Consider the following 52729-nt stretch of genomic DNA (forward strand, 5'->3'; position numbering starts at 1 on the left):
GGATATATGCTTCTATGAAGACTCCTTTTTGGGATGAAGGTCCGAGTCTTCTTTTCTGGATATATGCTTCTATGAAGACTCCTTTTTTGGGATGAAGTTTCGAGTCTTCTTTTTTCATTTTAATGATGCTACCGAACTATGATGAACATATATGGTATGGTCTATCTTTCATGTTTTTGTCATGGGAATATTGATGCCTTAGATCCTATGGTTGAATGGACATTAATTTGGTGTAGAATACATAGTTCTTGTGGTTAATGGATGTATAGTTTGGCACATGATTATAATGGTTTATGAAGATGTATTGGCTATTATGGTGTAACTTATAGTTCATTTGTTTGGTTGAGTATTGAATTCCAAAATGAATAGGATGATATTGTCTTATAAGAAGAGTGTTAGTGACAATTTATTTTGTCACTTTTACTTTTTATACACATATTTAAGGTGACAATTTTTTTTATCACCAAAAATGTTTCTCTATCAACTTTTCAATGACTATATCTTTCGTCACTAATTGGCTTAAATTGAAAATTTTAGGTGACAAAATATTTGTCACAATTATTATTTTTAATTAATTTGTTCGGTGACAAAACTTTTTTTGTCACCTATGTATTTACATTGTTCAATCACCTGCCAAAATTAGTGACGAAATTGAAAATGGGTGACAAATAACTATTAGAATGGTGACGAAATATTTCGTCATCAAAAAGAATAATGGGTGACAAAAAAGTATTGTCAACAAGTGATTTTTTGTGACGAAATTTTTCGTAGTCGAAAGACACCATAGGTGACGAAAAACAAATTTCGTCACGAGGTAAGAATCCTCGACAACCTTTAGTCGACAAATTTTTTTTCGTCACGAATACTATTTGTGACAAAAAATATGCAATTTGTGACAATTTTCATTTGTCACCTAATGCAAATTTTCTTGTGGTGTGTCTTTAAAATCATCGTGCGGGATATACGGTGCACCGAGCATTATTCTGAGTATTGTTGATAGCCTGATAGCAAGAAGGAGACACCGCACGGCATATCATAAAGCTGTGCACAACATTATGGTAAGTCGTGAGAGGAATGTTGTGATCTCGATAGTTTGCTGATTAGTTCTTTCATCTTTCACGACATCATTCTCTCATCATTTCTATACAGCAAGCACCACGTGCACGCCAATGTGATATATCTTCCCATGTCCCTTTCTCCTTTACTTGTTTATTAAAGAGTTTGATTTCCCGAAGGATATTTAAAGTTTTCCCCTTTTGAAAATGTTTAGTAGAGACCGGTTTTTACCTGGCGAATGAGGTACTTTTTGACAAAACCTTCCCCATTCGTAACATGGCCCCCTAACCCAAAGTCTCAACATTTTTGCTATGACCAAAAGCCTTTTTCAAACAAGTTCTCAGTTTCTCGGATCATCCATCTCAAAAATCAAGGTGGCAACTCTCAAGGGCGCGCCGGTCAAGGAGCCCACAGTTGCGACTCTGCTGGGGACTTCACGATTATTCAAAACTTTGAAACTTGCTTTTATTTTTTAAAGAATTGAATAATCTAAGAGGGCCAAACTTGAAAGGCATTTTCAAAAGGGGAATTTTCAATATCTTTTGGAGGATCAAACTCTCGTTATTCTGTACACTTTGCACTGCACAACGTCGCTAGTATATTTTGGCAATCTTGCCTGGCTTGCCGGTGATAAGCTCTCCCAAGATACCTAGCACCCCCCGACCGTGATGAGTCATCGTACCGCTCGACCGTTGTCTCGCAATACACTTGACAATGGGAGGTACATCTTGGCTCTAGTCCGGGGAACCCTGCTAAATCAAAACTGGCCTTTGCACTTGTACATAACTACAGAACCTTCCCAACTAGGACAGGAACCCGTGGTTAGGGCTTGTGTGATATATCTTGTTTATGTGCATTTCTTTTCTATACATGCATATCATTCATTCATCATTGCATCCCGCAGGCTAGAGGACAGGATTCCCTTAGGATTTTGTGTCTTCCCCCGGTCAGTCTAGGAGACTATAAATCCATGGAGTTTGTGATACCTCCGGTGTTTGTCGTGCTCGAATGGCTCCCTTGGTTCTGAACTAGCCTTAAAGGTGTGTGTATCTAGATTTCGATAATCATATTGCTTTGTCTCAGATGGTCTAGGTAACGAGATTGGCTCTGGTTCCCCAAAAATAGGCAGAATTTAACTTGCTTGACAGTACCTACCCGGATTATCAAAAATCTTCTATACAAACGCCTTTAAGTGAGAACTAGATCACGGTAGCTCCTAGGCTTAGCTTCTAGGATGCATGAAGATGGTAGAGTAATTTACCATGATTAGTTTTGAGTCACCCCTTTTTGCTTCATTGCCAGTTCTGAAACATTGCTCGATCGCAAGAAGAGACTGTTCCCAATTGGTTTTGTCCACTCCAAAGAATAGTTCGCATAGACACCGTGGAAGAAACACAATTATTTGAGGTTGAAGTACAATAGGAAGGGCAACCGTCGACAGAAATAGTGCAAGAATCACCAGCAACAATACCACTCAAGGAACCTATATTGATGGCTAACCAACCAAATGGGGTGAAAGAACTTAGACAAAACATGGCAAATTTGGATGCCCAACTCAAGCAGTCTATCGCCAACGTCGATGCTAAACGCAAGGCTTTTGTCAATGCAATGCAGAAAAACATGCTCATGAAGACGAAAACTATGCAAGAAATCAGTGATAAGTTGCAGGAAAGGCCTCCTCCACAGCCTGAACAGCCCAAGGAAGAAACACCGATCACGGATCTTACCCTGGCTACCCTCATTACCAAGATTGGAAAGTTGGAAGAGTCTGTTCGAAAAACTAAGAAGCTTGGAAAATGGGAGATTGACATGAGCAAACTGTGCCTGTTCCCAAATGCCAAGTTGCCAGAAAAATTTGAAGGCATTGACTTTGCAAAGTTTGATGGAACTAATGATCCAAGGGCTCATCTCCAGGGGTATGTTGGTTCCCTCACAATGCGAGGGCTTGAAACAGAAGCTATGGCACAACTATTTCACGAGTCTTTAACTGGCCCTGCACTGCAATGGTTTCTTACCCTTGAACCATCTAAGAAAAGGACTTGGGAAGATATTGGGACAGTTTTTGTAGCCCGGTATGATTTCAATGTGGACTTAAAGATGACCACAAGGGAGCTAGAAAGCACTAAGATGAGTGACAAAGAAAGCTTTGCTGATTATGTGAAATGTTGGAGAGCCAAGGCCGCGCAAATGCAAAACAAGCCAGATCTGAAGGAACAAATTCGAATCATTACAAAGAACTTGCCAAGCTCCTTTGCTCCATACATGGTCCTTTCTCAAGCCGCCTGTTTGACCGATTCCTAGACCTAAAATAATGGGTTGCCCCAAGCGTAGGGCGGAAACCAACGTAGCACAATATCCGGTAAGTCCGGAGTCGAATCCACAGAGACGGTGATGTGTGCTGACTAAAAATTCGGGTTGTTACTAATTTAAACGGGCTCTTAGGTAGCCACCCTTTGTTGACTTGATTGAGATTAATTAATACTAACAGATAACTTGCTCAAATGATTAAAAAGAGAGGCACGGTCGTAGGGAATCCGACGCTCGCTACCCAATCAGAATCTGCTCGCTTTTCAAAGTTCTAAAAAAACGGTTAAATTTAGGAAGAATTGGAAACTCCGAAGGATGCGAATCCCAAGGTTGCCGGTCCCGTACACAGCGGCGAACAGGTTTTGGTCCCCTGTTCCCGCTCACATGAGCCCTGACAATGCCTCGGATTCGTCCAACGGACGTAGTTTTCACCAACTAAATTATTTAATTAAATTAATGTACATAAAAATTGTGAGACGAATCCTAATTGGGTCGCGGCGCGTCTTTACCCAACGACCAATACCTCATAAAAACTACTCACTCATATTTAAGCAATAAACAAGAAAAATCCTAATTTGAAACATGCTTCTAAATACGAAATAAACAAATACCAAAAAAACAACTTTATTAAAGAACAGAAACTAAAACGAGTTACCAGTGTGCGAGAAATTGAACAAAACTTCGAAAACTTTAAGGGAAAAATAAACTGCAAGAAGAAACAACAGTGAGTTAAAAGCTCTAATTAATTTTCGAAGAAACCATCTCGATGGTGGCCCCCGCTTCGCATCTGCTGCGTCCTGTTCTTCGTTTATTGTTATCGTCCTTCCCGAAGTAATTCCCAAAAACTGCTGCTATCTTCCTTTATACAATGTAAAACCCTATTCCTTCGTTGCCCATCAAAGCCGTGTTCCTCATGGGCCCACTTTGGGCCCACCAAATACTTGGAATATTTTCTGCAACTCATCTCACTTCACACAGACAAACACCACTGTGCAGTGGAGGAAAAATTATATGGCGCAATTCACACTTCCATCAGCAACTAACGTATTAAGCTTCCAAACACCTCGAAAAGGAGGGGCTAAGTAGAGTAAATAACGTTTAGAGGGAGACCCCCCAACTTGGATTGGACAACCTGCAAAATGTTAGCCTCCAAAATAACCAGAAAAATAACTGAAAGAAATAAACAAGATAAGAAATAAAATGAAAGATAAAAAATCATCCACTTTCTTCACGCGAAAGACACGAGTACTACTTTTCTCTCCATTTCTCAAGCAAGAAACGGGTGGCTATACCAGACCAAAAAAAAATTTATGTACAAGCAGCCAAACGTGGGTACCGAACATTTATCATGCCAATGAAAGCTAAGACAATGAACATAGCGCTCCATTCTACACCTTTTATCAAGAATTGAACCCGACCATGCCACAAGATAAGATACTTCGAGTAGCACATTTGCCGAATTCGTTTTAGACATTTAAATTCCAACAAGTGTATAGCCAAAACTAGATCAATTTTCAAATTGTTGACAAAATCCACAAGATATGAATGACAAACTAAATTAAATTCATCAACACCAAGAAAATCATTATGCTTCACATTTAAAAACTCTTGTGAAAGTGGAGACTCAATAGAAGGGGTGGCACAATCTAGAGCTGAAAGTACTTGACTATTCAGTGCAACTATTGGCAATGACTCCTTAAAAGGCATATAACCTGGTGCAACTATAGGCAATGATTCCTCAAAAGGCATATAGCCTTCACTAATAACAAGCAGCTCTATTTCCTCTTTTTCTCTCGCATCAATATCCTTAGGAAGTGGCTCTATTTTTTCTTTTTCTCTAGCATCAAAATTGGTATCCTCGGGAAGCAGCTCTATTTCCTCTTTTTTCCTATCATCAAAATTGGTACCCTCAGAACTTTTAGTCAATTCACAAAATTGGAGCTTTTGGGTTAATTCATCTAAGAAATCCCAAGCGTCTTGAGGGGTTTTATCCAGGAATTCGTCAGTGGATCTAAAATCCACCTCGCATGGCTTAAGGTTTAAACCACGACAAAAGATAACCAGAAGACTGCCAAGCTCACAATTATAACTCAACCAAGAGAATACAACAAATTTAAATCGCTCCCAACACTGTGACAAATACTCATCATCATGTTGAGAGAAATCTGATAGTTCTTGTAAAAGCATATGAGTCTCATATGAGGGATTGAAATGATTGAAAAATTGTATTACAATCTCATCCCATGTCAATCTTGGACTCAATAAATTAAACCAATCTAGAGCACTATCACGCAAAGATGCTGGGAATACATGTAAAAGAGCCACTTCATCGCTAGCAAAAACCTCCTCAAGTTTATGAACATGCAAAAAATGATTTTCTGATGCCAAACCATAAAATATAGGCAGTGACACTGAATAATCAAATTGGTTTGCATAACCTCCATAGTGCCTTGCAAAATGAGCCTTTTTTTTTTTTTTTGCTTTTCAACAATTTAAAAAAATAAAAATAAAAATAAAAATAAAGAACTAAAAAGAAAACAAATAAAAAAAATAACTACCCGAATTCTTAACACACGTTACCGTCCCCGGCAACGGCGCCAAAAATGCTTGACGATTTCCTAGACCTAAAATAATGGGTTGCCCCAAGCGTAGGGCGGAGACCGACGTAGCACAATATCCGGTAAGACCGGAGTCGAATCCACAAAGACGGTGATGTGTGCTGACTAAAAACTCGAGTTGTTATAATTTAAATGGGCTCTTAGGTAGCCACCCCTTGTAGTTTGATGCTGAGATTAACTAAAATCTAGAAATTGATTGTATTTTTCAAATAATTAAAAAAGGTATGGCCATAGGGTTCATAGCACTTGTAACTAGTTCGGATTAACCTGCTCTGTTTGGAGTTCTTAAAAACGTTTAATTTTAGATTGAAATAGATACCCCGCAAGATGCGAGACCCTATGGTCGCCGTATACCCATGTGCAGCGAAGAATGAGTTTTAGACCCCCATTCTCCCGTTCACATGGGCTCCGACGATGCCCAAGTTCGTCCGCGGGAAGTATTTTCCAATCTAAAATCGTTTTTTTTATTGTTTGATAAAAGAAGTAGTGCCCGAACTAGCCACGGTGTGCTAATCACCCCGCGACCCTACATGTACGACTACTCACTCATTATTAAACAAGAAGCAAGAAGCAAAAGAAACCCTAAATTGAAACATACTTCTATTGCTCGGAATACAAAATAAACACAGGATCTAAGTTAAATAAGAACTAACGAAAAACTTTGATAAAAAACGAAAATTAATACGAGTTACCGGAGTGCGAACAATTGAACAAAATTTTAAATAACTTGAAAGGGAAAAACAAAGCTCTGAAGAAATTAATCTAAAACTGTAAAATAAAATGCGGAATGTCTGTCGTACCGCTGCCGCACTATGCGCAGCTTTTCTTTTTCACGCCTCTGTTTCTTTTCTTTCTTTTCCACGGCAGGCCCCTTTCACCAGTAGGTTAGATGGTTTATATAGGTATTGAAGACTTATATCATACAAAGGTCCTTTGACTTTGTCTAATATTAAATTAACCATCAAAAATTTCAATGCACTTTTCACTTCGATCCCAAACTTCTTTAAAATCTTCTTTTTATCCAAAGTCTTGGACAACAGGCTCGAGCAACCTATAAAATCAAAAACACATAATAAAAATCAGTTAACAAAAATAAAGGACTAATAAATGTAGATTGGAGGGCCAAAATATGCATATTTTGGCATCTATCACCGCCCCAAACTTCAAAACCTTTTATGACTCCGGGCTAGGTGTGGAAGAAGCCCTGAGGGATGGTACCTTGGAAAAGAAAGAATCAGGATCGAAGTCCAAAAGGGCATACTCGGGGAACAACAATGTCCTCTTTGGAAATGCCAACCAAGCTGGAACCTCTTCAACCAAACCTGCAGAAGTAAACCAAATCTTTGAAAAACTAAAATCCCAGAACAGAACCTTTACCCAATTCAGCACCCCTGGATCCGCCTTGCTCAAAAAGCTTGTTGAGTGTGGGGTTCTGAAAGTGCTCCCACCACCACAAACTATCCCACCAAACCTTAACCAAAATGTTTATTGTGAGTTTCACCAGATGCCTGGTCACACCACTGACAACTGCGTTCGCCTTCGTCATGAGATTCAAAACCTCATTGACAACAAGGTCATTGAAGCTCCTCCCCCAGATAAGCCAAATACCATTTCAAACCCCATACCACAGCATAACACCCCTTTCTGTATTAACCAAATCACCTTAACCGATGACTTTACTACCCAGGACTTTGACCCAACCTTCTTCATCATCCCTGACACTGAACCAAGGCCAGTTGTGGAAATCCCTAAAAAAATTGCCCTTTGTTTTCTCTGGGAATGGGAAGACACGTGGGGAAACTTGATTGCCAATTGGGAGGAATTTGAAGCCGCTAACTTTCAAAGAATTGTTGAACCTCCATTCGAGCCTGGATGGGAGGTTGATTGGCAAAATGTTCATACTAATCGACTCTCTCGATGGACTTTTCTTATACATGATGTTTGAAGGACAGAATGAGAACTATCAGATCCCTCAAGAAGCTTTCGAATGAGAATGAGGCCCAACCCTAGATGCGAATTAGCTTTTGGCCAGAGATAACCCACTGGATATGTTCTCCCTACCCGCAATGTTTGCTGAGGAATACCAACCCGAGATGGCAGCCTACAAGTGGGCGGAACTTGCTCTGCATCGCCTAGACTTGTCCCATTTCAATGACTTTGTCGTTGATAATTTGTAGAGCAACGTGGGTCTTAACCCGTGGTATTTGAATCCGGGGCCCCTAGAGCATGAGGAAGAGATAGCTAGTAACGAGTTTAACCCAATGGACTACATTGTGGACGAAGCCAAATCAGAGCCATCGGTCACTTTTCCTGAGGATGCTAATGTCGCCATGACGAACTTATGGGAAGACGAGCCAGGGACCAGACCAATCCATGGGCAAACTCTGAAATAGTTAACATAAAAGTGGGAAATGAGGAATGGACTGTAACAAGGCGGTGATGGAAGCTGAGCAGTGGAAGCCTGAGGACCTTTAGGAAGATTTGGTTATCGCTGATTTGGCCGCCCATCTCCGGGATACTACCATTGGGAGCAAACGCAAGGCTCTTATTGATTTATGGAGTGAAGAATCAAAGTACCGCCAGATTGACCATCTAACTAGGAGTGGCCATGTCTACCAACCCCTTAACCTCCAAACTGGAGAATCCTCCAACTCTACAGCTCCCCAAGCCAAAGAGCCATCTGACCCTTTCACTACCCCAATCAAAAACACTTTCCAACCCTTTGCTCCACCAGCCAAAAAGCCTTCCCGTCCTAATAAAAACCCCGAAGGAATGATCAAGCAACAACTTGAGCAGACTCAAGCTAAAATCTTTATTTCGGATGTACTTGTTCATTCCACCCGCCATCGTGAAAGACTCATCCAAGCCCTCTCCCATCTGAAAGTTCCTTCCCATATAACCCCTGATGAGCTTGTGGCACTCATCAAAACCATACCCATCAAGCATGCCATAACTTTCATCGATCGAGACTTGCCCACTGAAGGAACGGACCATAATAGGCTACTACATGTCACCCTGAAATGCCATGGTAAATGGGTTCCGATAATCCTGATTGACAATGGTTCAACAATCAACGTCTGCCCACTCCGTGTTGCCTATTGCTTGGGGTACAAAAATAAGGGCTTCTCTCCATCAGAAGTCAAGGTCCGAGCATATGACAACACTCGTCGAGATGTAGTCAGGACCCTTATGCTTACTATGACCTTCGGATCCTACCAAACTAAGGTGGAATTTCATGTGGTAAGCATCCCTGCTTCCTTCAATTTGTTGCTAGGAAGGCCCTGGCTGTACCTTCCACTCTCCACCAGAAAATCCGTTTGGGGCTTGAGATAGGAATGCTCACCATCCATGGGGACTTTGGAATTCGCACCCCCACTAAGGATAATGGCCCGCTCTTAGAAATTCAACATGGGGAGGAAGATATCGCTTTGGGAGGTTTTTCACTAGATACCACAAACTCTGTCTTCTCAGTCCAGATTGGCAGTGACTTTGTCATTAGCAATGTCGCCATAAAGATAATGAAAAAGATGTCCTACATGCCAGGACTAGGACTAGGAAAGAATTTGCAAGGACCTCTAAAGTTTGAAATCATGGGAACTTTAAATACGTACAACCGACCTTGGCTACAAGCCCTCTGAGGGCAAAAGGGTGAAAAAGGGAAACCGGTTGGAGGACTACTTTGTGAAGGAGGAAGCTAAGCAAATCTATCAAGGCTAGCCAGAGCCATTTTGGGACAAGGAAACCAACACTCTGCTGCCAGGGTTTGAGATATTCACCAATGACGTTTGGCCGGAAGATGAAAAAGAGGAAATCAAGGCTGTAGTCATAAAGAAGGAACCAACCGATTGGATTGAGGTTTTCAACATGGGAAGTCTGGCGATCCTGTTTGAGGGAGGCGACCCAATGGGTACAGTCATTGAAGCTGAAGTGCAGATGTTACGGCAGGAGGCCCTCGAAGACCCGACTTTGCTCATTATGGATGCCGCTGGAGAATATAAGAATTGGACTTTCATACCAAGCACGACATGCCATGGGTCTGATTCTGAGTCTGAGTCCGAGTCCTCTGAGTCTTCCCAATCCTTTAAGTCTAAGTCAGTGCCTCTTGGCCCAACTCCTCATGGTCTATACTTTGAATTTGAGTCTACTAGTGTGTATGGCGCCCCCGAGGTCTTTGCTGATGATGAAATAAATGAAGCCGATTCTACCTATTTCTTTGATTTTGAAATAAATTGTGTTGACCCTAATGATGATGAGACGGATTTCGATAGGGATATCCCTAAAGAAATTCGATCCCTAGTCGAAAGGGAAGATGAGAGACATGCTTAGCCTGTAAAAGAAGAAGTAATTTTAATAAACTTGAGAGTATGAGGAGAATCCCCGGATGGTCCAGATCCGTTTCGAGCTATCTCTAGAGGAGCGTCAAGCTCACATAGATTTGCTTAAAGAATTTGATGATGTGTTTGCATGGTCTGATATGCCCAGAATCGATCCTGAAATCTTGGAACACTGGATTCCTCTTTATCTCGATGCAAAACTTGTGAAGAAAAAGCTAAGGCGAATGAGACCCGATTTGGTGCTTAAAATAAAAGAAAAAGTCATTAATCATATTAACGTTGGATTCCTAATAGTAACTGAGTATCCGCAATGGGTCGCAAACATCGTGCCCATTCCTAAAAAGAATGGCAAAATTGGGGTCTACGTTGACTTTAGAGACTTAAATAAAGCAAGTCCAAAAGACAATTTTCCGTTACCACACATTGATGTACTAGTCGACAATACCGCTGGGCATGCTTTGCTCTTTTTTATGGATGGCTTTTCGGGATACAATCAGATCCTCATGGCTTCGGAGGATCGGGAGAAAACCACATTTATCACAGAATGGGGAACGTATTACTACCGGGTCATGCCCTTTGGATTGAAGAACGCAGGTCTACCTATCAGCGAGCAGCCACAACTTTGTTACACGACATGATTCACAAGGAAGTGGAAGTTTACGTTGATGACATGATCGTCAAGGCAAAGGAGCTAGAGGGGCACTTACCAGCTCTCAGAAAGTTCTTCGAAAGAATCCGAAGGTACAGAATGAGGCTTAACCCGTCCAAGTGCACATTTGGGGTCACTACAGGGAAGATGTTAGGATTCATGATTACCACTCGAGGAATCGAGGTGGATCCCTCGAAGATCAAAGCCATTCTAGAAATGGACCCACCTCGATCCGAGAAGGATGTAAGAAGCTTCCTCGGCAAAGTGCAATTCATTAGTCGATTCATTGCAAAGTTGACTTCAACCTGTGAGCCAATATTTTGCTTGCTTAGGAAAGGAGAACCATTCAAATGGAATGACAAGTGTCAGAAAGCTTTTGAGGCGATCCAAAATTATCTACAAAACCCCCCGGTACTAAGACGATGGGAAAACATTTGATCCTATATCTGTCTATCATTTCATCCGCAATGGGGTGTATGCTGGCACAGGAATAAGACGATGGGGTTGAAAGGGTTGTGTATTATCTAAAGCAAAAAGATGGTTGGATGCAAAGTACGCTATACTTCGTTGGAAAAGACTTGATGGGCACTTGTTTGGGCTTCCAAGAAGCTAAGACATTACATGTTGGCGTACCCAATAAGGTTAATCTCTCGAATGGATCCTTTGAAGTACCTGTTTGAGAAACTAGCTCTCACTGGGAAATTGGCGTGCTGGTTGCTTATGTTGGCAGAATTTGAACTCCAATATGTCACAAGGAAGTCAGTGAAAGGAAGGGCCATTGCGGAATTTTTAGCTGACTACCCAGTTAAAGGAGGAGAAGATGTCGAGTTTAAGTTTTCGGATGAGGATTTGATGATCATAGTAGAGGATGTTTGGAAGTTGTACTGTGACGGGGCTGCTAATCAGAAAGGGTTTGGAATTGGTGTGCTGTTAATAGCACCCGACGGATCCCACATACTGTTTGCATTCAAGCTAAATTTTGAAGTCACCAACAATCAAGCAGAGTATGAGGCTTGTATTGTTGGCATGGAAGTAGCCATTGAAATCGGTATAGAAAAATCAGAAGTGGTGGGAGATTCTAACTTAGTGGTGTCACAAGCCAACGGCGACTGGAAAGTCAAGGAGGAGAAACTAAAGTCATATCATCAAGACCTTAAAGACCTCATTCCTCATTTCAACAGAGTAACTTTTACTTATGTGCCAAGGCTCAAGAATCAATTTGCGGACACTTTGGCAACGCTGGCATACATGGTCGAAATCCCCGTTAGTATGAAACTAAGGCCCATTGTGATTGAGCAAAGAGATTCCTCGGTGTACCAGCATGTTATGGTTATTGATGAACCTGACGATGGCCACCCCTGGTATTACGACATTTGGAGATTTGTGGAAAGGGGAGAATATCCTGCTGACTCAAGCAAGAAAGACCGAATTGCTCTCCAAAGGCTCACAGCCCAATACATCATCTGCGGGGGGAAATTTGTATCAGAGGTCACACTGTGGAATGCACAAGCTATGTATCCATGGAGCAGAAGCGGAAAGAGTGAGGAAGGAGATTCATGAAGGCGTCTGCGGACCTCATATGAACGGCATGATGCTCGCCAAGAAAATTCTCAGACAGGGATACTTCTGGTCCACCATGGAAACGAAGTGTATAGCATATGCATGGAGATGTCATAAGTGTCAAATCCATGCCAATCTCATGCATGTTTCGCCATCAGAACTGCACCAAATGACTTCTCCTTGGCCTTTCTCAGTATGGGGAATCGACGTTATTGGAAGAATCACACAAGCAGAGTCCAACGGTCACAAGTTCATCTTGGTTGCAATTGATTATTTCACAAAGTGGGTAGAAGCTATTTCTTACGCAACCCTGACTGCGGTACAAGTCGCACATTTTATCAAACAGAATGTCATCTATCGGTATGGGGTTCCTCAAGTGTTCATGTCAGACAATGGGGTTCACTTCAAGGGTCGAGCAAAGGAAATTTTGGAGGAATTTCAGACCCAAGTGCACAAGTCGACCACATATTGGCCCCAAACCAACGGAGCCGTGGAAGCCGCAAATAAGACTGTTAAAACCATTTTGGAAAAGTCCATTGAATCCATAAGGAATTGGCATGAGCAGTTACCACTCGCCCTATGGGTATATCGGACGTCCGTACGTACGCCAACAGGAGCAACGCCTTATTCTTTGGTTTATGGCATGGAGGCCGTGCTCTCTATTGAGTTAGAGATCTCATCCCTTGAACCATGATTGAATGTGAGGTTCAAGAGGCGGAGTGGTTAAGCAATAGGTTCAAGAAACTCATGTTATTTGATGAACGGAAATTGAGAGCCCTTTACCACATCCAAGGGTACCAACGAAGGTTGCCCGAGCATTCAACAAGAAGGTGAAACCTAGGGACTTTGCAGGAGGTGACATGGTTTCGAAGGAAATTCAGGCATCGATTTATGATCAACAAGGAAAGTTTTGGACAAAGTATGTGTGTGTGTGGGGGGGGGGGGGGGGGGGCAGGGCTTGATTTCACCGTGATCTTCTTGAACCTTTTTCTCCCTTTGATGAGCTGCGGAAGTTCTGAGCTGATCTTTGTGTACCTGCAGAACCGGAGGGGGGTGTTCCTCGGGGAAGAAGCTCCGACGAACAAGTCAGTAATTGGAGAAGAAAGAAAGTTTGGTAAGAAATTTGCTAAGAGAGATAAGTGAGTAGTTGAGAGTAAGAAATCACCCTTTCCCCTAGAAGGGGCACTCATCTATTTATAGGCAAAGATGTAGAGGGCTGTACAGGCTGGTTCTGCAGCCCACGTGCTTTGTCATGTTCGGATGACGTCACTTGTCAGGTGCATTTAATGAACGCCGCTTCTTGGAGATTACAGAGCCACATTTGTCAATGTTAGACAAATCACATCAATCAGAGATGTCATCTCGGTTATCAGAGATGACAACCCACATATCATCAGAACCTTCTAGAAGGTTCCACAGAGACGGTCGCTGAATGTTTATATCGAGCAAACACATTACCAGATACGTGAAATCCTATCGAGCGCAAACAACATCTAACGAACAATGGAAAGTTTACCAAGCGAAAGGACCTCACCAAGCGATAGGAATACTTCCCGAGCAAAGTTAGTATTAAACATTCGGTTATACTTAGCAAGCTCGGCAAGATGCGTCTTGACTTAAAGATGAATTGAGACAACTGAACGATGAATCCACAATGATGTCACCCCTATGCCCTTTTTGAACCTTCGGATATTTTGGCCCACTACAATAGCCCCTCAACTTCTGCTTCTCACGCTTGGTTGGGAAGGAGAAGTTGAAAATAATGGCCGAACAAAGGATGAAGAAAACAGTTGGTTTTGAACAACTCCTTGAATCCGAGCTGCTAACCCTTTGAGATCAAGATTAGCATTTAATGCTTCTGAAACCACCATTTTCAAATTGTGCCATGCGTCAATTTGTTATTGGGTAATGGTACAGCGCATCCCATCAGTCACCACGTGTCATCCATCGAACGACACATCAATCTCCCGCTCGAATCCAACGGCTGGGGGCTTTGAACCACTTCGAATTCCGCCCTAGGTATAAAAGAGGATGGAGAGAGAAAATCACTTTTTCTCCCCATCCATTGATCTTTTCATCTGCAGAGCGGAGTTCAACACCAAAAAAATGTTAGAAATATGAGGATTTGAAGCATTTCACAAAATTTTCGTGGTTTTCAGGTATTTCTCAATTCCTAGCACTTTTCACTGCATTTTGGTTGTTTTCAAGCACGTTTAGCCCACGAAATCGGGTTTTTCCTTTCCATTTCAACTTTTCCAGTCACCTGAACACTATAGAACACGTTGAAGGTGTTCATGTGTTCTTCCGAGCTTATATGCATCTTCAACCCGTGTTCTTCCGAACTCCGATAAAAACTCATCCATGTTCTTCCGAAGGAAGACAGGAAAAAATAAGTCGTACGTTGACTCCTATTTGACCTTGCTGAAGCACAATAGAATCGCACACTCGGAATTCCAATATGACAAATCGTCATTCGGAAAAGTTGGGATATGCTCGGAAACAGTAGAATACCAAACGATAGGCACGTTAGGAATTTTCACCATGCAACTCGCTAACGGTCTTATCCCTTGCACTTATGCTTTAGGTATGGAGTCATCAGAGTCCACCTCATCTGGAAAGTCATCCCAATCGGTAGATTCCGGCGCATCGGGCTTCGGTAAGGTCGATCCTCAACTTACTGAAATAATCAGAGATGAAGCTCGGAGTTACCGAGCCAGATCGAGCGGTGGGGTATCTGAGGGGATTGATTATCCTACCAGGGTAATTCCTCTCTGAGCAATGGGTCCTAATCCCAATATCATAAACATTGACAAGGAATCGTCGGAGAAAGGAGTAGAAGTTTCGCATGAAGAAGAGGAAGAAGGAGCCGAAGGTGGAGCAAATGAAGGTGCATCTGAGAGGGAAACACCTGTTGCTTCATCTAGCCAAATAGACGAGGAGACTGGTGCCGTCGGCGAGTCATCTTCTCAAGTGCCGAGGGTACGAAGAAAAATTACACCTTTGGACCTCGACGTAATCCCAAACCGAACGGGAAAAGATCCCTGCCCGTATTGGGATTGTTTCGGGGATCAAACGGGGATCGATCTTTTTTGAAGGACCTATGAATTACCAGACAATGTTGTCATAACGCCCATCCCAGGATCCTGAATAAGATTCAGTGACGAGCACATCACAGTCCCTCTAATGGCGATCACCAAAGGCGGGCTTCGGTTTCCTATGCACAGGGTCCTGAGAGAGATCCTTCATATTTTTGATCTTACACCGTGTCAATTGAGCATCAACTCATATCGTATTATCCACTCGGTAATCAAATTAGCCGAGGTAAAAATGTTCCCTCTAGAGGCTTACCACATTTTTGAGAATTATATGATGTCTCGGAACGTCAGGTATTCTCGATACTACTTGTGCTCCCGAAAGAATATGGTAAAGATTATTCCTGAGGGTATGTACGACTCGAAGAAGTGGGCCTCGGATTACGTAGAGGTTCGGGGTAACTATCAGTTCCCTCAATTAGAGTACCGGCGATTCGAAGTTGCTACCCATAGGGGAAATCCATTTAAGCATAAATTTTTTTTGTTTTGTTTATTATTGCATAATAGACATGTCTGTTGTCTCATGATTGTTTTAACTTTATTTGCTCGGCAGATACTCCGAAGCTAAACAAAGATCTATCGAGGGCAGCAAAGGGTTGTGGGCTTGCTGCTGCTCTTCTCACCTTTCCGAGGAAGAAAGAGACGCTCCCACAATTCTCGGCTACGAAGCAACTTACAGAGGTCGAATTCGAGAGAAAGCTTCTGACGAGGCTGAGAAGCAGGTCCCAGAAGAAGGTTATACCGAGCTTCCCGAAGAACTTTTACCCAGCAAGGACAAACCATTACGGGGGGTCTTAAGACTTCCAATTGAAGAAACCTTGCCAGAATAAGAGGAAGAAATGCCTCCCAGAAGTATGAGGGCCGTGCTGTAGAAGAAGCTGGAGGAAAAGGAAAAAGAAAAGGCCGAACTGAGGAAATTCGGAGCGCCTGGGGCCTCAGGATCGACCCCAAGCCAAAAGGCTCCAGCTCTCCAACATTCATAAGCGACCTCCGGTTGCCCCTACCTCCCCGAAGGATGCTCCTACTGGGAAGAGGTCCAAAGTTACTCCGAGGGCAAAAGGTTCAGAGGTTGAATATCCGAGGGGAGAGGAGATGGAAAAAGAAGAAGAGGGAGAGAAGGGAAAGGAGTTAGCCTTGGATTTCAATACTCCGTGGATGCCAAACTTCATCACTCCTGACAAGAAGCAGATCCTAAAGTCTGATAGCTTGAGGGAGGATCCTTCACTGGCTTTCACTCTGCAATCTGGGCTTGCCCTGCCGAGGGACATCCAAAGCCCCTCTTCTCTGAAAGCTGCTTTGAGTGATTATTACTTTCACGTTGGAAGGGTAACTTCAATTTTACGGTCTTGCAATAAGTTTCTTGCCTGTTTGTTATATTTTCCTCGGATGATTTTAACTTGTTTTGAGTACAGGCCACCTAATCTATCATGAGCGCCGAGTGCCATCTTACCAAGCATGATAAGAAAACAAAATTGCTGAAGCAATCGGTGGTGCACAACCAAAATGTAGCCGAGGATTACAAGAAGAGCTTAGAGCAGTCCGAGCTTGTGCGCCAAAGCCAAGAGCTTCAGATTACAAATCTGAATGACTAGATCAACGGACTACAAGACTCGGCCGAACGTACCAACGCCTAGGGAAAGGATGAGGGACTCACGGAGGGGAGAGCTCTGGAGAGAGAGGAGATGAAAAAAGAGATGGAGAAAGAGCTACAGGAGTGGTATGACCAAGGGTACTACCAAGCCGAGGAGGATGTGGCGGATGAGCTCCTGGCAGCCCAGGCCGAGATGAAAGAGGCTCAACACAAGGAGAGCTTTATGCTCGGCTACAACAGAGGCCTGGATGATGCAGGGGTTGAGCCAGATGATGACAGGAGAATTCTAGTGGAAGTGCCCTCCCTTACTCCTGCCGAGGCCGAAGATATTAAGCCTGCAGCCAACCCTCTCGAGGCCACAAATGTTCAAGTTCCCTCGAACCCTGTTCAGTCTCCAACTGGAGCTCTTCCCGGAGTTTAATCCTTAGAGTTTTTGTTTGCTTTTGTTTCTTGAATTTGAACATTCTAGTTGACATGGTCGGCGCCAAACAATAGGCCTTAGCCGCACCAGAGTATGTAATTAATACAGGTTTTGAGGGTGGCACCAAACGATCTACTATTGCCACGGCTCAGTAAATTTAGGAATGTTTTTAGGAGATTGCAACGAACGATGCACCATCCGCAATGCCCTAAGTAATGATGGAAGTTTTAAGAGAAATTTACAAGTCTTTTTACTCGTTCTAATTCCTCTTTGTGAATGTTTGTATTTTGCTAGCACTCGGATTCCCCACTGCGTTGTCTTACAAGTTTGAATGCTCGTGTAACCAAAAATGTAAAAAATGCCAGAAATTTCAAGTCTTTTCGTTCGGTTTACCCATGCCCGAAGGCTTACATTCTAAACAAAAATAGAAATTACAGACGAGCAAAAGAGAAAAGGAGGACGCCAAGGTTACCCGTGAAACTTCCTGAGTTTTTGGGCATTCCACGGGTTAGCGATCGACGTACCATCCATCTCGGCGAGTTTGTAAATGCCGTGGCCAATATTTTCCACCACTCGATAGGGACCTTCATATGGATTCTTGAGCTTGGTCAACTTTACTGCCTCGGTGACCATCCGAAGGACCAAATTGCCAACAATGAACGGTCGAGCTTGAACATTCTTGTTGTAGCCCCCAGCGACTTCTTGCTGATATGCCGCGTGCCGAAGGTTGGTGTTATCCCGAAGTTTTTTGGCGAAGTCCAACTCGGCACCCACAAGAGCATTGTTATCAGTGGGGTTGAAGTTCTCCGTTCGAGCCGTGGGGATCAATGTGGACAAGGGGAGTACTACTTCCATTCCATAGGCCATCAAGAATGGAGTTCGGCCTGTGGATCACCAAGGAGTAGTACGATAGGCCCATAAAACATGAGGAAGCTCTTCGACCCACAAGCCAAGCTTTCGATCCAAATGACGCTTTAGCCCCCGAGTGATGGTCTTGTTGGAGGCCTCGGCTTGACCATTGCCTTGGGGGTAAGCCACAGATGAGTTATGGATTGTGATATTTCATTTTTTGTAGAAGGTTTTGATAGCAGCCGCAACAAACTGGGAACCATTGTCAGAAAGGATGGCGTAAGGTACGCCGAACCTAGAAATGATATGCTTTTAGATGAAATGCTCCACATCCCCAACTATGGTCTTGACCAACGGGGAAGCCTCCACTCACTTAGTGAACAAATCAGTGGCTGTAAGCATGTACTCAAATCCTCCAGATGCCTTTGGCATTTTGCCAACAATGTCAAAAGTCCAGACCACGAATGAGCATGGACTGGTGATCATTTTAAGAGGAAAGGTAGGCTGATGGATGAGTGACGCTTGCTGCTGACACCGAACACAGCGTTTCACATAATCCTCTGACTGTTTGGCCATCTTTAACCACCAGTAACCCTGGGTTAGCGCTCGTTGGGCCATAGTCCGTTCTCCCAAGTGTGCCCCACAACTTCCTGAGTGAAACTCGTTCAAAACACTCTCCACCTGATCTTCATGAACAACTCGTAAGTCAAGGCCAGTGAAGTTTCTTCGGTAAAGGTTGTCGTTCGGATCAAGGAAATAGTTAGCAGCTTGGCAACGGATCTTATGCGCTTCCCGTTTGTTCAGTGGGAGAACTTGGTTCTTCAAGTATGCAACGATTGGATCCATTTGGCTTGGACCGAGTGTAATTGCCATGACCGAACAAGCTAATGGCTCGAAGCTCGGGAATTCAACTTCATCAAATACAATGGTGCAACTGCCCGAGGTCTTGTAAACCGAAGCAAGACCTGTCTAGGTGTCAGCATGAGCATTATGATCCCGAGAAATCCACTCCACTTCCACTCAGCCAAACCGTTTGAGAAGCGCCAAAACGTGACTAACATAAGCATTCATACGCCCTTCTTTGGCTTGGTAATCGTCAGTCAAATGACCCACAATCAGCCAAGAGTCACAAAAGACATGACCCGAATCCGCATCGAGCCGAAGAGCAAGTTGTAAACCAGCGATAAGAGCTTCATACTCTGCTTCATTATTCGTTGTCGCATATCCGATGGAAACCACACTCTCATGAACAATGCCACTTGGTGAGATGAGAATAATCCCAGCCCTCGGTCCATTAACATTGGAAGCCCCATCGACCGTCATTCGCCAAGCATCTCCTGAAAAGAGCTTCCATTCTCTCTTAGGCTTTTTCGTACTTGATGTATACCGAGCACGCAAGGATTCAGGGGGAGGATTATTCCAGTCCACAAAAGCCTCTTCGTCGGCAATCCGAGCTTCTTCTGCGGCCGTGGCCAGAGCATTGGCTTCATCTTGCAACCTAGGAGTAAGTTCAACAAAGAAGTCGGCCAAAGCCTGTCCCTTCATTGTAGTTCGGGGCTCGAACTGGATGTCAAAATTGGCCAGATCCTGAGAAAACTTCAAAATCCTACTCGATGAATCCGTCTTGCGAAGTACAGCTTCGAGAGGAAACTCAGTGAGGACCACAATCCTATGGCATTGAAAGTAAGGCAAAAGGCTTGTTTTAGTTGAAACAAGAGCCAATGCTAATTTTTCCATAGGCAAATACCTTGACTGAGAGTCCGTCATCATTTTGCTCGAGTTAAAGATATGCAGATGTTCCATTCCTTCTTTTCGAATGAGGGTTGCGCTCGTGGCATGATCTGAAACAGTAAGGTAGAGGTACAAGTCTTCCTCGGGCAGGGGTGTAACGAGGAGCGGAGCACGGGAAAGGTATTCCTTTAATGACTGGAAAGCCAGCTCACATTCCTCGGTCCACACGAACCTGTGTCGACTAGTCTTGATTGCTTGAAAGAACAGTCGGCATAGATCTCCAGAGCATCGAATGAAACAATTCAAGGCGGCCACCATTCCTGTAAGGCGCTGTACTTCCTTGATTGTAGTTGGAGCTCGAAGATTTTGTACTGCTGTGAGTTGTGTTGGATCTACTTCTATTCCTCGGCGGCTCACCATGTAACCAAGGAATTTACCCAAACCGACTCCAAATGCACATTTCTCCGCATTTAGACGAAGCTTATGTCATTTCAAAACGGCAAAGACTTTGCCCGAATCCCAAAGGTGATCTTGAGCGAACTTACTCTTGCAAACCATATAATCAATGTAAGCCTCCAATATTCTGCCGAGCATTCTAGGGAACATCTTGGTAATGATCCGTTGAAAAGTTGCCCTAGCGTTCTTCAATCCGAACGGAACAACGTTATAACAATATGTTCCCCAAGGGGAGATGAAAGCCGTCTTCTCCTGGTCTTCTTTTGCCAGAGCAATTTGATGGTAGCCCCGATATGCATCCATAAAGCTCAGTCGCTCATGCCCCGTTGTAGCATCCACCATTTGCTCTGTCCGAGGAAACGGAAAGCAATCCATCGGACAAGCGTCGTTAAGGTTTGTGTAGTCGATGCAAACCCTTAGTTTCTCATTTTTCTTCGGTACGACAACAAGGCTGGCGAGCCAGGTTGGATATAAAATCTCTCGAATCACTCCCGCCTCCAGCAATTGGTCTACCTTCGTCATCATTGCCTCTACATGCACAGCAGCCAAACGTCGGACCTTTTGCACCACCAGTTTTCTATTCGGATCAACGTTAAGAGAGTGAGAAGCGAATGAGAGATCCACTCCTGGCATTTCCTGGGGAGTCCAAGCAAACACTTCAATATTCCTTTTAAGGAATTCGAACATCTCCATATGCTCGGTCTCGTCCAAAGAGCTGCCGATAAGAAAATACTGCCCGCCGTATTCAGTAAATGGTATCCGCGTAAGCTCTTCTATTGACCTTTGCTCGGCTAGCAAGCCAACATCTTCAAGAACTAGGACATCAGCTGCCTCTACGCATTGCACCTCCAAAAAACTCGGTTTGTTAGTCACCGTGCTGATATAGCATTTCTTTGATTGCACTTGGTCCCCTCGAAGTCTTTTCAGCCGACCATTCAAGCCAACGAATTCATGATTTGATGGAGGGTAGAGGCCCCTTCATTCCATGTAGCCAGGCTCGACCGAGGATGATGTTGTAGGGGCTGGGAGAATTAACCACCATGAATTCAACATCTACCACTCGGGAACTGGCTCGCATGGGTAGGGTGATTAAGCCGAGCGGCCAAACAGGGGCACCGCTGAAGCTGACGAGTGGAGTGGTTGCCGTCTGAAGTTGATCAGGGGTAAGTCCGAGACTTTTAAATGTTGAATAGAACATTACCTCAGCCGAACTTCCTTGGTCAATCAATACTTGTTGTATAGTTAACTGGGCAATAGTAATGGTGACCACAAGGGCGTTATTATGAGGCAGCTACACTCCAACGAAATCTTCAGAAGTACAAGTTATAGGGTCTTCGAGGCTCGGATCCACCCATTTTTGCTTCATTGACGTGCCAATATTGTAGACCGATAATGCAGCAACGACTTTATCAATCTCGGACTGAAGCTCGACTGCCCGTCCTTTGGATACTAGGCCCAGGATAACCCCCACAATGTTTCCTATGATTGGAGGAGGAGGGGGAAGCGTATTCTTCCGAGTGTCAATCCATGGATTGAGATGCCCAATAGCGGTAAGCTCCACCAAATATCGTTTGAACGGTTGGCATTGCGTTGTGTAACGGCCGCGCTCCTTGTGTTACGTGCACATCCCGGGGCCATTTCCTGTCGTGCCCAAGAATCCCGTCGGCCAGACAAAAAATAGAAGCTGGCCTATGATGTTTAGGAGCTTATAGATAGGCTCGGTGAATGTAGTTCGTTCGGCCACATATTCGTCCGGCCGCGGTTCCCGTCTTTGTTGTTGCCACGGTTGTTGCTGTTGAGGGTGTTGTGGCAGCCGGTTCTTACTGCCTTGTTTGTTCGGTCCTTGGTTACTGTTGTTTGAGCTTCAACTTTGCCCTACGTTGGCCACCTATTTTTTAGCTACAGTTGGTGCCTTAGAAGATTCGGAGGCCTTCGGAACGTTGCATTTGGCGACTGCTTCTTCATGGACGCAATCTTTTTCAATGATCACCATCAATTCCCCCATTGTCTTCAAAGGGTTTCGAGAGAGATCTCAGAACATCGCCGAAGTAGGATCCAGCCCATTCATGAATGACTCGGCTGTGACCCTTTGATCACAGTCTGTGATCAGATTGTAAACCTCCCAATATCGTTCAGTATAAAGCTGAAGAGTCTCCCCCGCTACTCTTCTCATGTTCACGAGCATAGATAACGTCTTTGGCTGGACGTTGCTCGTTACAAATCATTTGGTGAACTCCAACTCCAGCTCATTGAAGCATGTGATAGACTTGGGTTTCAGCTGGTTGTACCAAAGCATGATCGGTTCACTCAGCGTCAGGGGGAAGATCTTGCACATGAGCGCATCAATGAAATTGTGGAGGCTCATCATTTGTCAGAAGAAGCAGACGAACGCGACTGCGTCCTCCTTTGCTTCATAACACTTGATTTTCAGCATGGTGAATCGTTCAGGTGGTCTTTCCTATTGAATAGCGTCGACGAAGGGGGAAGCCTTAGCCTTCCCGAGCTTCGAATTATCTTCGGGAATGGGGTTTGGTTGAGCGACGGGGGGTGGAATTTCAATTCGTGGCTTGGGAACCCTTCTATGCTCTCGGTGATGGTGTCAAGGATGTTCAATTCTTTCCTGTCACCGTTGACTTCCTCCTCCCGAGGGTTCCGGGGCTTCACCTCTGGAGCCTGAAAAATGAGCATGATGAGGCATGGCACCTTCAACAACGGGCTGATACATGGTTGGTAAGCCCGTGAATTGATCATATAAAACAAGCGTATTGCCATGTTCGGAACATCTATCCCTACTTGTCGTTCGGTGGTGATCTCGAGAATTGACCAAATGTCGACCCTCACAATAACATTCGGAAATTGATCTTGACTGCTTAGATCATTCGGGATACTCTCCCGTATGGGTGCGCTGAGGAGGATTATTCAAATTCATGGGTTGTTTCTCTTTTCTTAACTCCACATCTCGTCGTGAGGGATGATGCGTTCGGCCTGATGCCCCCGTTCTATTATTTCCATTGGTTGTGCTTGTAGCAGAGGATCTTGAACTCTCAACTTGAATGAGGCTCGCCAGACGCGGACGAGAGCTTGTTGGTTGAGGTCTTAGAGCTCGCTCGAGACGTTCGAAGACGGTTCGGCGCTCGAAAGTTGCTAATTCAGTTGTTTGTGCAGGGCGTGACTTTCTGCTTCGTTTGTGGGCTCTCTTCTGATGACTTGGTTCGGCATGATGGGCATGGGTTGGTGTGGCAACCACGCCACCATCCCGATCCTTTAACCATTGTTGGAGCATGGCTATAACCACCGCCTGACATTTTTGCTCCGCCAGGGCGATGTCTAACTCGGTTTGAGGGAACGAAAGTTGTCGAGAAACTGGTGGGGCGGTCCTGGCAGTCTGGTTGGGTTCGATATTAAGGGATCTGTAACCAGCAAGACCGAGGGTGAAGTTTTTTGGAACTGGAGGGGGAAGACGATGAGCCATATCTTTGGTGTTGAAGAAAGAAGGAGAAGAAAGGATAAGATCAGGTGTGGAAATCAGTTCCACTATTTGCTAGGAAGAAGTGTGAAGAACTTCCCCATCAGAGTTGCCAATTGTGGGGGGCTGATTTCACTGTGATCTTCTTTTTCTCCCTTTGATGAATTGCGGAAGTTCTGAGCTGATCTTTGTGTACCTGCAGAACTAGAGGGGGGTGTTCCACCAGGAAGAAGCTCCGACGAACAAGTCAATAAGTGGAGAAAAAAGGAGGTTTGGTAAGAAATTTGCTAGAAGACAGAAGTGAGTAGTTGAGAGTAAGAAATCTCCCTTTCCCCTAGAAGGGGCACTCTTCTATTTATAGGCAAAGATGTAGAGTGCTGCATAGGCTGGTTCTACAGCCTACGTGCTTTGTCACATTCGGATGACATCACTTATCAGGAGCATTTAATGAATGCCGCTTCTTGGAGATTGCAGAGCCGCGTTTGTCAATGTCAGACAAATCACATCAATCAAAGATGTCATCTCGGTTATTAGAGATGACAACCTACATATCATTAGAACCTTCTAGAAGGTTCCACAAAGACGATCGCCGAATGTTTATGCCGAGCAAACACATTACTAGATACATGAAATCCTACAGAGCGTAAACAATGGAAAGTTTACCGAGCGAAAGGACCTCACCGAGCGATAGGAATACTTCCCGAGCAAAATTAGTACTAAACGTTTGGTTATACTTAGCAAGCTCGGCAAGATGCTTAGTGGCCCGCCTATTGTTTGGAAAACAGGTGATAAGAAATGTAAAGATGCGTCTTGACTTACAGATGAATTGAGACAACTAAACTATGAATCCACAATGATATCACCCATATGCCCCTTTTGAACCTTCAGATATTTTGGCCCACCACAAAGTGGTCAGGGCAATACATCATCAAGACCATCCTATCTGAGGAGCTTCCCAACTTATCGATTTGGATGGAAATGAGTTCTCAACTTTGGCTAACCTAGATCAGCTCAAACGCTACTATCCTTGAAAGAGGCTCGCTGGACTGAAAACCGCAAGGGCTGGCAATCACAGGCAAAAGTTAGAGCGAAAGCCTACTAGGTTGAAAACCAGCAAGGGCAACCTATGCAAAAGTTAAGGCGTACAATAAAGGAGCTCGCTAGGCCGAAAATTCGAAAGGGCGGTACTAGGCAAAATTTAGAGCGCAAAAGGAGAGTGCCAAAACCAGAGCGAACCTTATCCTGAACTACATCAAGACCTGATTCCTTTGCAAAAAAGGATACGTAGGCAGCCTTGCTTTGAGGCCCGGTCACGATCTATCAACATCAAAAGAAAACCAAGTTGTAAGAACTCAAAGCACAGAATCAAGAAGGGGAAAACCCTTCATAACTCACTTTTATTTAAATTACTACTTCTACTACATAAGGCTGAGCATACTTCTCGAAAATAAAAGCACAACACGATAAAGCAAAGCGGGTCCACAATTTATTTCCTAATCAAAGTGGTAGGGGTGAATCAGTTTCCGCAAGCTCTGGCCCTCGCAGCAATGTCCCTCCTGAACCACTTTCGATAGCTTCCACGTGGCAACACAGATGGATAAGGGCTTGCATCAGTAACCTCTCGGTTGCCCCAAAACTCCTGGTAGTGATAAAGGATAGAAGGGCGAAAGAGAGGCAAGACAACATCCACCAGAACCTCCATCGAAGCCTCTTGCCTCAAACCAAGCTGACGCTCGATTCGGGTAGGGAATGTAGAATGAGAAGGCCTCCAAACCGGCAAGTACGACCCATTAAGGCTCCATGTAGTGCATCGTCATGGGTGGAAGGTCCAACCAAGGGCATCTCCAAGAAATGGTTTCAGCTCACAGTCTCTTGAAGAAGTGGACCCACTCAGAAACACGACGGTCCGCATAACTCAAAGCATTGACTGGACAGCAGTCTAGCCTCATATGTCTAGTTGCCAGGGGGAACAGTCAACACGTTCACCTTGTCACAAAGCCAAATCTACCAAGAAAGAGAGAAAACAAGAAACTATAGAAAGCCAAGCCGAGTGTTGAGGTAAAAAGAGAATGTGGGAAAAGCTGAGCTGAGTGAGAAGCCTACCTGTAGGAGGAGAGGGCTACTCCCAAAGACCCCAATCTCCCCAGAACAAACCTTCTCCAAACTGATCAAAGTCTCAGCCAAGACCGTCAAAATAACGTCCTTCCGAGCCTCAATTTGGACAGCAACACTAACCAAGAATATCAGATAGTGATTGCGCCGAGACTGATAGGTCATGTCCATAAAGTCACCAGGAGGAGAGAACATCTCGATAAGCCGCATGATGTTAAGACGACCGTCGCTAACCAAGTAGCGACCGGTGCCACCACTCAGCCCAAGAACCGCAGCTAGGACCTTGGAAATGTTCACACGCATGGGAGGGATGATAACCACTCCAGAAATTAAGCCGCTAAGGTATGCGCGGAACTCTTCCACGGTAGGATAAAGCTCTTGCTCACCAAACCGGAACACATGGACCTCTGGATCCTAAAAGCTCACTGATGCCTTCAAAAGCTCCAAACGAATGCGAATGTTATGAAGGAACCTCATGGAATAAAGGCCATGGGCTCGAAAGTTGAGCCAATCAATGCCATCCATCGCAACCAACCAAAGGCGAAGTGAACCGATAAGAGAAAGAGCCATTTGAAAGAAGAGAGGAGGATGTTTAGGGTGAAGAAAATTTGAAGATGGAAGCCTCAATTTATAGGAGAAATGGGGAGGCAACTTCAACTTTCTAAGAGCCTTGGGTTTCAAAAAGTGCAAATTTTCCATGAGTCTTGCATGGGGAAGGCTTAGTCATAACATGGAAACCCAACATAAGCATGCACTGGCCCGGACATACCACTGCAGGAGTCAAACTTCAGTCACTGTGCAATTTGTCTTGGGAAGGAGCAAACTGCAGAACTATTAGAAAACCAATATCGTGCGGTGTATCATCACAACGCACGGTATTTCAAAAATTCATGGTGTTGTAGGAGACCACGCATGGCTAACCATAGCCGCACACAGCATTTCAAAGCCAGTATTCCTACAATTTTGACAGTAGAAGTTGGAGATGGATTTAAGGCCTCCAGGGGTGCAGCTAATTGCCAAAACACATTTCAATGAGTATGTGGGACTTCAGGGACGTCTCACCTCCAGTCAACTCCCAAAATTTGAGGTCGTGCTACGAAAAAGTCAATAAAGTCCTATTCTTGAGTTGGATTGGGGGATCAAAATCCATTTGGCATCGTTTCAAGCTATTCTTTTGAGTCGTACAAGTTATTATGGCCAAATGTGATTTAGTCCAAGTTTGGATTGAGCCGTGAGTCAAAACTCGAAGTCATGACCTTGAAAAGTCCATATTCCCTCGTTTTCAAAGCATATTCAAGACATGGGACAAGCTTTTGAGTATTCTTTCAAGTCATAAAGGTCATCATTACCATATATGACCGTGTTCATAAAAAGGACGTTTGTACAAAACTCTCATGGTGTGGCGTCAATATTTTTCATATTTTCTATTCCTTCATCAATATGTTTCTTATTTTAAGTTAGGAATCAAACTCAGTTTCATGATGCTCTAGCAAGTTATGGTGTGCAATATTCAACTTCTCTAAGCAACAATAATAAAGGAAATTGAATAGCTAATTCTTATATAAGCCAAATAGCATTCATGAGTCGAAGAACAAAATTGGGGCACAGGCCCTGAGATCAAAATCCTATCTATTAGGGCAAACAAACGCCCTTGAAAGGGAAGCACGCTGGCTCCATTCAAAATGGCAAAAAGCGAAAAGGCAGGAGGCTCAATCCTCATCATCATCCTTGCTCTCATCATCATCCTCCTCAGAAGCACCCTCCTTCTCCTCGGAGCTAATAACCCCGGGGACGACTACAGCTCTAGGCACCGAGCTCTCTGAGGTATCTTCCAGATCGATATCTTCAGGCTCCTCAGTCTCCTCTGAGTCGGCGCTAGGCTCTTCCTCAGTAGGGCGTGAACGTCTCTGTCTCTTTGAGGGTCGCTCTTCCCGAGTACTTAAAACAAAAGCCTATGGTGTGGGTATGCGCACAGATTTCCGACGCAAACCCTGAGAAGCCCCACCTCTAGCCTGCAAAAGCATTAGCATTCGTATATCAATTCATAAAAGCAATAAAGGCTCAGTAAGAAGTTTGAGCATGAAAGTATACCATTGTTCCCCCCACGCGAGGTAGTACCGGCGGCGCATGGCCCATGGCATACAACCGTACCAATTGCTCCAAGCCTAACATGGCCGCCGCCATTTCCCGAGCATATGCATACAACCGTACCAATTGCTCCAAGCCTAACATGGCCGCCGCCATTTCCCGAGCATACTCCAGAGTCACCTGCTCAATAAGAAAGTCAATCAAAATATGCATAAGGGAAAGTAGGTATGGAAAGAGATGGAAATATGATTATACCTCGATGAGAAATTTCGGAGGATCGACTGCTAGACATGGGACCTCCACTAAACCAGGGACTCCTTGAGCAAAGACCACATCCACTGTCCAAGAAAGAGCAGGCAAAGTGCCCCTGCTCTGACCCACGTTGTCACCACGACCTGTTCTTCCACCTCTACTGCCTCTTCCACCTCTATCGCCTCTGCCACCACCAGCCCGCTGTCGTGCCTCCCAAGCAGCACGAATCTCGAAACTCTTCATCAAGTATCGAGCCTGGTACTCTGCATAGTCAGCACCTGTCTGAAAGAGCGGTGCCAGCTCAGGATCCGATTGTGTGAGCAGCTCAATCTCCCCAAACGTGTGCTCGCTCGTTCTCTGCACGAGAGGAGGGAGTAGACCAGGGACTAAGAAAGCGTCCAGCGCTAGCAACTAACGTGACACCCAGGCACCCAAGTACCACTGCTAGCCATAGGGGGACTCCAAGAGTACTCTTCCCTTTGCCACCTCTCTGCTCCTATCCACATAACGGACTTCAAAGCGGTCCCAAATGTGCCAGTGCACCTGCAATCAAAAGCGTACATCAGGATATTATTCGATTGAAGTGCGCAAGGAGCGTTAATTGAGAAATCGAGGAAACATGGATACCTGATTGGGATGCAGCTCGTCCAAAAAGAGGTGGCCCTTCTTCACTCCTCGATACTCCTTCGACCAATGTAGGGCTTGAGGGAGTATCGCGTCATCAGGACACGAGGTCTCAGGAGGGTACATACCAAGGACCTCGTACATCCAAAGCTGTAGATCAAAGTATCAAGAGTTAGCACAAGGTATACAAAAGGAAAGTTAACTATCCATAAGAGAAGTTCTGGGGTATACCTCCCAAACCTCCAGTAGTCGCCGAGGCTTTTCCCTGCTCCCCAGGAAAGAGACCCCATGAAGGCATAGCATGCCCCCAAAGCTACACCGCCCCAGTAGAAACGACTTATCTCCCCGACGTTCCTCAATGCTGGCACGAAAGAAAGGTGTACCCAGTTGCGCCTGTTAGGAAATAAGGACACACCGAGTACGTACAGCAAGAAGTACCTTGCCATCTGCTCCTCCTCCACTCTTCCCTCCAGGGGATCCTTCCAAAAGTCCAAAAGCTGAGCGTACATACCCCAACAGCAGCTTCTGAAACTCAGCACTCCTCCCCATCGTGGCATCATAGGGGATAGGGTCCCTGTCACACCCTCGATTTTTAACATAAATAACAATACCATTTTAAATACAAATCCTCACAATAGTACATACGGTACCCCAAATTACAATACAGTTTCTGAATCTCACAAAAATGTCAACTTATACAATATTCCAAAGTAGAGAAAATAGTACAATGCAGTTTGATTTACGAAGAAAGATAAGTACTTCAAAAAAAAATTAACTTTAGCTTGTGATGTCTGCATGCACTGCACACCCTCCAAGATTGAATCCCTGTAGTGTACCTGAAAAATGATAGGTTGAGCTACACTAGCTCAGTAGGAAAATCTATATGCAAACTATATGAAAATACGATGAAGTATGCACAAAAAGTGAAAGAATTTGTTAAGTAAATATGAGAAACATGAGTTTATCACAACGAAAGACAGACTACGGCCAAAGAGTTCCAAACAGCTTGTAAGTATTCCTAACCATTCACATGTCATGTAAAAACATTATTAAAAATCACATCAATCAAACGTACTCACAATAGGTTCGCAACCATTTTGACACTTCTCATAATCTTAACCATTCTGCATTTTCACCCCTTGCATTGCAGTCAACATCACCCATTATTTGGGTCTCTGCATTACCACCTCTTGCGTTGCAGTCTGCATTTCCACCCCTTGCGTTGCAGTCACTTCCTCATTCCAATTCTCAATTACAACCACTCAAATTCCAATAATCATACAACTCATTCAACAAACACTTCTCTAATCTCAAAACACAATAAAGCACGTCAATCAAACCGACTTATAGGTCAAACACGCATTGACAATCACAATTCAATGTATTCCAAACGATCAATCACAACAGAAAATAGACTGATAAATCAGTACACGCCTTTTATTTCTTAGTACATCATAACATTCTACTGACTCCATAGCGACTCTACAACATACTACTCGCTAATATTGATACTTAGATCTTATGGAACGAACGCCAAAAGAGTTTGAAGGATAAGTAAGTGATCATGCGGACACGCATTACTATATTACCACTCGGTTCACTAGAAAAGATCATGTCTACCCACTATACTTCCCACAACGTCCCACATAGCCTTCGGTACTCCTAAACAACCTTACATCCACTTACGACGACACTAAGATAGCACTTGATGGGTATCGAAGGAAATTGAATGATCAACGAATCATTGGAACTCAAATAATCAAGCTTAGGGATGGTTTAATGATGTTTAAAATGTGTTAGAAGTGATCGGGAGTTAAAATAGACGAACGAGAATCAACGGATCAAAACTGTCCCAGAGAGCAGTCAGTGTTCGACAATTCAATAAAAATTCCATACTCAATATTTTTTAATGATTCCAATGCCAAAAGTTCAGCAACTTACCAATCTTTAAAACCCATAAGGACCCATAACCAAAAGCGTCGCTTAACCATAGCAAACAATGAAAAACGCAGCCCTGTACGCTGCCCAGACTTCCAGATTACAGGGCAATCTTCTAAAAATCATTATAAATTGAGTTCTCAATACTTTTGAACGATTCCAATCCCAAAAGTTGCATGAGTGAATGAAGCTTAAAAGGTACGAAGGAACCCTAGTCAAATCTGCATTCCAAGGATGTTTAAACAGGCATTTACCGAAGCAATACGAATCTGCCACGCATCAACGTGACAAATTGACACACCTCCACTCAAATGATCATAACTTTCGGTGTACTAAGAGTTCTAAGGCGATTCCAGTGGCAATACAAAGCCGACTTCAAGGCCTCGAAATCAATATAAAGTTTGCATGAATCGGACATCAGACGAGAAAGTTACAGCCATTTGAAGTTGGACACAAACCGAAAACGAGCAGAAACCGAGACAGATTCGTGACCAGATTTCTAAAGTCCACCATTAATTCAATTCTCAACGGTTTCGGGTGATTCCAGCGGCATTAGAACAGGCTCTAAGGCTCTGTTTGGAACTTATAGAAAGAAAAGAAAAGGAAAGGAAAATTAAAAAAATTTCCCTTCCATTGTGTGGTTGGGAGAGAAAGAGAGAAGAAAATAAAAGTTTAAAGTTCAATGAATAGTAAATTTTCTCTCCTATTTTCCTCTCATTTTCTTCCCTTTTTCTTTTCTTTTCTATAAGTTCCAAACAGAGCCAACCAAAATTCAATCCTGGGCTTAAGAAGGCGTAAAACCCCCAAAACGAAGACCCTGTTCTGCAAATTTTCGAAAATGGAAGAAACAATCTCAAACAACGAAACAAGGCACGATCTAGATACATAAACACTGTATAAACGTATAACAAGAGTAAGAAATCCCTACGTCAAGGGTTTTGAGCAAAACCCGGCCCTTTGACCAAGTCAACCGAGCTCCCACGAGGTCCGATCAAGATTTTTCTTGGATATTCAGAAAGCCCATGCTCCGTATAACAACTTTAATTCTCAGCCCTTGTCCGGAATCACACCCTAAGTAGATGAAATCGAAGAGAGAAGAGAGGAGGGAAATTTTTTGAGGAGAGAGAGATAGCCGAGAGAGAAAAAGAGAGGAAATGGGAGAAACGATTCTCCTGGAAAAATTTGATGGCATGGGGAGTAATCCCATGCTCCCACCCGACACACACACGTGCACCTCTCGCACAATTACCCTTATATCCTTCCACGGGTACGCCACATCGTAAATCCACACCGTCTATCTCAACAAGTTGTACGATTGCAAAAGAAAAAAATATGGCCCCAAAAATACAGGTCTCTACAGTCTCCTCCGACCGGTGATCGCCGAAAAGTTCAATGGTGTCACCGTCATCTCGCCGAAGGTTAAGTGGAATGAATTTGTAGTGTCCCACCACCTCTCGGCAAGAGCCCTCACCACCTGGCGATGGTTGCTTGCCCGCGTCAGGATACTGACGAACTCTCCAAACGCTGCTTCCCTCACTATCTCCCTCACCGCCTCCAGGAGCCTCTCCCATAACTTTGGCACGTCGGCCGCACCACCGTAGCACGAGATCGTAATTGCCTGTTGCAGTAAATTGGCAGTATTCAACAAACAGGTGTAACATTCAAAGTGAGGGAATGAAAACATGATGCATTTGTAACGCCCCTCAATTTTGGTCAATAAAAATTTCGTTAAAAATTTGAATTTTATTTGAATTACTTATTTTCTCTTGAATGGCTACATGACTTCTTGTTTATTTTTGTCGTAATTAGATTTTGGTCGTTAGTTAACTCTCGACTAGAAACCCTAATTACACTTTAGCCCCTCAAGAATCGTTTCTTGAACTTTAAGCCCTACCTAGCAAGCCTAGTTAGCTTCTAACCGACTTGTTGGAGAAACCAAACTAGGAAGTCACCTAGTTACGTTTCCCTAACCGAAGATGGACCATTTTGCCCATCTTGAACCTTTTGAACCTTTTGAACCCTAGACTAGAAATCGTTTAATTGTTTTCTTTTATTGTTTTAGTTTTATTCTTTATCCATTGGACGATAAATGTTAGGGGAACTATTATCCATTGGATAATAGAAACCCAATTCTTTATATTAAAAGGATTTTGAAAGATTTAAACCAAGTATTATAATCTTTTGGAAGTAGACTTTTATAATTACTTTAAAAGTACTTTTCAATTACTTTACTAATAAAAGTACCCAAGTAACTATGGACCATTGGACAATAACCATTAGGGTAATCTTTACCCATTGGACAAAAGCCTTTTCTTTATTTTATTTGGTAAGTACATATATATATATATATATATATATATATATCACATGTGTATTTTCAAAAAGGACATGTAGTCTTTTCCAAAAACTTAATTTTTAAAGTACCCCTACCTTATTATCCTTTGGATAATAACCATTAGGGATTCTATTAACCATTGGGTAATAGGCTCATCTTTCAAACAAAGTACTTATCCCATTAAAATAATATTTTGTTAAGATTCCCGGGAGTACAAAAGTACATTATTATATTAATTAAAGTACTTGTACCTTTTAATTGTTTATTGGGAGAATCTTGACCCTTTTAGCCCTAGTATATATTTGTACATATGTATATATGTATATAAGTACTTGGATGATGTAAATTGCCTTAGTACACTTGTACCCAATTGTTAGTTTATTAAGTAGAATCTTGACCCTTAAAGGCTAGTTTGATCTTTTGTACAAAAGTACCTATTAATTTATTTTTGTCTTGCATTAGTATAATATATATATATATATATATATATATATATATATATATATATATATATATATATAGTACATGAGAGAGAGAGAGAGAGAGAGAGAGAGAGGGAGGGAGAGAGAGAGCCGTAAGGGAGAGAGAGAGAGAGAGGCCGAGAGAGAGAAAGAGGGAGAGGGAGAGAGAGAGAAGGAAAGAAGAAGGAAGGAGAAGAAAGATGGGACTTGTACTTGGTGATTCTTCATCTTTTCAAAAATTGAAGATGTATATCTTCCATATCTTCCTTCAATGTCCTCCTTTGTACCAATTTCATTTGTTTAAACCAAGAATCTTGTACCCATGTCTCCTCCATTGCAACAAATCTTTCAAGAGTCCAATCCAAGGACTAAACTAGCCTTGTAAGCTACCACATTAGACCCAAGTCTATTTTGCCTAATGACAACCAATGATGGGCCATAATCCTAGCCTTTATTAGCCTAAGATTTGACTACAAGCTAGACCTAGGTTTTCATTACCTAGATTCACCTAAAAAGCCTAATGATCTTATTTGATTTCTTAGCCTTACACCTAAGATTTTGCCTAAGATATGTTTGGACAAAGCATGGCATGACATGTGATGTGGTTTGACAACTTAATGGAACAAATCCATGGAGGATTTGGAGAGAGAGAGGGCCGGCCTTAGAGAGAGAGGGAGAGCCCAAGTTTTGCCTATAAATAGCACTCCATACTTCTCATTCAACTCACACCTTCACCTAGCAACTTCTCTCTCTAGAAAAATTGTGTTCTTTCTTGTTCTTTCTTTTTGTTCTTCATGTTCTTGAGTAGTTCTTGAGTTTTTCAAGAAACTCAACCTAGGCCGCCACTAAACCGCCACTCGACCACCCCCTCGATCCAAAAGTAGTAGTAGTAATAGTCAAGTAGAAGTTTCGAGAGAAACCTTTCTCTTTCGAAGCTCCCGAAGGCATACCGTAGGAAGTTACTCCGTCCGACCGTCGACTAACTTTCCGTAGCCGACTACCGCCAAGAAGCAAGGTAGGATTCCTTGTCCCCTAACTCTACGTATGTGTAGGATATCCTTATCTTCCATCCCAAGTAGTTATCTTTACCTATTTTCCCAAATATAGTCTTGTACCCAATTAGAAGTTCGTTAGGAAGAAACTTTAATCATGTCATTTAAAGTAGATAATGTTATCTTTTGTTGAAAGTATATGAAAGGCATGATGTTTGTTATTAGTGATTCAAGCATGTCAAGTAGTTTTAAAATGGATGATCTTGTTAGATTGAATAGTACAATGAATGATATCGTATGTGAAAAAGTTCCACCGCGGAGTCTATGCATGATAACGTGACACGAGAACCAAGAAAGTAGAGACATGACACCTAGGGTGTGGATAATGATGAGATGTGTTTTGAAACCGCAATGTGGCCGGACTTGGTAGCCCATTGTGTGTATGGAAACCCGCGATGTGGCCGGACGTGGTAGCCCATCGTGTGGATTGTGAAAACCGCAACGTGGCCGGACTTGGTAGCCCGTTGTGTGTATGAAAACTCGTAATGTGGCCGGACTTGGTAGCCCATTGCGTGGATTGTGAAAACCACAATGTGGCCGGACTTGGTAGCCCATTGTGAAGATTGCCAATGCGGCCGGACGTGGTAGCCTCATTGGTAATATGGCTTGGTTATCCGCGGAGAGGAGCCAATGCAAGTTTTGTGTGCCAATGGGAACCCGGCGCGGCGGAACCATTGTGAGGATACTCGGGAGACCGGCGCGGCGAAACCGAGGTTGGGTGTGTAGCTTGGTTATCCGCGGTACGGAGCCAATGCAAATTGTGTGAGTTAAACAAATGGTTTTTGAAAAGATGAATTGGTATGTGAAAATGTTGACACGGTCTACGATGAGTTGCGTAGGAGAAACTCAGAGAATCTTGGACACCAACGATAGTGATATAGCAATTGCGGATGTGTTATTAATGTTATCTTTTGTAGCTGTGTATACACATATCATGTGGAAATCGATGTGACGTTATAACCTGTTGTTTGTTAGTTATGGGTTAGCGGGTATAGGATTTTTCTATTGAGCTTTCGTAGCTCACGGTGTTGCCTTTTCGGTGACCCTGACATATTATATCGGTGGCGACGCTGATATAATGTGTCAGACTTTGTAGATGAACAGGGTGAACGTTACACCTTGGAGGCATTTGGAGCTGAAGAGCTGGCTCAGATGGAGGAGCAGGCGGAGCTGTAGTTAGGAACCTTAGTTCCCTTCCGTTTGTAATAAAAGTACTCCTTTTAAGTTTCTGTTGTAATAAAGAGCTTGACTCAGTTTATTTTCAATAAAATTACTTATTTAACGCCAGACTCCATTTGATTTTATGAATAAAATGTCTTTTTAACGTACCCAAAATTCGGGGCGTTACAGCATTGAAATTGAAATGTAAATGTTGAAAGTATACCTCATCTCGTCGTAAGGAAAGGTGCTGTTGTGGCTCCCTCAGGATCAAGGACTCGTCGTACATAGGCCTCTCCGGCCTGTAAGCATCCAAAAGAGAAGGCACCACTACGTGTTGGAAGGGCACGTAGGTCGCCTCGTTGTAAGCCCCTTGACCTTTAAGGGCCATTGTCGCCTCATCCATAACACTCCTCCGATGGACTACCTCACCCTCGGTCTCCTCCTCACCCTGCGGACCCTCTGCTGCTCCAATCTCGAGCTCGGCCTGAAGCTCTCTCTCACGAGACTCGAGCAAAGCCTCCGCCAGCCCAGGTACCCCCCGTAGGGTCTCAACCAAGTCCGCAAGGGACGCAGTCTCTAGAAAGTCCCCCACACCTATGGGCCGTGACGACCCACACCTTCGCCACTACCTACAAACATCGCTGACGTCTCTCGCTCCTCCACTGGCTCCTCCTCAACAACGGGGTCCTTCCCCAAGTCGGCCCGAGGCTGTCTCACGGGAGAGGCCTCCGTTTCCTCTGCTGCCCTCTCTGAACCACCACCATCATGGCCCTCTCCTATAAACCACCCGCGGCCCCCGATTGGCCTGTAGCTCTTCCTCAATTCTTGGCTCCATTGCACCTGAGCTCTCCGGGACTTGGTCACCATTGATCGCCCCTCCATCACCGAGGGGCAGCCGCCAAGGCTGTGGCCTCCTCGGCCATGGGCGCCGAACCCGAAGCCCCCGGAGTCTCCCGAACCTCCCCGATCACCGTGTCACTCTCCGGAAGGACCGGGGGCAGTGTAACCTCGACCCTTGGTGGTTGATCACTGGGTACGGCAATATTATCCATGATCACAATGTAAAGAGAGAGGGAGCCAATAAAGAGAGAGCCGACAAAGAGAGAGACGAGAGCAGAGAGAGAGAGATGATCGGGAGAGAGAGAGAGAGAGAGAGAGAGAGAGAGAGAGATGTCGTGAGAAAGAGAGAGAGCTGAGAGGGTAGAGAGAAGAGAGAGGAGCGCAAGATTTCAAATGGGGGGGCGTACTGTGTACGCCTCACCCGTTTATACCCCTTGAACCAGTTCGTCTGGAATTGAATTTGGACCGGGTTCAAAACCCATAGCGCCGCACGGCATTCCGGAACGCACACACAGCATATCATCTTAGCATGCAGAATTTTTGGGTTCTGAGCCCTGTTCAAAGATTATTTGAATTCCTAAAATTCACTTTTGGGCCCTGTGCCTATTTGATAGTACATTTTTCAAGAATCAAACTGGATTTGGTACAACGTGCGCTGTTGGATAGCCCCACGCGGCATTATTTCTATCTCAGACAGTTCAAATTTGAACAGTTTCTTGGCATTCGAGGTTGTGATGTTTGGTTTGTTTGAATTTATTCGGAAATGATGAAAATAGGCAGGTATGATCAAGGACCTGATCAACGGATCCAGATCCTCTATGAAGATTTTCCCTATGAGGATTTTAGTTCAAAAAAGTTTGTTTTCAATCTAGATCATTAATTGTCGAAATGGACGATCCCAATTCTATGAAAATCCTCACACGATTCTTACAGGGAGAATCCTCATAGAGGATTCGGATCCGACCCCAAGGGTGTCTAAAATTTATCTTCCTCAAAGGGGATATATATATTCAAGGATATCATATCCAGGACTAAAAGAAACACACAAAATCGGAAAAAATTTCAGTGCCGAGCGGGTATCACGTGGTGCCCGCTCGCGCATCCGAACCGTCCACTACTTATTTGAACGGCTCAAATTTGGAGAGAGAAAAAGGAGAGAGAGTGTTGAGGTGAGAGGAGAGAGAGGATTTCAATCCAAGCCGTCCAAAAGTGTATTAGATGGCTTGGATGTGTTGAGCGGGTACGTAGGATATACCTGCTCGGTACTAAAAAATCACTCCACAAAACCGGATATACTACACCCGGTTTCTATAGCTGACTTAAATATTAAACACGCACATATTGAACAGGAAAAGAAAAATGAGATAGAGCAGCAAATCACATGACTACCCCTTCGAGTTCAAACTACAATTACATAACTGTCCCTCGAGTTCAAACTGCTAAACATAACATACAACTAGGTATACATGGCAGACGCTCTAAGGTGGATTCTTGTAAACTTATTTTTTTTCTTTGTTTTGTTTGTCTTTTTCCGAATTTTTGTTGGATTTGTTTTATATTTTTTCGATTAATAATCCGTCTCGGCGATAAGAGTTTAAAAGGTAGTAAAAAATTATGATCAACAGCAAAAAAAGTTTACTAAAAACAAAAAAAATATCAAACTGTCTTTTTTGTTTAACGGCGAGGTTTGGGCTCCGGTGATTTGTACGATGGTGGCCGCCAGTGTAGGTAGGGTTTTGTGAGATGGTTTGGGTGGGCTGGTCCAGGCTTGGGCCGGGTCTTAGGTGCTTGGGCTGTATTTGATTAGTTTGAGTTGAGCTTAATGTTGTTTCTGTAGTGGATCCTATAATGTGTTTTGGACTTTGCCGAGGTGTATTATTCAACTATTTGTTGGATCTCTTTTCCCTTTCCCCTTTTTTAATAAAATTTATTTTTATCGATAAAAAAAAAAGTATTGTTTCATATAAATTTTTTAATCACCGGTCCTTATTTTTATACATTTTCAATTCGTCTTATTGAGACAAACGATTAACCCAAAAAATTATTACGAATAGCTAAACAAAAGAGTTACGAAAAATAAAAACTACTGAAATAAATTCTAAACAAATAAGTTTCCAAGAACACGACCCAAATATCGTATACATGTGATGTCATGATACGGGGAAATGCTATCCTCACCCATCTCAAAAACCACACAACCAAACGAAGTAGTAGAAAAATGAAATACTAACTTTACCCTAACTTCAACTTTAACAAACACAAAAAAAAATTCAACCACATTTGTTAAGTCAGAAGTTTTTACCAAAAACAAACCCAGAAAGCCCAGCACATTAGTAATTCCTTCACATGAGAGACTTGAGCGACCTAGCCTTGATCGGTTTCCTCCCTCTTCTCATCTTCTTCACATTCAAATTATTTTTCTCCTCCTCGTCTTCAACGTAATCAAATTCATCACTCTCGATTTCCGACGATGGTGCTAAGGAGGAATGTGGGACTATTCCCCTAACAATCCCCTCCTTCTCAGCTCTATCCGGCTTCGGCACATGCGACGACACACCTCTCTTCTTGCCCCACCGCGGGCCGAACCCAGAATAGTAGTAAAATTCATATGGGTTCGCCGCTGCGGGCGAGGGAGGATGCGGTGCTTGTACTTTTCTGGGACGACCGCGGCGGCGGATTGGGGCGATGGCGACTGGCTTCTCCAATTTCTTCGCAGCTGCAGAAGGGTGGGCAGGCAAGCTGTCGTAATCTCTCAACTGATGAGCCAAATGGTGTTCACAAAGAGAATGCCCTTTCGAAGCTTCCTTTTTACATTTCCAGCTCTTCCCATTGGTTTTACAGCACAAAATCGTTCCGCCATTCCTAAACCCTAGCTCAATCCCATGGTTATAATTACTGACATTTTTGTCCTCGACATTCAGCGATATTTTCATCGAAGCCTCGCTGTAGCAAAAAATATTTCCTATATTTCAAAGGAACTAATACAAAAGTACATATTACTACTACGATGTAATTTCGACTAATCAAACGCCTAGCATGTATTATTAGGGAAGGAAATTACGAAAGTGAGTTCAATAATAGAAACCCTAATATTTCCGACAGAGAAAAAAAGCGAGCTCAAATTTGCGCAACAGGATTCGAATCTGTTTCCGGATTTACCTCTCGGCAGCTCCGATGGAATTTGCTGAGCTTCCATTTGCATTATAATTACTTTCTCCTCCATCCACCTGCATAAACAGACGATAATGGAATCGAAACGGAGGATAAAATCTCCATAAATTTGATTTTAGCGGAAAAGAAATGCAACAAAATAACGGATTAGAGTAATTGAGTATTTATGAGTGGACGATGTGAAATGAAGTGAAACCCTAAAATGAAGGAGGAAATGCAGACGGAAAGACGAGATTTAGAGATTTTTTTTTTTTATTTGATGGGGAGATTAGTTGAGGAGTGAGAGAGAGAGAGAGGGAAAGTGAGAGACTTACTTGGAAGGGAGAAGAAGGGGAATCGGGAGCGAAGGAGAGAAGGTCCCAAGGCGACTGATTGAGCTGGCAGACGTGAGGAGAGTGGAATCGACTGCTACTTTGAGGGGTGAGATCGGCGGCAGTGGTGGTGGTGGTTAAGGAGCGGCCGACGAGCTTGGCGTGTTTACGGATTCTCATGGCAGCGGAGGGCGGAAATGGGAGGTCGGCCGTCGGGGGTGTATTTTTTTTCCTCTCTCTCTCCACGACAGTTTTGTCGCTCTATATATGTATGTATATATGTGTGTATTGCTTTTGTGACTGAAGTGTTGCAGTAGATCTCACACAACCCGATAAAACGAGAGAGGGTTTTAACTTAACTTTTCGCCTCCATATGTTTCTACTTTTACTTACCCTACGGATTTAAACTAGGGGAACTTAAATAGGGGTTCTACCCAATATTGATAATTAAATTTTATTTTTTTAGATTTGAAAACTTACGTTTTCATCCTGAAATTAATTAAATAATATTCATTTATTTCTTAATAATTTTTTGGACAAAGTCAATATTCCTTATTTAATTTGGTCTGCGCAGCGGCTCTCTTAGGCTCTGTTCCGGAAACGACAAAAAGCCTTTATTTTTTAAGAAGGTAATTTCAAGCTCAAAAATTATGAACTTATTGAAATCTAAAAATATACAATATGGATCTTATTTGAAAGATCTCATTGAGATCTTTTATACGATGCAAAAAAAATTAAAAAATTATTTTTCATTTATATTATTTTTGAGTTTGAAAATGTGAAATAAGCTGCTTATTTTTTAAAAAAGTTTCTAGAACGGAGCCTTAAAATCATTTGGAACCATGAAAAAGTTATGACAAATACAGAAATCATGACAAAATCATCCGGAATCACGACAAAATCATCCGGAATGTAAAACTAACATAAAAAAGTTAGTTTAACGTCCTAAAATTATTTACTATATAAAGTAAAAAAAATTCGGGATGTAAAACTAACATAAACAGTTAGTTTGAGGTCCTAAGATTCTTTACTATATAGATAAAGAAATTCAGGATGAAAAACTAATTTAAAAAATTAGTTTAAGGTCCTAAAATTCTTTACTATATAGGTGAAGAAATTCGAAATGTAAAACTAACATAAAAAGTTAGTTTAAGGTCCTAAACTTCTTTACATATATAGTAAAGAATTTTAGGACCTTACATAGGTGTTTGCATGAGAATTTATTGGCCCAATCAACTAGTGACAAGTGGCCAATCATTTTAGACAAAATGGAGCACGCATAGATTGAAATACATGGAAACACAAAATTAAAAGAACGATGACGTTCTGATCAAAATAAAGTCGTTTTATGGGTGATGACAATTATTGCCAGGTGTCATTCAAATGATAGCTTAAAAGTTAAGCAGTTTGAAGTTCAGAGGCGTGAATAGTTTAATTCAAACAAGAGGCAGTTACGATTGACACAGTCAAAGGAGTTGAGACTTGAGTATATAACTACCCATTTCCAACACGATGCTATCAACAAGTAAGTGGCCGAGATGATGGATTAAATTGAATCACCACAGTTAAAGATCATGGAAGGAAAGTTTGAATTCAAAACCAAGATGACTTCGAAGACAGCCAGGTGGGAAACAGAAAATGTGGAGAAGATGGTTAGACTTCGAACCTCGCCTTCCAATAAGGTAGAAACACCTCAAGCGTAGGGCTAGGTCGTCGATAGCATAATATCCGGATGTCCGGGATCGTACCCACAGAGAATCGAAATATAGCTAGTTTGGATTGTAGGTTTATATGGTAGAGTGCGGCGTTCAAGACAGCCAACTTGATTTTGCTTTAAAAGTGAAAACTAAATAAAAGACTAGAAATGAGCTTAATTAACTTAAAAGAGGCAAGTCTAGGGATCGTCCATCCCTTGACAAAGACCGCTACCGGTTCTTGATTATAACTCAAGCGAGAGTCATGACCGCGTGCTCACGCCTGGAAGATTTAACTTTAATGACTACGTTTATCAAAAGATGTGATTAAACGGAACTAAACAAACCTATTTTTGCTAATGTATCTAACATGTAGGAGGCCACAAGCCCTCGGTACGTTGCTTGCCAAGACCGCTTGACTAAACTTCATACCAAGGAGTTAACACCCCTCGCTTAGACCAAAATGGCTAGATTAACCTAATTTCGAAAATCATAATTTTAAGCCCAAATGTTTCGAGAACCAAATAACCACCTAGATCTTTAGGATAGATTAGCCCAAGACTTAGCCAAAAGACTACTCACACATAGCTAAAAGACTAGACATGGTAAGAAAATTGAGCGAAAGATTTAACCGAAGAAAACGAAAATAAACTTGATTTATGCAAAGATCTGAAGCGTAGCTACAACATTAATAAACGAGAAATTAACATAAGACAAATACTTACTTGAGTTCTTGAAGAAATTAACACAAAAGCTTGAAGAATAACAATGGAGTTCTCTAGGAAAAAAGAAAGATTTAGGCCTAAATCTAACTAAAATGGCCATCTCTTCCATATATGGCATATAAGCCTATTTATAGGGCCCTAAAGTTAAGTTACAAAGGACTAAAAAGTCTTCAAAATATTCCAAAAACATTCCATAAATGGAAACTTTCCATAAATGAAAGGTTGAAAAAGTAGCAAAAACGTGAATATTTCTCCAGTATGAATCGGTACTGGCCAAATCCCAGTACCGGTACAAGGCCTTCAAACGAGATAAAAAACACCAACTCTAGACAGCATGAACCAGTACTGGGCAATCCCTAGTACCGGTACAAGATTGACAGATTTTTTTGGGCAACTTCGTAGGCTCGCTCCGGACACTCCCAAACTCGGATTTAGGCGTTCTTTGAACCGTTGGAAAGCTCGTCGAGCCTACTTTCTAACCCAAGTGGTTTGGATCAAAAGGTAATTTTTACATCAAAAGTTATGACAATTCTACTCTCAGCACGTCGGAAGATGAGTAGTTTTAGTAAAATCCTCACTTCTTCTTCAATTCCCTTGACTCTTGGGCGACCCAAGCAACCTCCAAACCATCTTTCGAGCACCACAATGGGGTGGCACATAGCCTTGAGTACTTGGGTGCACCTGGAGCATTCCTTGACGATCAAACGCACCTTATTTATACAAATCGCCTGAAATACACAAAAACACACATTACGTGCAAAATCGCATAAAAACGACAACATATATGTACAAACACAACATACTAGAGGACTTAAGCACCAAGAATATGCATTATTGGGTGCTTATCAGAAGACTCAAGAGTTTGCCTATAAATAGAAGAAATGAAGGACGAAAAAGTTCTAGACAAATCATCAAACAAACAGCTATGCTATGATTGGTTTGTCCATTAGTTCGAAGTAGTTTGGAGTAGTTTGTAGTAGTAATCATTTTGTAACTCATCCTGTTCGTTAGTGGAAATTTGGAGAATCAGTTGGAAAGCAAGTTCGTTTTTGAATTGATCAAGATATCTTGCTTATTCTTTGGTTTATCAAGTTTTCAGTGAATCATTGTGCCGTTCTAATACTTCTAAGTAGAGAAATCCTCTTCATTGAGGTAATTGAACCGACACCACAATCGCATGATTAAGTTTGGCTTTTTTATAAGTTGAAATCTGAAAAGGATAATTACAAGCCTTTTCTGGCACGCTCACACATAATCATATTTCAGAAGTTAGCCAAAATCCCAACCAAACAATTTTTTGGCACGCTCGGTGGGACCCGCTCAGGTGTTAGATATGGCTCCAAAATTGAGAAAACATGCAGACGATTCCCAAATTGGTCTAGAACCAGAGGGAAATGTTCAAGTAGAACCTGAAAAAATGAATAACTGGACAAGAAAACCTTCCCATAGGTCAGGGTGTCCAAAGTCCAAGACCAATATTGGATTTAGGATGAACCCCACACGTGCACTACAAGAGCGCTAGAGTAGTTCATGCAGAAGAAACTAGTGTCCCTAATCGAGGAAAAGATCCTTCGAACCAAATTTCAGAAATATTAGATGCTTTTAAAGAATTGACTATAACACAGAAAGCCATGTTAAGACATGGAAAATTGGTCACCAGTTCAAAGTAATTCTCAAACACCTTCCAACAAAGAAGAGGAATGAGAAAGAACTAGTAGTACCAGTAAAAATAGGTCTAGACCTGGGAAAGAACCAATGGGTGCTGAAGAAGCACCCAAATCTTGGTATGAGCCTGTTAGAAGACCTAATTTTGAAGAAGAAGTTCCTTTTGTGAGACAAGATAATGTCCCCAAAACACAAAGGACATTTAGGAGTGAACCACCTAATGACTCTCTATTCGAACCTATATTCGAAGGACAAGAAAGAGAAATAAAATCAAAAAATGGTTATGTTATGCATGATAAGCATGGTTATGCTCATAATTATGGGTATCCTGAGGAAGGGATGGGAATGAAAAGCTTTAAACAAGTTCCTAAAATTCCTTGACACACCAATATAACTAGAACGAAAAGGTCTTATACTAACTTGCTCTTCGAACCCTCGTATAAGGAGTTGGAAGAAGAGCCTAGAAGAACACAGTATAGGATTGAGGAAAGATATATTCCCCCTCAGAATTCAGAAAGGTATTTCCAATCACAAAGCGGGCCAGATGATGGCCCTTACATTGGTTATCATAGGGAACAAAGAGAACCCTATTGGGGTCATCCTTACAATCAAGGAGGACCTCCGGGAAGAGACCCATTGTTAAGGGAACAAGTCATAGGACTTATACAAGAAGTTTGTGGACCTTTAACTCGGGAGGTACAAACTCCAGTATACAAAAAGCCTTATCCAGAATGGATAGATAGACAATTTGAAGTCCCAAGGGGGTTTAAGATCCCAGATTTTACTTTGTTTTATGGAGATGGAAGACAATCCACACTGGAACATATTGCTAGGTTCACTGCTCAATGCAAGGAATTAGCAAATAATGATTTCCAAAAGTTAAAATTGTTTCCTAATTCATTGACAGGAGTAGCTTTTTAGTGGTATACAAATTTGCCTTCTGGATCAGTTCAAAGTTGGCAAAAAATGGAAGAAATTTTCCATGCACAGTTTTATTAGATTGAGCCAGAGGTTACCATGGCAGATTTGGCTAGGTTAAGGCAGAGACCAGATGAAAAAGTTGCACAGTTTATTGCAAGTTTAAAAAAGCTAGAATCAAATGCAAGCTTCAACTTCCTGAAGCAGAATTTGTTACATTAGCTCAGGATGGTCTGAATAAAGAACTTCAAAGGAAATTTGATTCTATGGAGTTTAGAGACCTAGTTGATTTAACTTACAAAGTATATAAGAATCTTTGTTAGAAGAGGATATAGATAGGAATAATTCTTCCCATTCAACCTATTATAAAGATCCTACTTTTGAGATTGATGCTGCAGAAATTGTTGAACATGAACCTTGTGTTTGTGATAGTTTAATTTGAAAGGAAACTACTATAGCACAGAAGTTTAACAAAAAAGAGATTAATAAGGCTTATTGTGGGCTCCTCGACCGGCACGCCCTCGAAAGTCGCCACCCGGATTTTTGAGATGGATGATCTGAGAAAACCAAGAACTCGTTCGAAAAAGGCTTTTGGTCATAGCAAAAACGTTGAGATTTTGGGTTTGAGGGCCATGTTACGAATGGGGAAGGTTTTGTCAAAAAGCACCACATTCGCCCGGTAAAAACCGGTCTCTACTAAACATTTTCAAAAGGGGAAAACTTTGAATATCCTTCGGGAAATCAAACTTTGAATAAACAAGTAAAGGGGAAAGGGATGTGGGAAAATATATCACATTGGCGTGCATGTGGTGCTTGTTGTGCAGAAATGATAAGAGAATGATGTCGTGAAAGATGAAAGAACTAATCAGCAAACTATCCAGATCACATCATTCCCCTCACGGCTTACCATAATGTCGCGCACGGCTTTATGATACGCCGTGCGGTGTCTCCTTCTTGCTATCAGGCTATCAACAATACTCAGAATAACGCTCGATGCACCGTATATCCCGCACGATATTTTAAAGACATTAAACAGTATATAACTTATGATTCGTCTTAGAATAACACCATTCCTTCAAGCCATGAAAATAAAACAACCTTTTGATTCATTTGATCGCTTGGAACAATCAAAAAAACTTCATTTAGAAAGCGAGACATGGCTTGTAGATATGGTCTCATTCTGAAATGCACAGATGATGGTATTCTAGTTATATAAACAGTCCTGACAAGGAATGGGCATGATCCAGACAGTCTGGATAAATAAACGGTAAACAGTAAAACATCGTGCGCCTGAACATACTACACCGTGCGATGCATCAGAACACCGTGCGGTGTGGTATGTCCAGTGCAGTGATCATTTTAGTTTCTGAAAATGATTTTTAAGTGAGTACTCAACCCAAAAGAGGTCAAGCCTGACTGCAGAAAAGTCCCTTCAGGGAAGGGACAGGGCCTAGCCCAAGGAAACTTTCTTTTTACCTTTGATCTTGAGCTTGAACGAAGGTGAGCGGTTGTAGATGAAAGCGTATGGATGTGTGGGTATATATAGTTTGTTGGATGGTTAGATGGGTGGAGGGGGGGTTTCAAAGTTAGGAAGAGACTAAGTTTTGAAGGTGAGGAGAAAAATGGAGTGTTTTGAGAAAAGAAATGCCCGGAGAATGTTTTTAGAACAACTTTCTCAAGGCTTGGAAATAGAGAAGGGATGTAAGGGCAAGATGAAAGAGAGAGATTAGGGGCCCTTTTCACTTGAGTGGAGTGGTGTATTTATAGGCAAGAGCCAATTATTTCAATTCAAAATAAGGGAGGTGTCTTCTGGGCGGGCTGGTAGTGCTTTTTTCAGCTAAGCCGTTTTGTAGTTGTAGCTCGAGTGAGCATGGCCAACAGCTTTCTGAGCTAGTTAGAACTTTTCTAAAACGCCGTGCGGTTTACTTCATGACCTCGTGCGGTGTAATGAATGTCATTGTACCGTGCGGTGTAGAAGTGTGTCGTACAATGTTCTAGGTTCAATTCTGGGCCTTTTGGGCTTTTCTTGGCTTTATTGGTTTTGTAAGCTTTATTGGGCTTTATTGGGCTGTGGGAGTCCTCATTCAAGCTCTTGAAGGTATTGTTTCCTTTATTTTATCATCAGGGCATTTAAAGATCTTCCGAGGTCTGGATTGGGGTGTCTACAGTAGTCCATCTTTAATGGAACTTGAATACCATTGGTTGGTACGAGTGACACTTAAAGAATAGGCATCCCAATTCGTTGCTCCAAAGTCTTTAAACAGAGACAAAAACGCATGAAAAATCAAAGTGTAAGCAGATAATGGTGGTGGTCGTGCTCGTGGAGCTCTGCCTACGTACCCCATATGTAAGGATCAGACCATTGTAGTTCAATTGGGACAATGCAAATTATGCAGTCAACTTGAGAAGATTGAGTGCCAGTAGTGCCAAGTGTTGTGAAATTTTCCAAAACTAGAAGTAAATGGAAATAGCAGCATAAGTTCGAGACGAGCCCTTGAAGGGTGAAGAATTCGTAGCGAGCCCTTAGGGGGCAAAATTCGAGGCGAGATGAGCCCTTGAAGGGCAAAAATTCGAGACGAGCCCTCAGGGGGCAAAATTTGAGGCGAGACGAGCCCTCGAAGGGCGAAAATTCAAGACGAGCCCTTAGGGGGAAAAATTTGAGGCGAGATGAGCCCTTGAAGGGCGAAAATTCGAGACGAGCCCTCAGGGGGCAAAATTTGAATCGAGACAAGCCCTCAGGGAGCAAAATTCGAGGCGAGACGAGCCCTCGAATGGCAAAAATTCTAGACGAGTTCCGAAAGATGAAAATACTACAAGTCCCGGGGGACAAAAATTCAACGAGTCCCGGATGATGAAAATGCGACAAGTCCCGGAGAACGAAAATTCGACGAGTCCCGGAGGACGAAAATAAGCCTTTTGACCAAGGCACGACATTTTATTGGATTTTTAATGCAAAGTAGCTGGAATATATCATTCCCAAGGATGATATTAGTGGCTGGCTCGAACAAATCCCAAGGAAAAAAATGATTTAATCCTATGGAATCATAATGTCGTGCGGTTGAGCATGACACCTTGAGGTATTTCAAATTCCCATGCAACTCTTTGATTTTCGAAAACAGTTAGCTGGTTTAAGGGTGCCCATTAATACAGGCGTGCCCTTTCGACGGCTAACGTCCCCTTTAAAAGGAGGGTGGTGCCTCATTCCATGCATCACCAACAAAGTCTCTTTAAAACTCTTCTACCACTTTTCAAGAGCAGATTGCATTCCAGACTTGTCAAGAGCAAATTCAATGGCGGATGACAGCCTTATTGCGTGCGTGATCTCCCTTGAGGCCGAAATGGCCTTTTACCGAGAGGAGATCGAGCAACTCAACGTGCAAATCACGAGGCTCATCTCCACTATCTGCACCCCTTCGCCGTGCGGTCTCCAACCTTCAAGACCTCGCCTTCGACGTGCAGGACGACAAGCACGACCCCGACTTCGCACCGGAGTGCGAATCCAACGAAACCGCAAAGGATTCCAAGGGGAATCTAAATGGTTCCAACAAATGTTCGGATGGTGCGAACAATACTTCCTGCGAAAGGAGTGACTAAGGATGAGGATGAAGAAGAAAAAGGAGGGGTAGTAGGATTTTCTTTTCCTTTTTTTTTTTTTTGAGTGTAACGAAATCCCTGGTTGTTTCTCTTTCCACTTCTTAATCGTTGTCGTGGTCGTCTTCACCTCCAACTCCATCGTTATAAGCTTCTACTCCATCTTTTATTTTTGAATTTTTGTACAGAGGAATGCATCTCTTTGAAAACACTAATTAGTGGGGTCAAGCTCCCGTCCAATATCCATAAACTGGCCAGTTCCGGCCAGTCGGCCGTTTTTCGGCAGATATCGATTTTGTTCAATGATCGGATCTGTTCATATTGTAGATCTCGTCGAGTTGTATAACCATGTGAAATATCATTTCCATCGGATGTCGCTCAATGTATGATCGGAACATATTCATTTTGGACAAAATGGATGAGAGACATTCCAATCCAGTGTGGGTATGTATTTTTCCCAAAATAAACGGATTACATTTGTTTATTAAACGATATCCGATGGACATGATTTTTAACATGCTTATGCAGCTCGAAGAGATCAACAATATGAATGGATCCGATCATTGAACAAAACCGATAGTCGCCCGAAAATGGCCAACTGGCCGGAATTGGATGGTAATGGGCACTGGATTACGGGAGCTTGACCGTAATTAGTGGTCTTGCGCACCGCACGTGGAACTCCAATACCCTTTTCCACTACAGATTTTTGTGGGATCTATACACAATATTAAGTCCCCCGAAAATGTGTTATAAAATGAGTATTGGGCATAACGTAATTGTCCCAAGATAATTGAATAATTTTTTGTTTCTATATGCCTGGTTTTGGACATCTTAAAGTACTAGGTTTTGAGTTAGTATTTTATTGAAAGTACAAAGAAAATGTATCCCAAAATTACCCCAAAAATGTAAATCAATGTACCGTTGATTTACCTTTTTGGGATAATTTTGGAGTATATTTTCTTTGTACTTAGCAATCGTTATGCTTCGAGTAAAAACGGACAGCAGATTGGACAAGTAATGATAATCTTCAATTTTGCATTTACTAAAAATTAAAACTTTTATTCTACTTAGATTTGTTAGTAATTGCGAAAATGTATAAACTCACTCCTATTTCTTAGATTTAAATTTTGGGTCCCTACTTTGAAATTCATGTCTCATAAGCACAATCACAGTTGATTCTACTCAAAATTGGAAAATTGGGGTTCTACGTATGATGTTATTGCAGCGTGCCCAACAGCATAATTTTTAGTCGACGAGACTGTCTTTTTCATCGTCTTTTATGAACTTTTTCAACTTTAGTCTATCTCTTTTTTTTTTTTTTCGATTTCTCTCGTCGAACCAAACCATGTGATGTGAAATTATACCTCAAGCTAGTAGTAAAAAATAAGAGAAACGATAAAAAAAAAAAAATTACTGTGTTAAAAAGCCCCTACAAAGTAAGGCCAAAGCACATTCTCGTTCCGCTAAACCTTATTAAAAAATAAATACTTATTTAAATTTCAAACTTAAAAATAATGTATTTACAAAAGTGATTTTTTTATTTTAATGTATCATTCAAAAGATTTCATCGAGATCTATCAAATAAGATCCATATTACACAAAAAAAATATTTTAGTAAGTCCATTATTTTTAAACGTGAAAATTACAAATAAGTATTTACTTTTTTGGAAGGCTTAAATTTTGCACCAACCGGACCCGGGGGCTCTGCTGCCTCCACGGGCGCAGCAGCCCCTACCCATTAATAAAACGTTGCCGTTTAAGTGAAAAAAAATTATTATCTTCTGTTTGCAATCCTGTGGAGCAGAAACGTGATTATGAGAGTCTTAGAGACAATTTAATTATGTCTCTTTAGAATAATATGATCAGAATAATAACATCTTTGTACTGGTTCAAACGGAGTGAAAATTAGAGCACTTAATTTTTTAACCATATTTTTTTAATATATAACCGTCTCAAAAAATTAAGTGTTCAAATTTTCACTTCGTTTGAATCGGTGCAAAAATCTTATTATTCTGATCATATTATTCTAAAGGGTCGTAATTCATTTTTATCTCTAGAGCTCTCATATTAAGTATATGCTTTTTATTTAGAACCCTGTAGAGCAGATATGTGATTATGAGAGCCCTATAAACAAAAATTAATCATAACCCTTTAGAATAACATGATAAAAGAACAAAATTATTGCCCCTGTTTAAATTATTACAACGCTTTAGAATAATTTAGAATAAAATTATTATAAGCCTTTAGAATAATTTTTTTAGACGGTTATATAATAAAAAATATGGTTAAAAAATTAAGTGCTCCAATTTCATTCCATTTGAACCGGTACAAAGATATTATTCTGATCATATTATTCTAAAGAGACGTAATTAAATTTTATCTCTAAAGCTCTCATAATCACATTTCTGCTCCATAGGATTGCAAATTGAAATTTTCAATTATTTTCACCAATAAAACCGCACCGTTTACTAGTAATGGGTAGGGGCTGCTGCGCCCTGGAAGCAGCAGAGCCCCCGGGTCCGCACCAACCATAACACGATGATATGACACTATCTCATTGGCATGCGTTGTATAAGAGAGGTGCTATTCACACAGACAAAGGGGGCACAGATCGTGCACAGATCTCGATGTGGGATCTACTACGGGTCCCACACAAATGATCCGAGCCGTTCATTAAATTTGAAACATTTTTTCAAGCGCCCCCCACAAAAAATTAGCTCAATCCGATAACTATAAATACTTGATCTAATCATTTAACTTTTCATTCAACTTTGAACCTGAATGAAATCTTATATGATTAGATCGAGTATTTATAGGTATCGGATCGAACTGATTTTTCACGAGAGCCTTTGGAAAAATGTTTTAAATCTAATGAACGGCTAGGATTTTTTGTGTGGGATCCGTAGTGAACCCCACAATAGAATCTGTGTACAATCTGTGCACGTTTTATCTGTGTCAACAGACTTACGCGTTGTATAAATGTTGATCATATTTGGTTACCTTTTTTAGTTGTTTCACCTACTCCAATATAAAGAGAAAGATCATTCAGTGCTCCTATATGAGCATCCGTAGCACACTCGCCACATGACCCTTTAGGTTATTTTAACGAGCCAAAAGTGAAAAGTTGCATGGCATCAGCCTCATCATTCTCTCCCTCTCCGTGTATTTAGTTTTTGCTACGGTGCCTCGCTAAGAAAAGTGTGTCACTGTACCCTCGTGATTGAATAAAATATTACTTTCAAAAAAGAATAAAATCCACCGGCTTCAAATGTTTTGATTTTTGCAGGGTCTATTATGGGAGTAGTTCCTACAAAAATGATTCAAACTGCATGTTATTCTTAAAATGTTTTTAATAAGTTTCTGAAAAAAATTAGTTAAAACTGGTAAGGACTATTTCAGAATTCGTAGGGCGCCCTATAAATTCTGAAACAGCCCTTACTAAATTCGAATTGAGCTAATTTTTTTCAGAAATTCATAAAAAAATATTTCAAGAATGACTTCATAGGCTGAATCATCTTTGTAGGATCTATAATTGCCCCCTCATAAATAATCAATTTTTTTCCCATTTGTTGTGCCCCAAACAGGACCATTAGCAAGAAATATTTAATTGAGAAGAGAGTGAGAGATGACACATTTGTTTGGTTCTTCTCTCAGAAATAAT

General features: G+C 42.2%; 3 protein-coding genes and 2 long non-coding RNA genes across 5 annotated transcripts in view; 2 read left to right on the top strand and 3 right to left on the bottom strand.

The window, feature by feature from the left end:
- LOC131335305 (uncharacterized) overlaps positions 1 to 258 on the top strand; it is a 554-nt gene extending 296 nt beyond the window's left edge. The window contains exon 2 of the long non-coding RNA XR_009202490.1: positions 40 to 258. This is a non-coding gene — a long non-coding RNA (uncharacterized LOC131335305). The remainder of the gene's footprint in view (positions 1 to 39) is intronic.
- Positions 259 to 11585: 11327 nt separating this feature from the next.
- LOC131330397 (uncharacterized) lies at positions 11586 to 12524 on the top strand. Its single transcript, XM_058363963.1, has one exon. The coding sequence runs from the start codon at positions 11586 to 11588 to the stop codon at positions 12522 to 12524; it is 939 nt and encodes a 312-aa protein (XP_058219946.1).
- Positions 12525 to 18846: 6322 nt separating this feature from the next.
- On the bottom strand, positions 18847 to 20628 carry LOC131330413 (uncharacterized). Its single transcript, XM_058363980.1, has 2 exons — positions 19537 to 20628; positions 18847 to 19446 (listed from the first exon to the last, which is right to left on the bottom strand). The coding sequence occupies exons 1-2, from the start codon at positions 20626 to 20628 to the stop codon at positions 18847 to 18849; spliced, it is 1692 nt and encodes a 563-aa protein (XP_058219963.1).
- A 9167-nt stretch (positions 20629 to 29795) lies between these two features.
- LOC131335299 (uncharacterized) lies at positions 29796 to 30653 on the bottom strand. Its single transcript, XR_009202489.1, has 2 exons — positions 30286 to 30653; positions 29796 to 30042 (listed from the first exon to the last, which is right to left on the bottom strand). It is a non-coding gene; the product is annotated as an uncharacterized LOC131335299 (long non-coding RNA).
- Positions 30654 to 39060: 8407 nt separating this feature from the next.
- Positions 39061 to 40816, bottom strand: LOC131335291 (uncharacterized). The gene is made up of 3 exons (XM_058370597.1): positions 40479 to 40816; positions 40153 to 40220; positions 39061 to 39936 (listed from the first exon to the last, which is right to left on the bottom strand). Exons 1-3 carry the CDS (start codon positions 40653 to 40655, stop codon positions 39336 to 39338), a joined length of 846 nt encoding a protein of 281 aa, XP_058226580.1. The 5' UTR covers positions 40656 to 40816; the 3' UTR covers positions 39061 to 39335.
- Between the last annotated feature and the right edge of the window lie 11913 nt (positions 40817 to 52729).

Source organism: Rhododendron vialii, chromosome 1a, assembly GCF_030253575.1.
Source record: "Rhododendron vialii isolate Sample 1 chromosome 1a, ASM3025357v1".
NCBI lineage: Eukaryota > Viridiplantae > Streptophyta > Magnoliopsida > Ericales > Ericaceae > Rhododendron > Rhododendron vialii.

Excerpts from the sequence above, each read along its gene's own strand:
- LOC131330397 (XM_058363963.1), top strand. The coding sequence starts at position 11,586 with ATGTTGGCGTACCCAATAAGGTTAATCTCTCGAATGGATCCTTTGAAG.
- LOC131335291 (XM_058370597.1), bottom strand. The coding sequence starts at position 40,655 with ATGAGAATCCGTAAACACGCCAAGCTCGTCGGCCGCTCCTTAACCACC. Across the intron at positions 40,221-40,478 it reads CCCCTTCTTCTCCCTTCCAA|GTGGATGGAGGAGAAAGTAA; the intron begins GTAAGTCTCTCA and ends CTGTTTATGCAG. Across the intron at positions 39,937-40,152 it reads TCCATCGGAGCTGCCGAGAG|CGAGGCTTCGATGAAAATAT; the intron begins GTAAATCCGGAA and ends TTTTTGCTACAG.
- LOC131330413 (XM_058363980.1), bottom strand. The coding sequence starts at position 20,628 with ATGGTGAGCCGCCGAGGAATAGAAGTAGATCCAACACAACTCACAGCA. Across the intron at positions 19,447-19,536 it reads AAGGGCGTATGAATGCTTAT|ACAGGTCTTGCTTCGGTTTA; the intron begins GTTAGTCACGTT and ends GCTGACACCTAG.